Raw genomic sequence first — 61,338 nt, forward strand, 5'->3', positions numbered from 1 at the left:
TATTATCTACTCCCAAAATCTGCAAATAAATAACTTTGAATCACTTTTATGATGGGACTATTTTTAATCGTAGGTGAGACTCGCGACTAATTTATTGTTAAATTCTTTTCAAAAAAGATATTTCGTCAAGAAATTTGAACAAAAAAAGTTCCTCTCGACGAGATAAAGGTTAACGATGAAGAATCCTCTGATAACAATTGATAGAGAAGTTCGTGTCCGTAGAAACCAACTGGGTTATGCTTACAATGCCCACGGTAGAACTACTTTTATGCATGCTCCTTAGGAGTGTGAATATGCACTTTACAAATTGTGCATTTTTTAATATTAGTATTATTATATCTGTTCTCTGTATATTTGTGTTTGTATGATTGCTGATTGTAATATCCTTTTCTGTCATACAGGAGATGCAGCATCACTACTTCCTGCCCTTTAAATCTCCTAAAGCGCATTGAGCTCGCCTCCGTGTGGTTAAATGCGCTATAAAAAAAAAATTATTATTATTATTATTATTATTATTATTATTATTATTATTATTATTATTATTATTATTATTATTATTATTATTATTATTATTATTATTATTATTATTCACGAGACCATAATTAGTCTTACCTGCTGGGCCTAATTTTAACCGATGGAAAAGAACGAAAATATGTTCGCAGGGCTGGGAGTCGGGGTTTTTCTATGGGTATTCCGGATTCCTATTCCCTCGATCTTGTGCGAAATCGTGGTAAGGTGCAAACATTTTCTTACTGAACTAACCAACCAACCTCTTAAATACGGTTCATTAAAGGCAGTTCATAACTGGTACACAGCCTCACGCCGTACTCTGTTCAGTCTGTACAGCTCTCCATTTGTTCAGTGGGATTGTACTATCGATACCTAATTTGTGTACTATCGATACCTTAAGGAGGCGTTAAATTAAGTTTCATTGATGTTTACTCCTGGCAATCTATGTGGTAAATCACTGTTTGTAGACCCAGTGCTGTAAATGTTGTACCATATATTCTCTTGTCATGATGTCGTGCAGCTGAACATGCAAAGAGGCATTAGAACTGTATAAAACTGTAATTTTTAAAGTTTGTAACATAAAGAACAGGAATTTTGTGTCTCGATATTTTTATCATCCCCGAGTACTGACAAAAAGAAATGCTTTCAAAAAGAAGCCATTTTCTCAGTTCTGTTTATAATGAAGGATCCTGCCCTGAGTTCATTTCTTTTCTCTGCACGTGACATCTGTTTACACCAGCCTTAGTTGCTCAGTTCCCCCCCCTGTTTATATGAAGGATGATCATGATACTGAGCAGTCAGAAATGTACCGAAGATCGAGTATTTACGGAAATAATATTAGACCTTTATATGATGCGAGTTTCACGGTCCTTTGAAAGCTTCATTCACTAAAAGCAAAGCTCACATTTATCGGCTTTTATCATCTTTGATGCAACTAGCTAGAGGACAACTATATTACGTAAAGAGCCCAATTAGTTTTATATTTTACGTTTCTGGCCATCTTAAACGGGGATTATGATTGTATCTCCAGGTAAATAAGTTTGATAGAAAGTGTCATCAACCAGTGTCAAACTGAAGGGTTTTGATGCCTGTGGCGAGCAGAGAAAAATGTGTCCCATCACCCCTCTCCAAACAGAAAATAATTGCCCAGAAATATGTGTAGGGTTATAACCGTTATATAGTAAAGATTGACATTAAGTCACACGTACAATAATAAAATACCGATGAATAGAAATAACATATCTTCTTAGAAATTTTATTAAACCTAAAGCAGTTACAAGAAATGGCGCTTAGGATGAGAAGAGTTCAATGCCTTTGTGGCACCACGGCTACAGCCAACTCACTCTCCCTCGACTGCTTTTTGTGCAGCATTCAATATTAACTTAAAGTTTAATAATTTATAATTATTACTTATAGTTATTTGTTTTATGATAGGAAACGAATAATATCAGACTAACCCTAAATTTTAAGGTAGAAATTACGTTAGGTATAATTAGGTATAAAAACGTAATGGTCACTCGCTAGTAAGGTGACCAGACGTCCCGATTTAGGCTGGTCAGTACGTCCCGCCAGCTCATATAATGTCCCGGCGGGAAGCCCAATCTCAACTTTCATCTAAAACGTCTATCAATGTCCCACTTGCAATTAAAAACGTGATTGCCCTTCATTGATTCACATCCGGGACTTTAATTGGTTTTGGCTTTTGCTTATCCCCGTTTCTTTAATAATTTCAAATTTGTCTCCTAATTTGACTGCCTTTCGGCGTTTCCTTGTCAGAGGAAATCCCTCCCCATCCCCCAGCTTTTTTGATTCTGTGAGCTGTTTGTAGTGGTGACATGATGATCGGCACGCGTCCCGAACCGTCTGGTCACTTTCCTCGTTAGGCAACGCAGCTACAGGAGGACCAACAGTGAACATTCGGGGGAATGCTTTTTTAGGCAACGCATCTCTCAACTTGTACGCGACTTCCGTGAATGCGTGCGCACTTCGCAGCAGACGTCGGAAGCTTTCAGACAAGGCCGACGGACACCAAGTGGGGAGCATTACTCGCACAATGGTTTTAGTTTGCGCTGGACCTCGCTCCTTTATGAATCAAGAATGATGTCACTAAAGGTAAGTAACTGTTTATTTCTCGTTCTTCAAATATGGACATTCAAGCTATCAAGGCGACTTAATATTGTTGTTAAACAGGCGCGTATTTTGGAGCATCCATTTCCGAGTTCGCTCCATCTCTGAACATCGTAGGGGGTGGTGTTTGTCAGAAACTTGTAGTTTCAGTTTCATAAAACTCCATTTCAGAGAAAAAAAGTACTTTAGTAAGCTTTTTTCTGTTTCTTACGCACTAAGACAAAAAAAAGGACTTCTTTCTCTGTGTTTTATTGTTTCGGATTCAGCTCTCATCGATCTCAAGTCTTTAAAAACGATCATGCTCGTCGATCCAGTCGTGCTTGAGTTCCTCCGAAATACACTTGCTACAACTTGATCATGTACAATAATATAAAGCTCATTGACTTTGTACAAAATGCTTTTTTTAAATTAAAAAATGGCTTTATGACGATAATTGTTTTATAATCCAGATGTTCCAAAAAGGGACTAGATTCGACTCTGAGTCATTCGCATTGACATAATCATGCAGTGATTGTACTGGAATTACCAGACATCGATCTAAAAGTTCATTCTATCAATCGTTAAGTTGACATGAAAATAAATTTGTGGTATTTGCAGCTAGACTTTCGTGAAGAGTCAACACGAGCTGTCATGTACAATTGTTGATTAATGAACAATGCCAAATGATTTTAATATTAATGTTATTAAAGAAAGCTTGCGTGAGCTATTGAAAAAGCAAAATAAATTTATCTAAACATACTGTTATTTTTTTCTTTATTATTCTTTGGGGTTTTTGTGTGATCAACTCTTTAAAATGTATTAATCTATAGAAACTCATCTAATGCATGAAGAAAATAGTAGAAGAAAGCAAAAATTAGTGGTGGTAGTGGCAGCAGAATAAAAACCACGATAACAAATGTGTTGGTGTGGTAACTATATATAAAAGTAAAAAAAAAAAAGTTAAACATATGCTTAAACCATTTATATTTATGTTCTACATAATGTGTAATAAATATGCCTATTGTTTTTGTTATACAGAAGGAGATGCCAGTTGACCAGCAGCTGCATTTGGCTGCACTTCAAGGTAACCTGGATCATCTCAGAAATATTCTTTCGACTGGGGAAGTCCATGTTGACTGCAAGGACAAGGTTAGCTTTACCAGTTCAGCTAATTCTAGGCTCAAGATACAAGAATCTTTGCTGATCTTGCTCATGCACATGTGGTCATGCCCACTTACCCTTTATTTAAACATATTTTTAAAAATTTTCTTCATTACACAACTAATTATGTCATGTCACAATATATATCCATACCTTCAAGGTTGTTTTTTTTCAAATTTAAACCAAAACTGACTTTTAATTTAAATAAATATAGATGTAACAGACATTAAAACTAAATTTTTATGGAGGTGATTAAAAAGTACCAATAATTTTGACTAAGTACCTAAAAATAGCTTAAAGCCTTTATTAAGAGTCAAATACATTTCAAAGCATGAAGATACATGTATAAGAATCTATGCCCCACTGTCTCCACATCCACTCCTTCATTACTAGCTCACTTTGACACACACAGGCTTAATATTCTCACAAACTCTAGGATACTAGCTTGCCATACCTGAAAAGAATATGTGACATGCTTAAAATTACAGGAGACATAAATTTGCATTATAGGCTCTTCTTTCTCCAGACCATAATATCTCACAGGTATGGTTACAATCCAGACATTTCCTTTGTGGTCTTTTCCTAACCAGTATCATGAAAAAGTGTTTTGTTAGGCCCATGTGTGGTTTTTGTCCTCAGACTCATACACACAGTTTGGGTTTACACAAGCGTGTGGAAAGTGTGCAAGTGGGAGAGCAGCTTAATAGGGTGTTGTCTCATTGGAATGAATATTGGGGCTGTTGTGGTGTTTCTTTTGTGAACCCATCACATTTTTTAGACTGCTGGTCTGTCCCTTCCTTGTGTGGTCAAGCTTTCTAGTTAGATTTCTTTGAAAACTGACACTGCCAAGATGGACAAAAAGCGGCTGTGGCTTAGAGACCAAGTCTAATTTCTGCCATGGTGAATTTCATATTCATGCATATATTAGTGCCAAGAGTGACTAGTATATTCCTTTTTTGTTTTTAGTAATTTCCCTTTTTATCTACAATTAATCCTTTAAATTAAAAATTTTTGTAATAACATCTGTGATTTGTCTGTTCTAAATATTGCTTCCTTGCATGCAAGCAAGCCTATACCATACTTATACATGCAGACATATGCATTAATGAATTTCACAACTGTTTCATTTGAAATATATTGCATAATTCATGATGATGGAAGTTTAAAGTATTTTTTAATCTTTGCAAAATATTGTTATTATTTATATTTTGACACTAATGGTGATACCTTAAACTTGCAATCTCCATGTTTCATAAGCATTAAGTTATATGCTAGTTACCTTCTGCATTGAGACACATTAACAAGCATCTGTAGTTTTTAGGTTGTTCATGGGTCTCTGCATCATTAATGCAAGTTTCCTATTCTCTTGCCAGTGCCAGGGCTATAATTGAAGGAGTAACAGTATCTTTTGACTTAAAAAAAAAAAAAGAGAAATGCTTTCTTCTCTGGGTGGGTCATGCAACATATATTGCAACGAATGAGAGACCAGCAAGTCAACTTTCAAGTGTAAGTTGATAACTTAAAAAAAAAAAAATGCGCGATTTTCGCTGTCACGAGGAAAAAAATCAAATACCCAAATTGCGCGTCCGTGTGAAGGATAACAGTTTACTAGGAAGACACTAATTTTAAAAAAAAACTAAGTTATTTATTAACCCCCAATCACTCTTCCCAGCTGGCACAGCACCTGGAACACGACAAGACTTGTGAGATCTTTGGGATACTCCCTTAATATACTAGCCTAATGTTGTTACATAAATCGTGTGCTTGCTCAAACAAACGAAGCTTGCGCCTGAGGCCACAAAGGGTCTGCGTGCGTCAGAAGGACGTCCAGAGAGGAGGAAGTGGGAGAGAGCTGCAGGGAGTGCATGGGTGTTGCTTGCGTCTGTCCCTTGATTGTAGGACATGTGCGAATTTAGGCACACATTTTAAGGACCCTCAGCACATACTCTGGGACACTCGATCTGAAAGAAGTGATTATCGAGATTGTGTGAGAAGAAATGCAAAATAATAAAAACATTCTCTACACAGTGGCTAATCATTAGTTACATTGATAAGCACTTTCCTGGGAACTGCGTTTGTGTGTATATTATAATCACCATCGCAATATCTGTAGATCTCCAGCGTGATAATAATGCGGATGTACAACACGAACTCTTTCTGTCGAGCGCATTAATTTATTCTTATCGCCATTGTGGTGTTGACTGTTCAATAAGATATGCTACATACACTCACGCAAGTAACGCCCTTCAGGGGCTGCTTGTGCTGATTTTCTTCGCTTGCACTCTTTTACTTATGCTTGCGCTCACTTTGGACATCTGTTAATGCATCTTCTGTTTTCGCTTGTCCCTAACCCATGCACACTACACCTCACGCGCACGCGGCACACGTGCAGATTCGTCTATACCTGGTACATGTGTGTGCCCACGTACGTGCTTGTGAGAAGCGTGGCAATCAACACAGAAACTAAGCCGAGATTGAGTTGTCCTTGGTTCCCATCCAGAGATTTTTTTTTTCTTATCCCTATGTAAAGAGAGACACCAAGCAGCATATAGAAAGGGCAGCAAGTAGGAACCAGTTGTCTATGTCAGCAGCACGCGATGCAAGAGTGCAAGCTGATGGGTCTCGAGCAAGGCTAGAGCCTTGTCATCAACGTGCATGCGCTTGGCGCCCAGAAAGTTAAGCAGTTTAAAGATCAAATGTCACAACCACATGTAGACAGCAGGCAGTGTATGCGTCTGGTTACATCATTCGTCTGTGCCAAGGTTTAGTTGAACTTCACATGCATTCAGTTTTTGCTTTAACTCCATCAGTAGACTGAAAGGAAATCGTCTCAGCAACTTCTGATTTGATAGGTCTGTATTTTTTTTTTTAAGTGCTAAAATAAAGAAAGGGAGAGAGCGGAAGAGAAATTGGTATGCTATGGTATTAGAGAAATTTTCCATGATATCCATAGGACTGTTTGCTGCAAGACATACAGGTGAAGGTCAGTCTTCTTGGCCTTGTACAGACCTTGGATCATCATCCAAGCATGGCCCAGTAGAAAGCAAGTTATAAGATCCCTGTGTGAAAGCACTGATTTTATTTTTAAATAGAACATTTTAGCAGAACTATTGGGCTGATTGCCAAAAAGTCTTGGCACATGATGGACCATGGTGGTTAGAGAATGAACATATGTCATGATGCTTTGGGCTTTATCTTAGCTGTCAAGAATACATAGAAAGGATTTCTGGTGCAGTGCTTATCCATTGTACTTAATGAGAAATAGCACATTACATGCCAGGCACATAGTCAGACAGGGAATCAGGTTAAGTAGGATAGCTTCTTGAGATTTAATGTCACTCACATGTGCACAGTGATTCCCCATTCTCACCATGGATGTGTATAGATGGATTGCTGTCTGCCTGCCAAGACCAACGCTTAGCCTTTTGTGAAGTTTTTCACTATTAGTCTTGGCAAGCCTAAACAAAGATTGTGACTAAACCAGAAGCTTTGTACAAACATGCCTCGTTTTAGTAGTTAATCTGAAATGTGAATAAACCAGAATATTTACACACAACTGCCTGTTATCAAGAACATCCAGGTCAGCTTACTCTGGCTGAAATAGTAATGCTCACAGAAGAGATATGAAACATAATTTCGAGGAAAACAAAAAAAGGAATGAAATGGGTTGGAAAAGATGCATATCAAAAAAGTCCACATGTATTCACAAATGATGTTGAGAAATAGCTGATTATGGGCCTTTCAATGTGCATTCCAGGAGGGAACAACTCCGCTTATTCTTGCTGCTGCCAACAACCACTTTGACTGTGTGGTTGAGCTTCTGAACCAGGGAGCAGATCCCAATGCCAGGAGGCTGGTAAGCTTTTACATAATCTGTATGAGGAATTTTCATTGAATATTATGAGAGGTTGCTTTAAACAGTTGAAGATTAAATGTTTCTTAGCAGTTGTTTGATGTAACGGTGATGCTGCCTTCTAACTTCACTAGTGATGCTGCAGCTTTGTGTGTATGTATTTCAGACAGGTACGTGTGCACTGTTCTTCGCTGCACAGGGAGGATTTATTGATATTGTAAGGCTTCTATTGGAGCACAATGCCATCGTTGACCTACCCAGCTTTGTAAGTAGAAATTATGTAGCTTAGCTTCTTGGGTTATTTGTTTATACAGGTTCATCAAAAACTGGAGTTTTTAGAAACATTTAGTGGAAATGCTCTACAACTTCTGTAAAGATTGTTTCTTGACCTTTTCTTTAGGTCATTAGAGATGGTAAGGTGTTAAAGACCATACTTTTCTCAAGGCTAGATTTTTGCGAGGCCAGTACACATCTCCTCTTATTGCTTTAACCTCCTCCAACATTTTGTGGAGTTATGTACCCATTCCCTAGAGCTAGGTCATTTGGGGAAGGCTCACTGCATCACATGGCTATCAAATTGGTATACCTCCAAACTTGGAGACCAGTGCAGTAACCTCTTGGCTATTTGCTTCCTGTCAAACTAAAACTTAATAATGATAGGACAGACACTTAAGATGAAAGGACATACTATTGATTTGTAAAAAGTCACACTATGTGATTCTGTGCCTAGACTTAGCAGCACCATTCATACTCCAACTATGCAAACAAGATTCTGGCTTCTTTAATATACTTTACTGACATGTAATTCTTGCCATTGTTAAAGTAGTCCATATTTCTTATAAAAACAAAACATTTACTACAGATAAACTTTCAGAGCCGAAGAATGTGCACTTTCATATTTCCCTTACTTATTTGAAGCAAAAAAAAGTTACTTTTATTCAAAAATATTGTAGATTTTTACCAATATTTTTCCTTATAGAAATACCTGCTACTAAGCTGTCAGCTCAGAAAATCTTTCAGACACAGTAGATAATAATAGCAGTTTCTCATAATGCTTTCTGTTCTTTAAGGATGGTGGAACACCATTGTTTGTAGCATGCCAGTGCAACCACCAGGATGTTGTAGAGGAACTGCTAGGCCATGGGGCAGACATTCACTCACAGATGGTGGATGGAGCCACACCCCTCTTCATTACAGCTCAAAATGGTCATTGTAAACTCCTCAGATACCTTATCTCCCAGGGAACAGATGTCAATCTGAGACGAAAGGTAATGCCATCAGTTTTATATTTGTCTCGCAAAGCAGCAGATTGTTGTGTACTGTATTGCCTTCATCTCAGCAGAATTAAGTCACAGTAGATCAAAGAGAGCTGATACTGAACTTTTCTCAGACCTAGAGGTAAAATAGTGTCCATATGCTTTTTTTGAGATAAAAGTGTAAAGCATTAAAAATGTGAATTATTAGAACATGTAGAAAATTCTGATTTATATTGACTTGGAGCCACACACGCACACTCGCACTACACAAGATTGACATGGATCAACCAAAAGACAAGAAAGGAGAGTACATCAAAATTAACTTATCTGTGGCTGAATTATTGCATAGATGATGTTTTGGTCAAATCTACTATAGGCAGTGGTCAAATCAACTGAGGGTTGTGGCCAAATCAACTGATGGCTGAATTGACTGGTTCCCCCTCCCCCTTTTATTTTTCCTTATTTGCTAACGTTAGGTATCTTGTTTCTTTGTTAGTTATTTTGTAGCTGCTTACCTAATCCATTTTAGTTCTGCATTTTAAAGGCCAAACTTTTATCATGATAGAAAAAAATGGTTTGATCCAAGGGAGGAAGGTGTGGAGCACACGTTGCCAGATACCCTGTTGGTAATTCATCACTAATAAATTGTTCACCTCTGGATCAAAAGGTGTCCCTCCAGATTAAATCCATTCTTTACTACCAGACAGTGGAAGTTCGGCCTCAAGTAATTGCAGTCAATCTTTCAAAAGTGGTTTGCCACTGTAGTGTGTTGGTCTGTTAAGATTCAGATTCTGCTGTTTCAGGATGAAGCCAGTGCCCTCTGGATTGCTTCCCAAATGGGTCATGCAGATGTAGCTAAAGAACTTCTAGAAGCTGGTGCACAGCTTGATGCAGTGCGAGAGGTCAGGTTTAGAGCTTTCAGACTGCATACAGAACTCACCTTCTTGTGCTATAGGAACTACCATAATATGTAAAGATCTAGAGAAAACAAAAAAGTTAAAAAAATTCATGAAAAAATTAGAAAATTCAGGATCAAAGTTCATAAAAGTTTAAAAAAATTAAATATTTAAATATTTTTTAAAACTTGTAATCCAAAAATCTCTAAATACATAAGATTAGTAATTATGTTCTTTGACATTAGGATGGAGCAACATCATTATTTAAAGCTTGTCACAAGGGGCATGCCGATGTTGTGGAGGTGCTGCTGAAACACAAACCATACCTTGGGGTTCTCAAGGTAAGTGCACTTTGCCTCATATGTTTGATGAAATCAGATGTTAATTAAATGTTCGTGTGTGTGTGTGTGCATGTGTACAGGCATACACATGTGTAGTTTTGTTGAGAAGATATAATTTTCTTTGTTTATGAGAAATTAGTTGAAGCATACTTTTGATTCAGAATGGTGAGACACCACTTCATGCCGCAGCTCTCTTTGGACATCTTAAGGTGGTTTCTCTCTTGCTAGCAGCTGGCATGGACCCAGAGCTAGTCAACAAGGTAATGGCATTATGGTGAACACATGAAAGGGGCTATATTTTGCTGCTGTTTAGCAGGTTTGAAGGGTAGAGACAAATATTTATACCTGTTTATGGGATAAATGTTGGCATGTTATGTAATGTCACCTTCTTGTACACTGTTAAAAAAAATCATATGAACATTCATATTTGTTTATACCTGCAAACGTTGACAAGGAGAGAAATGTGCTGATGATAAACAGCTTCACAAGACAAAGCAAAAGCATTTATAAGATTGATTTTTGTTGGTTTTTTTGTTTTTTTTTATCATATTCATAAAAAGCTACATTTTAGTGGTTGAACAAACGATTTTACTGAAGATGACTACAGTTCTTAAATTTTGTTTGGCAGGAAGGGCAAACTGCGTCGGAGTTGGCTTCAGAAGCAGGCTTTGATTACATCACACGATTTATTGAAAAATTTCTTCAAACCAACGATGCCTCTCTTCCAGCAACAAATGGCTTAATTGATGATTGATAATCCAGATATGGTTTAGAACACGTCTGTTCTGCCAAAGAAAAAAAATCCATTTCAATTGCAATGTGTGTGTGTGTGCATTTATACTGCCCTCTGGTGCATTCATTCTCTTCAGTGAATATACTCATTTTCAAATTCACTTTAAAAAAAAAAGGGAGCTTGAGTGTAGGCTGATGCAGACATGATGCTGGTCTTCTGAAACTTAATTGAAGATAGTCTCTCCTTATTCCTGTTTGAGTTTATTCCTTGCTTAAACATGGCACATGCAAATTGCAGCAGTAGCAGCAGTCATTTTGAGTGTGCAAAGTGGAAAGGGAAATAAAGCAGAAATAATATAGTTGAAAATAATCTGTTTTAAATGAATGGATGACCATGAGCAGCAACTGCATGTAAGGCAGACTGATAATTATGAGCATTATAATGATCATTATGGTGGAAGTGGGGTGGGTTGATTGAGACTTGTCTCTCGTTCAAATATTTTTGAGATCACCTGGAAGAAAATTGTAATTTGTTTCATTGACTGAGGTTTCAAGAAGTCCTTTCATTTATTTCTTTTTCCTTCCTTTTTAAAATCAGACAGCCATAATACAGTTGACACTTTCATGAGCCAAACATGCTGTGACATGCACAATATCATTATATGTGCAAGGGATATTAACACTAATGAGACATGTTAAGTGATTCTGGTTAGGTCTTGAACAGATTATTGTTTGTGCACGTATGTTATAGTATAGAAAAGATTAAAAAAACTCAAGCTACACAATATGTACACACAATATATAGACAGTTATGTCATGTCTTTCAGAAATCTATTCTGATTTAAAGGTTTCTAACATCGTTCTATAATTCATTAGAGAAGACTAATTTTTAGTATTTTGGTATAATTTCAGTCTCCTCAGTTTGTATGCGAATGGGAGAAACAGATCTCTGTTTTTTGCTCAGACATGTCTTCCCAAGTAGGTTGTATCTGAAAGTTATGATGTATTTGCACAGACAAGTTTTCTTAACATGCTCCATTCTGTTTTAGGATTGGGATGAGCTGTATATTTTTTATGGTGGTGGCTGATGCCGGTCTTGTAAATGGGCAGTGCAAACAAAATTGGATTTTTTTCGGTTTATCTACCGTATGACTCATTTTGGCGTTGGAATATGTGTCATATATTTAGGACCAGTCAATTGTGATCCTTTGAAATTATTCAACCCTTTTCCATTCTTTGTACTGATTTGCTTTGGGATCATTTTATAGAATCTGCTTTATCTTAGTACTCAAGAAGACTGCATATTAATTTTTTCAACTATGTATGTTTGAGTGAAGCATAAAAAAACAAGTTTTCTTGGAAAGGAAGAGAGAAATAGAAAAGAGGGAGAGGGGAAAATGATGGGCATGGGTGGGAGAAAGAAAAAGCAAGATGGAGCTGGCATATTGGGAGGAAAGCAACTGTCAGAATTATATATGTCGTCATGCTGAATTCTCCAATATTTTTCCTTTTTTATAGATGAAGTTTAAGACACCAATAACTGATGAACGTCATATCTGGTGCAATAGTTCCAAGCAAAAATAATCACTTCATCTGTTCTTGTTTTATACTAACGTGTGACCATCATTTAGCAATAAAATCTCTTGATATTAGAGATCGCTGCTTTTCTGAAATTTTCACTTATCGCAGTGGCAGTGCCTTGGACTTGAAGCAGTAGTTTTGGATTTTTTTGTTCTGTTCATAAATACCTTTATGCCCACGTCCCATATTATTGTGTACATGATCAGTTTTTATGGCTATAAATTGTTTAGTTTTGATGATTGGCATGGCTTTGGATCTGGATCAGCCTTAAAGTTTTACATAATGCCTTTTATTTTGTTGAAGAAACTTTGCAATATGAATTGGGGTATTCTTCAAAAAGAATATCATAAATTGAGTGGAATTTGTGTAAGTTTTTGTCATACCACAAAGTGTGCTTTTTATTTTTTAAATTAGCATTTTTTAAGTGCTTGCACACATTTTTATTTCTTTAAAATATTTGTATACAGTGACTTTGTGAATAAATTGAGACCCTAACAAATTTGCAATGATACATCCTTTTTTTTAAGGCTTGTGTGAATCTTTCTGTCAAGACTGAAGTAGATTTTGATTTGGAAATGTCGCTTTATTTCAGATAGGTCCTGGTAATTTTATGTGACAGTTTCATCAATGCAGCTTTTAATATAAGGCAATGAAGGTGAAGATGGAACATTATAATTTGACACTTGGATAGCTTGACGACATGTTTGCAAAAAAACACTCATACAAATGCATAATGTCCAAAACTAACCTTAAATGGAAGTGCTAAAGTATTTGGATTGTAGAATAAGTTTTACCTTTGTTATAAAGTGGTCAGGGGTTTGGGATTTTATTCTGTTGTTATCTTGATCTTAATATCAAAAATAATTTTATAGGTGACAAAATGTGATATGATCATCAAATTCTGCAGTACAACTGATTTTGTGCACCTTTGACACAGTGGCCCTGATCGTGGCTATCAGTTATAGTTGTCATTGGAGCTTTAGTTTCTAGTCATTGAGCTGTCTGCAGTACACAGTAAATATCCTAGGTTGAGTATGTGGTATATGGCATTTTTCTTTTTGTCTTCTCTCAATTTGCCATGCAAGGGTGTCACTTGTAACACAGCATCTGGGATCAAATCAGATTATCATAAGTAATACTTGGAGTTAATCATTTTGACGTAAAATTATGACCATGATGACATGCCAAGAAGATTAATAGTGTGTGTAAAGGGGTACATGAATACAATTAGGATTTTTTCCTATTAAGTTCTATAAAATTACAAATAATACTAAATTTAGCTCCTATTACTGTGCATCAACCACTAAAGTGAATTTACAATCAAGATGCTGTGAAGGCTTGTGTGCACTCATGCCTTGGCCAGTCTAGGCAAGAAACTTAAAAAAAAAAAGACCTGGAGTTCTGTTGTGGAACACTGGTACATACATCTTGAGCTTCCAAATCTATCAAGTACATGGGCAGAATTTCCTTTCCATTAAACAAGTTTTCTGGAGTACAGATTTTACACAGATGGAGCAAGACAGACACCTATAAAGACAGTAGTGGCATCTTTACAAATGGAGAAAATGTCCACTTCTGTTCAGGACATTGTTCCGATTTCAAAGCATGCAAGTCCTTAGGATTTAAAAAGCAGCAGATTTATTTTCCACCCACAGAACTCTAGGATGCATCTCCATCTTCCCAAACAGCAAGGCTCTTTGAAGGATCCCAAGCTAGTCATCCCTTCCACATTGTTAGCAACAGCTCCAACCACCATCAAAGCTGGTTCCAGCATACGTTGGCCTTCCTGGCAACAAGCTTGCAGATCACCTGGCAAAGAAGGCAGCCAGCAAACCCAACAACCTAGAAAAGATGCAGATGCCATGTTATGCTCACCAAGACCCCATCCACCAGCTTGACTGTGACCAACAGACCTTCATCTACCATGTTCTGTGATCTGAATATCTTGAGAAGGCAGATTGCATGTTCTGCCTTGTGTGATAGTGGCAGCTCCGAATTGATTTCAAAACATGTCTTGCAGGACCACCCTACCTCAAGCACCAGATGTGGGTAGACCTTTGCACTCAGTTCAGGGTTAGAGCTTTGCGGCATCCCTCAGAGGATCCAACTGCACAGACTTCTGAAAGACCTTCACCTTCCTCATATACAAAGACCATGCAGTGTTGTATAGTTCTTTCTTTTAATGTGTCTAAAGATGCCATCTAGATTTTTTAAAGGGAAACAAACTAAAATAGAAAAATATGAATAAAAGTAACATCACATTTATTTTTAAGTGTGTGGTGGGAGGAGGGGGGAATGAATGCGCTTTAAAGAACATTTTCATAAGTTTGACACTGGTGAATTCAAAGCATAACTGACTCTTCTTAACATTTCTTCATTAGCCACATGATTGTTGCTTTTAACCTTTTGCAAGTCTAACAAGCTTTATCTCACAATTGTCAGAAAAAAAAAAAGAATCAATCTGATTACTAACAAAGTCACCGTGTATAAAAACCACCCACAGCAGCTTGTAATGAAAACATGCATGCAAACTAACCAATAATGTAAAGAATTTGATTTTATTCTCTTGAAGGTTGTAGTTTTCATGTTAACTATGAAAACATTAAAACTATGAAAACATTAAAAGGAAACAAAACCAAAAAGAAATGTTCCCAGAATGTCAAGCAAAACTGTACATAAAACAAAGACACCTGCACATTTGCAAAAACAACAATATTTCTATTTCATTCTTGTAACATATCGTCATGTGGATTATGAATTAAGACAACTGACAACTTAAAAATAAATGAAACAATATAATATATTGTGTGCTTAAATACTTGACTGTTTTCTGGAAAGCTAGCAATTAATCCTGTAGCAGTTTTATTGCTAAGACATTCCAAATGCCACCGACATGAAATTTTTTAAAAAGAATTCTCCAAAACATTCTCGTTTAGCAACTCATTCTGGTTAGCACATCCACAAATCACATGAAGCATCTTTTTTCTGACCAAGATTTTGTTTTCTGATATGGACAGGAAAAATACATTTATATTTAATTAAATACATGCCAAATAGAATTTTTATGTGAACATTTTAAATGCTTAGCAAATTATCTTCAGAGTAAAAATGGAAATTAAAAAAAAAACTATATGAAATTTATCCTACTGATAACATTTTTTCTTTCTGCTGTTAACAATTAGTACAAATCAAGGATTTTTTTAATTGAAGTTCAGTAGATATACATCAAAACTGTATATTTCGATTTTAACATCTTGGCTAATGAAAAAAAAAATCCAAAGCCGCTTTGGGTAAATTTTATAAGCCAGTGAACACATTTGAATACTGAATATGTTGCTTCTTAATCTTTGTGATGAAATTTTTCCATAAAACTTCTGTATGGCTTTATTTAAAAAATGCAATTATGCCTTATGAATTTGGTCATAATTAGATATCACATAGGACAGACCACTTACCCACAAAAAGGGGGAGGGGGGAACTTTAACTGGGGATCAGGAAGGTGCTGCCATATATATATACACAGTGACCATTTACAGAAGCAGAAGGTTCCTGCTATTACCTCAAATCACAAATACAGCACAGGATTCTGCAGCAACACAATAAGATTTCCATCAACATCTTAAGTCTTCTGCAAAACGTGATCTAGCCTGCATGAGATGATGACTACTGACTGTAGGAGTTTTTTTTTTGTCTACACTGAAAACCCACCTAATAGCCATCACACAAACTGGAATGTCTTCAAATGATTAAAGAAATAGAAGCTAGAACTTAAAGTTGATTTACACTGTGTGTGGCCGTCCACTGCAGACATCTTTCTGGCCAAAGGGCCGCAGTCTGCAGGCAATTGTTTTCAGGCAGCTTGAAAGCTACTTTTGAAGAGCGAAAAAAACACCGGTGAGATGACAACAAAACAGCTCTACTGTCTGCATTTTCTACAGTCCAAGTGAATTGCAGGTAATGAATGTTTTCACACAGTTTTCGGTGTGATCATAGTAAAGCTGATGGCATCACTCAATGAAGAAACAGATGCTTCACAGGTCAGGAATGGAGCTGTCCATTAGCTTCTTGATCAGGCTGTTTCCCATGCTGTAATAAAGGCAGAACAGTTTAACGTTCATCAAATGCGTATATAGTGTTAGATCCTTAAATCATTAATGTCTTTCATTTCCCACCCTTCCCTTCACCAAACAACTCTTTTAATCCTCATTCAATTATTCAAATGTTTAGTCAGAATTTACCAAACTTCAAAGACAGAATGATGACATATACAAACAAGGCAAACACTCTTGATATGTTTTTTTTCAGTTTTCAGCAAGAATGTTTTTCTGTCCTTTTATTTACACTGAAAGTTACACAAACCCTACTTTGCAATATCATGCAATGTTTAAGATCAAAATCTGAAACAGTAAATTTTAATTTATGTAAAAAAAATCTAAATACTTTGATGGCACACCTCTGTAAACATCTTTAGATAATGGTAGGCCTTGGCCAGGTGGCAACAAAATCTATAATTGTCTTAAAACTTTTCTTAAGAAGAGCTGAACAGTCCATGGAACTGAAGTCTCACCAAGCAAATGAACTTACCATTTGATAATGTGATCAAACAGAAATGAAGGCATAATTGTCACTGTAATTGTCCTTCCGGCCGCATCAATGATCTCGCCTATTTCGGAATCCTGTTGTTTTTTTAAAAGCAAAAAGAATTGTTCCTTTGTTAAAATGCCAAAATCCCAACAAAAAGTATTTTCTAAAACAATAAATGTATGGGAAAGAATGTAAATATGTGGACAGACATACTCAAACCATTTACATCATGTACTCCAGGTGATTTTGTACACTAGGTTTATACTTTTCTCAAAAAGGAAAAATATTACAAAGAAATGGAAAGGCAAGTTATTATAAAAGGCAGACTGAAAAGTCCCTTTTTTTAACAGTCTGTTAGCTGCATTAAATGTGTAGTGCTCATTAGATTATTAAACACAAAGGAAATCTGGAGGAACCAGCTACAGACATATATAAAACTGTATATACACACCTTGAGTCCCACAACATTCTGGCCTCCAACCTCAATGAGCTGATGGTCTGTCAGAATGCCATTGCGGGCTGCTGAGGAATCCTTTACAATGGACTTGATCTTGCCTTCTTTGAAGACAAAGCCAATGTAGCCATTGCTATCTTTCTGCATGGTGATGGTCCTCTCAAATGGCCTGAAAAAAGCAAAATTGTTTAAAATTAAGCATCACACAAATATGAATCCTGGGACAGTATCTAACAAATGCAAGCTCCATTAAATATCCTGCAATACTATAACATTGTAAAATACATCCATTTAAATAGGATTACAATCTAAAGGTGATTATCCTCTCCAAATCGCTAATGAATTTCCTGGACAAAACACCACAAAGAAAAATAAATTACCTTACTTTCCTTCTGCTCGATCTACATTTTACCATGCAAGATTTAGCCTACAACTAAAGGTACTAAATGAGTGCTAAGGACAAGATTTCTGGGGTTTCCCTTGTGCAGAATGCACTTGTTTGTATTTGTATGTGGATATAAAACTTAATGGCTAAGCTTTAAGAAAACTTCAACCTCTGAACTAAAATTTCACCTGTCTCGCACAGCCATGGTAATGCGTTCCGGATCCAACTTTTTGATAAAGTTGTGGGCTTTGTCGTTGTCCCAGCCGGCTACTGTTTGTCCATTTATCTGTAGAATCTGATCACCAAATCGCAATCCTGCCAACGCAGCTGGCGAGTTCTTTTGAACCAGTGCAACGAACAGACCCTATTATCAGAACAGAGAAAAAAAAAAAAAGGAGCTGCAAAATGTTTTCCCCAAGGCATCTTTTACAGTATAAGCCTTCTTTCTCATGACAATAAATACTAATAAAAAAGCTGTTACCATGATTTTGGGGAGACCTAAAGTTATACTAATCCAAAAAAAACAGCACCCATTCTTACATTATTAACATGCCGCACTCGAACACCCAGTTTGCCTTCTCCATCCTTGCACAAGACGACCTCACGAATACCAGGTTTGATTTCTGAACGCAAGAGGGCCTTGTTGTTCTGTCCAGTCACAGGAGCAACCAATGCTTGACTTGTGGAGGTCTGTCGGACACCAACTTGCAGTTCCTGTTGTATAAGTAACAGATTAAAATTCACAGGTTTTTACAATCCAGTTCTATGTCATCTGTCACGGACAGCTTGATAGGTTGTGTACCAGAATTTTGAATAACCAAACGCTGAATTATATTACTGTTGTCCAATTTCCAAAACATAGTAAAACCTAGATTTTTTCAGTGGTGTCTCTCTTTTCCTATTCCACCCATTCACAACTACATGACCAGACAGCATTGTACAAACCTGTGGGTAACTGGCTGCAACAAGTGGCATATTCTGTTGTACAAACTCTGGTGTAAGCTGAAGGCCCATGTAGTCACCAAGACTGGGATATAGCGAGGGCGAGAATGCTGATGAAGCCTGAGGCACAACATTTCCTGTATTTGGATAACCAACAGCTGCAACTTGTGTTACACCCTGTTCATACTGCATCTGTGCCTGAAATGGTTTAATTAATGATAAACAATTAAAGCAAAAGTGCTAGAGTAAAAGGTGTTTGTTGCCAATAAATAACAATACGGGGTCATTTATGCTGAAAATGTCTGTGAAAGCACAGCAATCAGTTGATTTAATGGTATCCCATAGCTTAAAACACTGCGAGACAAAAGTAGCAACAGATGTGGCCTTTATCCACTGTTAAGGAGAAAGAATGCTTACCGCTGACAAAGGGAGGGGGTAAGAGACTATCAGGTAATACATAAAACTAGCGTTTTATAAGGTCCAGCATATCACATGTAAGGTAGCATTGTTTCCAATTAAATAAGAAAATAGTAACTGATATCCTTTTCGCTTACTTTCTGCAGCTGGTCAACTTTCATATCCTCCAGAGACGGATACAAAGACATCTTGAAAGATTTTTTTTGATCTTCCTTCAAAAAACCTGCAAATGAAAGTTTATGATACTTCTTGTCTGCACAGGGGAAAAACACGCGTATTCACTGTTTTAATACATCTTATCAAGTTTGAGAATCAGAAAGGAAAACTCGTGAAACCTTACTCAGAAACATGTGACCCTTAATCCTATTTTTAGTACATCCGTAGTCGTGGTCGTGACCAAAAGCAAGTGTCGCTGTTTACGAAGAAGAAGAATTGTTTCTTTTTTAAGTCAATCAAGATTTTCTACAAAAAACATCAGACGTGTTATGTGAACTACACCTGAGATACATCACATCAAAGAACCGAGCTCAGCCAGCTCACGGACTAGGACACGATTGACAACAGACACGCCAATGAGGATAGTCGATGCCCCAAACACATAATCGAATTATGTATCAAATTACAACCTTCCTTATAATAATTCTGAAGTAAAAATGGTGTACCTGACAAAACAGCATAAAGGAGAAAATAAAACCACTTTAGAGTACTTACTTCTGAATGCTTTCAGGATGTAGATCGCAACTAGTGCTTAAGCAAAACGCTTCGTCAATGTATTTATAACAAGGAACTCTCGTGCTCTGACGTCACGAGTCATATGCCGCTGACATCATCGTGCACGGGGGATTGTGCAAGAATTACAACAAAACCACAAACAAATTTATATGACTTCAAAATAAAGTCACGTTAAAATTGACTTACATTTTTGGCAGTACATAATTTATATACAGAATTTTGATCTTTTCCGGGAAAATGGTTTCCGGAAGTGACCGGAATTCTGAACGAAGAATGGCTACCAAAACAGATGGGGTCGCCGTAAATCGTACCCATGACCGCCACAGAAGTAGCAGCGATCCGAAACCGGCAGTGAATTCGTTAAACGTGTTATATGATGAAAGAGGTAAGCATCCTCGAGCTGACAAAAGTGCTCTGTATGACTTATAAGTGATATAAAAGTACACGCCCAGTGTTCAAAATAACATCGGAGACTATTCACTTCTATCGATCGAGTTTGCAGGCTTCCGCAATTTTTGTGAACTCCCTATTTTAACCTTCTGATGTGCATATAAGAGCAGACAAATAAGAAATTGCAATTACAAAGAGACACACAAACAAAAAGATTGCAGGGACAAGAAAATGTTAGTCTTTAATTAAAGAAAATTTAGATGACAATCCAATGAGATGCAATTGTTCAGACCATTTAAACAACTTCACAAGCTGTCCCTCTTTTTTCTCGTCTGTGTTCGTATGAAGGAGAGGTAGGTCAACTGTGCTAGTTAATGAAACTAATACAACACTTTAAAAAACTACATTCCACTCACTCGCAGACCTCACATTATTTACATCCGTCTGCTTCTAAAGGCATTTAAGTTGTTAATTGTATCTATATTTTAGTGAATGACCATTTACATGTAAAGACTATCACTTAAAGCAATATCATTCACCTTATTGCCTCATCTTGAGTCTGTTTTAGATATATCCTTTGTAAATGAACAGAATCTGCATTTACTATAGATGCATAAATTTTAAAGTACACTTGTTGCTTTCTACCACTATCTAGGTAGTCTCCTAATAAGATACACACCTTAACAAATGCATTATGTAGTGCATAACCACTTGAATTGATGTTTAAGTTACAATTAGATGAATGCTGTATTCATATTTTAATCCTTGTAATTATTAAAATGTAAACAAAAATTTAATATTTTATAGGGTTATTTTAGTCAATTGGAAAACCCCATGGCTAGAGTTTAGGGGGCTAGACTTTCCCCTACCCAGTTAGAAGAAATTGTTACTTATCAGAGAAAGGAAGAGCAGCGGAAGTAGATCACTAGAGCACTTGCTGCTCCTGTCTCCAAAATACTGTGGCTCTCTCTACTTATTTTCTTCAATACCTTTTTCGAAACAAAAAGTTACATGAAACCTTAGAATATGCATGTGACATACCCACCAAAAACAAGGTAAACCTTTTGGTCATTGGCAGAAGCCACTTTTCTCAGGGCCAGCTTTTTTGCAGAAGCAGAGCCCATCTTCTCTCCTCTGCTGCCTTACCTTCACCAACCTTCTAAGATTTGGGTACTCATTCCACAGCTGGAAGAACTAGGGAAAGTTCACAATGCTCTATGAGTATTGAATCTGTTACTGTGCATGTCAACAGCCATAGCTCTAACCATTTAGCTATTTACTTTCCGTACACAAACATATTTAAATAGGCTGGCCCGTTTTTAGCCCCTGCAGGGCTGAGGCATAGGGCGTACCTGGGGCCCATGATGCCACAGTTTTAAAACAAAAGCATGGGAGCACTAGGCAGATGCCTCGTCTGCCTGCCCCTTACCTTGGTCCTGTACATAAATTGCTCAAAACGGAAAACTAACCCAGCCAAAATCAAACTGTATATATATTTTTAAATATGCACCTTAAATGTTAATGGTTTTTTAATGTCTCTCTAGTGTGCTGTTGTATACTTAAAACTAATGCTTGATAAACAAAAATAGAACAGGCGACACTTGATTTTTGGACTCTTCCTTGTCAATCCTGAATCTCAGAACAGCAAATAATAAGAACCAGTTTGACTGTTTAATGTTGCTTGATATAAAGTTAACATTTATGAGATTACATACTTATAATTTAAAGTTCTTAAGTGTATTTGATTTTATTTACAGTTTATAATGCTGACTGATGTTAAATGATTAGCAAAAAAATTTCTGATTACAGTGTAAGATGAATTTTCAGGGGTGGTATTCTCTGATCAACCTACTTAGTTGGATTTTTCTTAAAGAGGTGAGGGATCAAGTATCTTTATCAGGATAAACTATGCACAAGAGTTGTCAGGTTGACCTGTGTGAAATCAAGAAAAAAGGCTGATGGACGATGATAAATGGGATAGAAAAAAAAGTATGTGTCAGATATAGTCTTATCAGACAAGCGTTTCTTGATAACTGAACGATGTAGCACATGACAAGGTCCCTCAGCAGGCTTATCCAGATGCAGGTTTGTTCAGTCAGTGGTGATGGCTTGATGACAGTGGTGCTGTTGATTGTGATGGGATAGAATAAAATGTTTTCAAAAAAAGGGAGACTGCAGGTGACACAACCCAGCAAGGGTAACAATTTTACATTTTCAATTAATGTAAAACCTGTTTTGTTGTATGTGATGCTATGAAATGAGTTCTGATTTCAAAGGCTTAGATCTTGTTTAAAAAAGAAGATTACATGTTAATCTATTGTTTCACCATTTCATATGTAGAAAGTATTTTAACTCATTCAGCACTGGAATGTTTCTTCTTCTTACTGTTAGTAACAAGAATGGTATCATAGGTATTTACAAATGTCTTCCATTAACCATAAAGATAAACTCAAATTTATCTATATAACAATGTTACAGTAGTACAGTTATCACTTTGCATAAAGTTGCTTTGTATAAGTTTGATTTTATGTCAAGAATTTTAAAAGAAAACCAAAAAAAAAAAATTTAATTTCTCATGCATATCAGGCACTTTCCCTTCACCATTTTAAACAGTATTGTGTTTACATTTTAGTATTTTTTATACATAAAGGCATTAATTTTTGCATTTTTGTGTAACATAGTTTAAGCAAATTACATAGTACAAGCACATTCATATAAAATAATAATTGCTTTACACAGAGACCTACAAAACAAAACCACTTAGGTAAATCAAGAGCTGACTGTACATGTATATTGCACTGTTAGTGCAGTCCAATAGCTTAGTGGTTACTGTACTTATTTTGTATCTCTGCATAACAGCTAGTTGATAGTTGAAGGCCTGTGTCTAAAAAAACTTTCTTGTCCGCTGAGCAGTAACTATGTAACTGATTTATCAGGGAAAGTAGAAGGTGGTGTGAAAAAAAAGGGTTGTTCTACATTCAAAACCCTGCCCTAGATGCAGTGACAAACATACAATTACACCTATTCCAGTGACAAAAAAACTAGAGTGATTTCCAGTCAGTGTACAAAACATGTATATCAACCAGGTAGAATTGGAATGTTTTTCTTGAATATTAGTTGAGTATTAATCTATATAACAGTGACTTCTGTAAGCAATGTAGCTGATGCTACAGTGTACGTAAATGTCTCTTCACTCTGCAGTTTGCTCCAAAAAAAAAGTGTTATCTCCCCTGCACAGGGTTCTTAGATGTGAACTGCTGTCGAGCTTGGCAACTGGAAAAATAATTTGTAATGTATGCTAAATTATTATAACCCAGGGTCTGGCATCTTCTTGATATTAAAATAGAATAATGTTGAATAATTATAAAGTCAGGTTAAAGCAAAATGGCCCTATGCAGTCGTACTGTCAGCCTGTTCGTAATTTATTCATTCAGTTTCTAACCTGTTGCTAATGCAATAAAAGTTGGCTGTCCTTAGTTCAGCTCTCTCTAGCATGATGATCTTTCTCTGCATGTGGCATCTGTTTACAGGCCTGGTTGCCTTGCGGTGATATAGCCTTAGCTGCTGGCTCAGTTTAAAACATCAATGCCCCCCTCCCTTTTTCCAGGGGTAGCAGATAGCCTAGTAGTGAGAGGAATGGACTCTATGCCTGAAGGCATACAAACTAGCCAGTTTGATACCCATGTGATGCAGTATACTTCACCAAGCTGAAGAATGGGTACCTTGATTAGTAGAGGGTTGGGGAGGATAAGGCAGGGAGGGAGAGGAGATGGGACTGCATTTAGAAAAGCTGGCCCCAAAGTTTAGAAAAAAAGAGCTCTAACACTTCATTCCCCAACTATAGGGCTATCTTTCTTTAAATTCAGTTAGTCCAAAGTTGACATATTCATTATGCATTAACTGCAAACCCCCAATAACTAAAACCAGCATAACTATTGACTGTTGTTGCTGCTGTATATATTTTATAAATACAGACAAGTGGCATTAGATATGCAAGTACCATATAACTTGTCTCACTTCACCTCACTTAGCTTCAAGTGCCTGCTTTGAAAGTCTTGATTTTTTTTTTCTAGTCCAAGTCCTCACATACAGTGTTAAAACTTACTAAGATGCACGAACTTTATTCTAATTACTATATATTTCTAGCTTACTATTTTATCAGTACAGACTTTAATATTATTATAACATTAGTTCTGTCATGCAGTATGTGATTGTAATTTGTGTGACAATTAGCAGTCCAGTATGATCCTATCCTATCATTAATACTTATCTCTCTCTTCTTCTTTTCAACAATCTCCATTCTTCTCATTTAGAGATGCAATCTACACTTCAGTCAGTGAGAAAATGGGACAAGAAAAAAGATGTATTGGCTAGAAAGTTGATGGCGTGGGTATGCTTAGCCTGAATATTTAGTGCACAGACATATTTGCTTGTCTTGTTGAGTCAGTACACTGTGGAATGCTTTCAGGGTGAGCTGCATTCCAGCCATTCGCTTGAGTGTTATACCAAAGCAGATGTTGGTGTTTCATGGCATAATACTACCTGCAAATAGCATTTCACGATCCCAACCCCCTTCCCCCACTTCTTTCTGGCATTTGTGATCTTATATCAGTTGAAAGGGGAATTCATATCTAGCCATGAAAACTGAAAGAACCTTTCTAATACGAGATTAAAATACCTGACCAAACAATTTGTATGTTTTAAGCATTATGAAAGTAGATTGTGGTCAGGTAGGGTGGGGGGTAGGATTTCTGTATAAGTGGGTGGTTTTTTTCTTTCTCTTTGGTCAAAATCTTTAACTGTCTACATTTCCTTAAGCATAAATAGATCAAGCCAAAAATATTTAAATAAAGAAAAGGCTGCTACATCCTAGTTTTCTCTCTCTTCCTCATACAGCAACAGATCTCAGGTTGCCTTGGCAATGGGCTTGAACTCCCTTTTTCAAAAACTCAACCTGAATGTGCTTGCTTCTAAAAACTTGCATAATTTTTCAACTTTGGCAAGACCTGCTGCAGGTCCAATCTGCTTTACAACTTTTAAAAAAAAATAAAGCAAGCCTTCTGTCTTAATCAGTAACATAGTGCAGTTATAACCCTGTATTCTCAATGTTCACAACATACACTTTTCAAGGCTGGCTGCTTGATAGAGGCACCCTAGTGTTGAGGAATAGCAGTTTTGTAGGGAGTCTCTTTTTGCTCTCAGTATGAAATGTAATTTGCACTGAATGGTACAGGCATATTATCATGTGACTGGTAAACCATCCATGACACCTCTTGTGTTATTTGATCAGTGAAATCACCATTTAGTTTTCATGCTGTTAAGTCACGATGAAATTATGATGCTAGAAATCTCTGAAGTCAAAATTTAAAAAAATACTTTGTAACAGTTGGTAGCAGTTAGATGCAAAAGGTACTTTTTTCCTTAATTAAGTTACAAGCAGTGGCAGACTGCCTTTTTCTATTTTGAATGACTTGTTTATTTCAAAACTTTTTCTAGCGTTTCGACACACACGTGTCCTGCGTAGATGTCCATGCCCACATGAATCAATCATGACCTTATATTTTGTCCCATAAGTCTTGCATTTCAGTTTGGGTTACTATTAACACTATATTCTCTTAGTACCTAAGGGTTTTGTGGACCACAAAGGTATGTTAAAAATGTGACACACCTGTGCTGTACAAGAATGACACCAGGCATTGTGAGATCAGGTGTCACTATCCTTACCCCTATTTAAAAATAAAAGTCGGACATCACCTCTGTCCCACAGATTTTACTACGCGCGTAGAAACGAATAAGTAGCAATATGTACAATGTTTTTTTTTTTTTTATCGTTAAGTAGTTTTAACCACACAGAGTACACTCACCGGTACTATGGAATCCCCCGAGGCCGTCACGCTTCGTGGGCAAGAAAGGTGTGGTAGCTGGCCCTAGCTACTTGTGGCTGGAGTGACACCCCCGCAGGGCACAACCCCCTGAACAATAATTTTCACCAGCAGCTGCTTCGAAAGATTTATGAAAAAAAGACGATCTTTGTGGAGCAAGCGATATTCAGGGTCCGACTTTCAGACTTGTCAGGCTGCCGGAACGAGGCATCCTTTGTGCTGCGTGTCTTTCCGTCGCACGAGTAGATGGATGTAATAGAAGACACAGATGTTGTACCCGTCAACTAAAAGAAATGTTTCAGATGGTCTTATGTTCGGTGTCGCACATTTCGTTCTGCCCATAAGAAATGTGTTTTATAAAAGATAGGTTCCTTCTGCTACAACTGGAAGCGAAGTTTTCTTGGCAAGTGTAGCGCAGCAGCAGATAGTGAAAGCGCTGGGGCTCCCGAGGTAGACTGCCGTTATCACTGCTCCCTTCTGCTGCCAGGCCAGCCAGCATGCGAGTGGGAGGTTAATGGCATCCTTTATCTCCTCCGCAGGAACCACGCGTTGGCTAGAGTCTGCAGCACCGTGCATGTAGCCACCACAGCATATCTACACTGACGGCTGTACTGAGGCCTGGGTCCTAGTTTCAGTTCGCCCGACCGCGACCCCTGAGCCACGTGACCAGCACTGGCCAACCCGGCGAGAGAGCGGGGCTGTTGCTTGAGTTTGGGAGGCAGCGAGGTGTCCCTGGGCTGTGCGTACCTACAGCACACGCGCTGTACACGGAGCGAGGGCTACACGAGAGGCACACAGTAGCTTACATGCTGCGGGCAGAGAAACATCCCCAAAACTTGTTGTGCGGTGGCATGTTTTGGCCGAGGTCTCACTTTTGGGGCCAGGAATCTGCATCGCTTCCGATGCCAACTGGCTAAGCTGCGAGAGTTGTGGAGAGACGAAACTTGTTTCATAGTCGCCAAGGGTCTGTGCTTGTACTTGGCCAGCTGTTGGTGTTGGCGAGAAGCCCTCACGCTCGGACCATTTTGGGTCATCCGACACGGCCGACCACAGACTTTAGTTGCGTGTGGGGGTCGCATCATTTTTGTGTGTGTGTGGTGGATACACCTGACAGTGTGGGCCTGCCTTCAGCGTGCTAGAAACCAGCGCTGGCCGCAGTCGCGCTGGAGGGGCCGGTGGAACAACCTCCCTCCCCGCTCCATCGCCTGTCGCCGTCAGCGTGCAATGAAGACGATACAGGGAGGGATGATTCGGCGATCTCCACCACTGCTGATGCAGACGGCACCACCGCTACGATGTTGTCGACTTCACTGTCGTCGTCGACACAATCCGTCCGTTCATCCCCGCGAACGGGACCGCGACGAGTTCTGTACGGGTTTATGGCTAGGCTGCGGCGACGCAAACGAACTCGGGTAGCGAAAGTCGACAAAGGTATGTCTCTTCCCACCTCCATCTAACACCACATTATTTTTTATTTATTTTTGTCAAGTGATGTATTTTGAAACAAAGGCAATATAACAGTTTTACTGCTGTGGGTTGTCTTCCCTTTAGGCATTCCGTTTTGTCTGTCGCGATTCTCTTCCCCCAAGTTTGTCACTTCCTTATCATGTAACGTGCATTCTTGTGTGATCTGTCACGGGTATTGTCCTCTACTTCCGCGACATGAACATTATCGTGTTTATGTTCTGTCTCACATACTTTCTCTCTCTTTAGGGAAGTAATAACAGGAGAGAACAACTGTTTAACTTCTTTTAAGCAAAATTTAAATAACCAACATTGTTTATGTTCTGGGTGGGACATAAAAGTTCAGCAAGCCTTATTTCACTTTTCTGGGCAGACGTCAGAGCTTTTTATAGTCCAATGAGCAGAAAGGCTTATGTCAAAGTTCAAATATGGCCTTCAGGAGCCAAACACAATGAGGGCATTGTGACCTGTAAGTTTTGGTAGGCCTGCCTATCGGACATATGGTGAATTGTATAATTTTTACACAGATTTATGTGCTTTAGGTGCCGACGTCATGCTTGAGTGATTAATCGTCAGCATGTTGACTATAAATAAGGGGAAGTGTCTGAGCTTTTACCTCATGCCATTATCTTACACAACTGTTACAGTATGTTCTTGTTGTTACGCATGGTCAGGTCTGATGCATTAATTTATTTAGTTTATAACCTTATATGAGTTGAAAGCATCATATAAACAAGCTCTTTCTTTCCTTCTTCATTCTTATTATGGTGTTTTGGATGTTACTACAGTTTTACAGTATTTGACATAAAATAGATAAGCAGCATTGGTTCAACCTGTTTAAATGATTCAACATTGCAAAGAGAAGGTTCCTGGGCTACAAATTTGGAAATATCATTATCATTCCAGTCCTCTCATTTAGTTTCATCCTCATAAATGTGTAAGGTGGGCTGCATATTTTCAGAAGTGTTAAAAAAGGAGGATCAACATTTTCTTAACATCAAGGGCATACTGGTTTCTTTGCCAAGTATGAGAAGGAGGGAACATGAAATTAGAGATTTCTACTTTATAGAGATTGCATAGTTTTGAGGATCACAGGTCACTAATTAGGGTTCATGTGTCATGTAGTTATCAGTCTGTAAGGACTTTATGGAATGTCGTAATTAATGGCTTCTTTTATGGTGAGGTATGTTTCTGAGAGGTCTCTTTTGGTTATCCCATTTTTCTGGTTGCTCTGGCACTCAACCTTTGCCATGGTGTTATGCAGTCAGCATCTGTAGTTAAAATGGGGAGGGGATTCCTGCAGAAATTTGTATGTTAGCACCCTGCCCTGATTAAACATTAGGAAATGGAAAGAATGCTCCATCAGACACACAGATAAGGGGAAATCATATCATTAACTAGCCATACTGCATGCAAGGTGGGCTGGGGACAAACGGTAACAGTGTTTTATGAACAATTTTGAAGCTTTTTTATTTTACTCTAATTGACAGCTGTCTGGTTTATAGTGTTGGTGCATGCAGCTTTGGAGAAGTGAAAACTATAAATAACAAATCATAAAGGATAACATCTAATGAGCTGATTGCATGATGCTTTGTGTGTATACAGTGGAACCTCGGTTAACGAACTTAATCCGTTCTGGAAAGTTGTTCGTTATCCGAAATGTTCGTTATCCGAAACAATTTTTCCCATAGGGAAATATTTAATTGGTTCCCAGCCCCTGTTGACTCACTAATATTTGAAAGTTACAGGCTATATAGGTATTTGTTTTAATGAGAACAGTTATAATGCAATATAAAAGTTAACATTTTTCAACATTTGGTTGGAAGCTACTGGATTCCCCTCCATGAGCCACACGTGACATTATAAAATCGGGGGTGACTTCCCTTTTCTGTGCTTTTGTTAAAGGACAAAACTTGTCCATCTTCTGCCTTTTTTGTAAAACTCTTCGGTAATACGACATCACATATCCGACAGACGCATGCCACCTTCATACTTTGAAATCATTTCTTTTTCAAATCGTTTGTTGGCGCTTCCTTGTCATTACCTCACTACTATTAATTGCTCTTAATCTTCTTTGGAGCATGATTGAGGATTATCTTATTAAAATAAAGCACTGCAATCACTAAATAAGAAGAATGCGCATAGATAAGGAACGACTGATCGTAACTGTGTCTCGAGCGCGAATGATGACACGCTGGTCGGTCACGTGTTGTTCACGTGGCTGTTCGTTATCCGAAATTTTGTTCGCTATCCGAGACAAACTTTTAACGAAATTTTTGTTCGTTAACCGAAATATTCGCTATCCGAGGCGTTCGCTAACCGAGGTTCCACTGTAATTCTAATATTTGAGTATCATTGTGACAATAGTCTTTGAGTGTTAATCAGTAACCCTCAGTCTTGATTGTAAGAAAATGACCCATTGTTGGCAAACCCACTGCATGATCTTTTTGGGGCTGCATAGGTTTTTTTGTAAAGGAAAAGGATCAGTTGTCTTTCAAGAGCAAAGACAGAAAACCCATTCAGGCAGAAAAAGTTGTTTCTATCCATAAGTGTCACATTAAAATCTTACACCCTAAGGGTGAGTTTTGGTCACACATCAGTGGATTGCCCCAAACTTTGATGAACTGGCCAGATATTTGATGTCTCAATTGAAGTGGTGTTGGATGGGACATTGGATAGCCTGAACAGTGTCCTAAAATTGCAGACTGCAAGATTAAAAACTCTGCATGCAGTAGTTTGATCACCATGTTAGTAAAGGAGCATTTAACTGGTAACCATACGATTATTCCTGTTTTCCTTAAATTGCACTTATAAGTAAATTTTAATACAAAACTTCACTATGGCCTTTTTAGTGATTGAGGTTCATTACCATTTCAATACAATGCAGTGATCAGATTCTAGGATGAAAGAATACTTCCATGTAACATAAGCTTATCATTCATTGTAAATTAGTTTTTAAAGCATAAACTCCGTGTCAAAATCATGCATGGCTCAGTGCCAGTGTATTTGTGGGCACAGGATGGTTCGGTAACTGAAGCAAATGGAGTACTTTTTTAATGACCTTCCGTTAGCTTCCGGAAATCTTACATGGCCTCTAATTCCCAAACCTGAGTAATCGGATTATGTTTGGAGAGCTGCAGGATTTGTGGCCCAAAAATTTTCCCTCCACTTCCTTTGCCTACTTTTCACTACTTGCTCTCACAAGGAACAACTTAAAATTTAAATAAGATCAGATACTTTGGGACATTCACACACTTTCAGTCATGTGATAGGTGTATACAGTTAGGGTTATGTAAAGAGGTCAGAACAACAATTGTTGGGATTACTATGTCTACAACTGCAAACTTTTTAACGGGTAGGACAAGGGGTGTTATAAGGTTGTTCATATTCTGTCTTCATGATCATGATTGTCCTTATTGGCCTTGGACCCTCAAGTTTTGCCTTTTTTCATGGGTATATGATGTTTTGGGGATGCATTGTATTTGAATGACAGGCAAGTCCACTCTTGGATGTTTTCTGTCCATTCCTCCTTCTGTGTGCTTCTTCATCATCTATCTCTTTGTGCTGTTTCTTGTAAGATTGTTCTGATGATATTGTGATATGGCCCAGACCAGTTCATGTTCGACACTATTATCTTGTTTTGTGCAAAAAGAGAGAAAGAGTGTGTTTGAAGCTGAAATTGTAAAATCATCATTATAAGCCTGAACCAAAATTTCTGTCAATATTGAAGCCAGTTATTCTTCAGATGATTAAATAGGATTTTTTTAAAAGGTACATTGTAGGTCTTATACTATAGCCAGCAGAAAATAGCTGGCTAAAATAAGTACAGAATTTGAACAGATGTTAGACAAGCTAAGCATGTTGACAGACTATTAGAATTTGATGATCTGGTCATTCAGCGCTGCTTGTTGAAGAAGAATTGTGTAATCCGGATCTGCCATTGTCAAACTGTGGACAGTTGTTCTAAGGATCAACACAACTGCTTTTGTTTGTACATCTGTAGCTTCTAACACACCCCTGCTGGTTTAATCTTGGTTTTAAACAGTTGTTTTGCAAGCATTTTAAAAAATGTGCTCTGCTTCAGTGCCATTAATGCTGCCTTGACCTATTTGAAGGTTTTATGCAGAGGAGACACATATTGTTGAATGTATGACTTTGTTTACAAGTCATGTAAAAATTTGCAAAAACATGTGTCTACTTAAGAATACCCTTAACTCATTTGACACAGGGGATTTAGTATGTAATTCCCAGCACTATTGTGTTAAATTGCAGAGACCAAAGCTCTTGTGATTACTAGTAGAAAAAAGGGTCCCAATGTTTATTTTCACATGTTTGAGACAAAGAGATGTAAAAAAAAATACCAGTCCAGTCACTTTTGAATAATTTGTTGACACTGGTTGAACATAACAGTGATGTTGGTCATTGTATTTTGGTGTTGCCCCATTTCTCTTTATCTGTAGCTTATAAGGGAGTCAGATCAGTATAGTGTTTGGTGTCATGAGAGTGAAATTCAATCTATTTTTGTCTCGGAATGATTTCTGATAATTGCAGTTAGGATTTTTGAATTTACACCCAACATATTGCCAGATGCATCAGATGAGGAATGAAATAGTGTGAGAAGGAGTTTTAGTGTGACCAAATGGGGGAGGTAGACAGAGCAAGAGTCACATATGTGTATGTTAATAATTTTGTTTCATGTAGCAGGCCACCAACTAAAACAGGAATTAAAATTTTGAATGGAGAAAGAGAGAACCAGGTTTTTTCTTAGACCAGATAGGTCAAAAAACATAAACAGGTGGACAATCTAGACCCCACCCCCCAAACCCACCATCTAGCAGAAGCCAGCATTGTCAGCAGCTTGTCATAGCCTCACCTCCTTTTCCCTTGTGGCCCCTGACCCGATATGTAGCTTCAGTGACATTTGAGCTTGGGCTCCATTTACACTTAGCAGGTCAGATAGAATGAAGATCAGGGGTCGTGGTTATAAAGCAGTTGTACTTTACGTCAGGGTTAGCAAAAGCCTGAAAATGTGCGAGGGGATGCAGTGCTTGGCAGTGTTGGAAGATAATTTAGCGGTCCTCCTCAGGTACAGTCCAGAGAGGATTTGATGGGACAATAGGTATAAGTGGGGCCAAATCCAGGTATGGATGTATTTATGGCCCCAGTCAGATATTGTTTAAGAGCAAACGCGCAAAAGAAAGAGCAAACGCGCAAAAGAGAGGCAATAAAATGAACCTGACCTCTTAAAAAAAAGCTCGCGTGTTTTTTATGGCGAATTCTTTATTAATTTGGAGTAAAAGCTTAAACGGGGCATTTGAATTGGTTACAAGAAGTTTTTGTTTTGGGGTGACAGGGGAGAAGGTAGTGCACAGAAAGAGCCTAACGGGTGCGCAATGCCTGTGACACCATCAAAAGATCGCGCAAATCGAGTTGCTGGTGGGTCGAGTCCCAGGCTAGCGATCGTTCACGAGGAACTTTGTCGTACTAACCACTCTCTGGTTCCCACGGAAAGCGACAAGACTTGGCAGAGTTGGCCAAATCGGTGCCATGCCAGACACAATGACAGTGTCATTTTTTTCCCCTTTAACGAGAGTTTTTACTAAAGACACGGGAGCCGAGCATTGGAAGCATCACATGGAGGCACCTGACAGGTGATGGCGGCAACCTGGGGCGGGCGGCTTCTGAGAGGAGGCAGTCGGGAGTAAACTTGAAACTGCTGACTGAAGTAGCGCAGTGTAACACGCACGCATACACCCCATGCCATGTTTTTTTGTTTTTTTTTTTAAAGCCGAAATAAAGTAACTGATTAACAATTTTTAGAACTAAGAGATAGTATGAAGTCCTCGTTGTCAAAGCTTGCCATCTACTGAGGAACAAAGGGGGGGGAGGATTATATCTCTTGCACACATTCCGAATGCGGAGAGCACCCGAAACAACATCTAGAAAGTGACAAAGGCTGACATAAGTTCTTGGCGGGGAGTTGAGGGCTTTGTGACCAGACCTCACATTCTAGGACAAAAATGTTCAGATAGGTTGCGAGGTGGGGTAGCGAGAGGGATTCGCAGTGAACCGGGTCAGCGGTCACGTGTTGCTTGTGGAATGATTGAAATGTTATCGTGCGAGGAGCTGCCATATCTACGGTCGTTCGTCACATAACGAACACGTCGGAATGGCACGAGGAACTTCCACACACCCTTAATCCCTTCTTCTCCCCTCCTCACAACATCTTCCATCTGAGTTTTAAGGGAAAAGGAGCGGGGTCTTATCAAGCGAGTAATTAAGGAACCCCGGCTTTCTAATCGCTAGACAGAAAGCAGACCTTGGTCATAGTCTGAAACAAACCGCGGAAGCATGTCTTTTTTTTTCTTCTAGGCTACTGGCATATCATCTTCCAGTTTATGTGCATTCTTCCCATTGGGGGTGTCTTCCTGCGGTCAATGAAAGACCTGGGGCCAGGTGCACAGAACGGCGCTGGGCACTATCTGAATAGTTAACATGAAGTAGTTGACTAAAATGTTAATTTGTGCTTTGTTAATCTGACTGCTAGGCATTAACCATCCACTTGGCCTCTAGCACCATCCTGTATACCTAACCCTAGATGCTTGTGCTGCCTTCTTGCCTCTGCTTTATTCTTCTTGGCATTTCAGAACAAACGCAGAGGGCGAGAGAGAGAGAAGCAGTGGTGGTTGTAATGTCAGCTGTAGTACATTTTAAATGCATGTCACGCCGAGACAGCAAGCCTTGAGACTTTTCTGTCGACAAGAACCGTTGACCTATGACACGACTCTAAAAAGCCAGGTCAAGAATATATCCGCCGGATTTCCCGATTACTTCCAGTCGGAAGTTGGCTGTAAGATGCTGCAGTAGAGGAGAATTAGATGGCGAGGGCCGTCAGGTGCTTGTCGCATCTCTTTGGCGATCTCTCGTCGTTGGTGCTGAAGAACAGTTGAAGCATCTCTGAGGGCTGCGTGGGTGGGAAGGGGGTTGTGGGGACCGTCATTGGTGGGGAAGGGGATGAGAGAACAAACAGAGTGCGTGGGTGGGTGGAGAAGACCTGGGAAGCCACAGGAAAGTGGGTTTAGGTGACGTCGCGTCGGGGGCTGGTTTAAGAGGAGTGACCATGTCACTGTTTACTCGTGTCGCCCAAGCCAGTGCAGATGGGAGTGAAAGCGAAGTACGTGTTGCCCGAGACCACGGCCTGTAGGTCGACTAATGCTCGCTTCTGTCCCATCTCTTGCCCAGACTCAAGCAAGAACGGCGAGGCCAAGCCCAGTTCGCTGACCACTACCTCACAGCCGCCTGCGGACCGCAAGAGCCGATTCCACGCCATCGGCAAGATCTTCAAGCCCTGGAAATGGAAGCGGAAAAAGAAGAGCGAACGCATCGAGAAGGCGGCAGTGGGTGAGTCCTGTTATCACAAAATATGAGTCTCTCTCACCCTCCCTTTTCTCTTGCTCATTCTCTTTTTTCTCTTCTCTTTCTCTCTCTCACCTCACTTATGTTAAAGAACATTGAATTTAGCTTTTTTTTAAAAAAAAAAACCAAAATGGTTATCTATATGCTTATATAGCTAGGTACATGAAGGCTTTTTGTTTACTTTACTACAATCTGTAAAGAGAGGTATACATTTATCTCTAGTTGATGTTTATGATACAAAAATAGTTTTTCATCTATGGAAGATATCTCCCTGCACCATGTTTCTCATTTTCCCACTGCTTAACTACCTACAGTGTACACTCACACACTTTATTGAACTACTTTTTTTCCAGTCCAGCATTTAGTGACTAAGATATCTGATTACAACTTTCAGTTTTAGTCACAGGAGATAGTCGCTGCAGCCAAAGCTAGATTTGTGAAAATACAATGACAGAGTGTCAGGAAGCAATTAGCTCAGTTTATGGGGAACATGTTTTGTAACAGTTAGAAACTTTAAGTTATCGCAAGGAGCACAATGAAGTTCGTGTCCAGCCCTTGAAAAAAATAGGGTAGACATCAATGAGATTTCTATTTCCTCTTTGTACATACGTGAAGAGGATGAATAGGTAATATTGGGGAAGGAGATATGAATGGTTATTCTGGGACTAAACTTCCATTCATTGCTTCATTTATTTATCCAACAGGTTCCTGCTGGTTTTTGTGCAAGTTTTGTTGAAAAAAAAAGTGAGGCTTTTTTTTTTTTGTATGCACTTCGGTGCACAGGGTACTTTCCACCTCATGTTTTGTATTAGAAGTGTGGAAGGGAGAGGAGAGAGAAGGTAAGAACAAGGAGTTAAAGAATTTATCTTTTATCTTTCTAACAGAAATCGAAAGGAAGATCTCTATGAGAACCAGTCGAGAGGAGTTGATACGAAAAGGAGTAATCAGAGAGCCTGATGGGAGTCAAAACTACTTGCCTGTGATTGGTAAGCTTCTTTTGGGGGAAAGTGAGGTCGTTTGTAATCATCAGCAATTTATGGATTTGTTTTGTTTAACATTTATATCAAGGATTGGTAGACCTGCTGTACAGTAATCCTTTCAGCAGCTGACTAGCTTGATCTGTTTCACTGTTGCCAGAGATTTCTTGACAGGGCTGTCAAGATGTTGTTCTATAATGGTTATACTATCACATAGTGAATATTCTGCATGGAAAATGACCTTGGAAAAGTGGGTGTATAAAGTTAACAGTTAAAAACTGTTCCAGAAATTTTTGCTGTGATATGCAGAACATGTTTTTGACATACACAATGGTTCCTTTTTTAAAAAAAATAACCAACAACAAAAAAAGAGTGGGGAAGAGGATAACAGCAAGGCTTCAGAAAGTCTGAGGCGCTGCTGTATCTTATCAGGTGGAAGACTGAAGGCAGCGCCCTGCACTGGAGTGGGGAGGGAGGCATATATAAAGGTAATTTCCAGCCACCTTATCGGCGGAAAGCACAACCACAAACAAGAGATTCCCAGCCGGTGGAAGTAGGGGGTGTGGGGGCTGGGGCTGAGAGAACAAATTACCATCGCATGCAGATTTCGCGAGGCAGCTCGGGTAGTAAATCAAGCAGCCACATTTGGAAATGAAGAGACAGGAGCAGCATGCGCTGAAAGTGGGGTCGGGACGATCAGATATTGGCACAGAGTGAGAGGGAGAACTGAAACACGCTAGTGTTGAAAACACCGGCAATCTCCGCAAACCAGACAAACACCAGTGTTCTTGGCCTACAGCAGCTAATGTTAACCATGGTAACCAAGGGGAGATGAAGAAGGTAGACAAGCGAAGGTGCAGGCTGCTGCCTAATCTCAGTTAGTGGAGCGTGACCAATAATTCTAGAGTCCTCGAGTGTGTTGTCACTTGAGAAACTGGTGTTTTGCGTGTGTAGGAAGGAAGTTCAAAGCTTGAGGAAACTTGTGTTCAGGACTAGTTGTGGGAGCTAGTGGCTATGGCCGCAGGCATTGTGCCCCATATGATCAGACTTTGCATACCCTTTCTCTAACATGTCAGCGTGGCACACAAATAAACCACATCAGCAAAACATTTGTGCTGGAATATTCCACGATTCCTGTTTGGGTCGGAGGATGGGGGCTGGGAGAGGGTAGTGTTGGTTAGTAGGGCAAGCACGAGGATTATTTCTTAATTTATTATTATTTTCGCGAGGTAAAGCAGGAAATACGACCCGCAAGTATCCTCTGTAGCAAGACCCTCTAACTGTGCCGGAGGGTGGGGCACGGAAAGGTGCAAGACAAATATACCGCCTTAGGAAAGGCAGACAATGGCCGTCAGTGTGTCGTTTATTAGGTCGGCAGTACTGCGTCTTGCAGATTTTCTTGTCCGCTTCAGCGAGCATTTCCTTTCTCACCAAGCCACCAAGCCTTCCCAGTCAGTGTACTTGATATTTGTTACAGACCTACTTGCCCCGTTTCTCTCTCTCTTCCTACATACGATGGGAGACAATTCATGGAGGGGTAGGGGTGGGGAGAAGACTGAAAACGATGACTTCATTCCCACAGGTTGACACAGAGTATGAAGCATGCTCCTTTTGATCGCCACAGTCCCAGTGGAGGTAAGCTGTCCTGCTTATTGCCTTGTCGACTTTACCCAGAACAATCACTGAGGTCTGGGAAGTTGCAAGGATGGGTGTGAGGACCTGCTAACTGCGGGTGGTAGGGATTGACGTTGCATCAGAGGCTTCCAGACCGATTGGCAGGATCGTGGGCTTTGGGTGAAAGGTGACCTTAATTTGACCTCTTAAACTGCCAGTCGTCCACCCCTGTGGTGAAAGTAAGAAATCACCCAGGATGAGGAAATCTTTGACGAGGATCATGTGTTGGCCTCCTTTGTAAGTGAATGACCAAGCGTGTCCGAGTTGGAGACGTGCCTGGGGTAAGAGCGCCGAGCGCCACGTCTACACATAAAGAGCAGTATTCAGTCCACACTTTCCTCACACTTTTTCCTTGGTGTTGCGCACAGACGACCTCCTAGCTCCCTCTTCTGGCCACGTCAGTGCCAACTGCGCATCTTACAGTAGACATGCGTTCATTATTGCTAAAGGTATCCAGAGAAAGATGGTGTGTCTGTGGACAGACTAAATTGTATTGCTTTGAATTGGATGAAAGGGGGCGAAGTATGATGTGGATGACATCGGCAAAGAAAGAACTTGTGAAATATGATTTCTAAATCACCTTTAGGTTCCAAACAGGCTGCTTGACACAAACATACGAGTTAACATTACGCTGGGAAGCGGCGGGTCATCATCTGTCGTTCGCAAATGTATTTCCGAAGAACGAGTTTTTCTGGTGCAATTCTCTAACCCCGAAAATAACTGTTGTTTGTTCTGTATGCAAATGATGTGTTTGGAGGTGTATGTGACATTTTGGTAGTTGGGACCTGTATGGCTGATGACAATGAGCCAACATATCTGAAACCGGAAGAAAATGGAAGTTGAAAGGTCTTCCCGTGTTTTTCGTAAGCTGTCTTTCGTCTTCTTATCTTCTCCTTTGTCGATTTCTTTCCTTGATACACATATGTTGTAGTTTTTGTTTTGATTTTATTTTTTTAGGGTTAGACTTACTGTTTTCTCCAGTGCAGTATGAACAATCACCATTCTTTGCTCTTACATGTAAGCTACAAGGTCGTCATAACTGGACATAGTGGAGGTTGTGACTGCCTGGCAGATGGTAGAGAAGCGTTGTCCCTAGCAACAGGTTAGTGTGCCCTGCAGCCAGGAGTGAACCAGGAAGGCGGAGATGTGACCACGGACAAAACTTGATGTGTGTGAGGCAACAGCCAAAGTCAGGTTAATTTGTTGCGTCTCGTCTCACAGTTTCTCCTTCCCCAGTTCGTTTTTCGTTCTCTTCATCGCTTCTTCGTCATTCTCCTCGTTGTTATCGTCTTCTGGCCAGATCGTAAGACCAGACCTTAAGACCTTAACAGCCTCGGGGTATGAAGTCTGGGGAGGAAATTCCAAGTATGAAGGGTCTATTTCGGCTTAGGATACCCTTTTTTTCTGTCGCAAGCGAAATTGGGTGCTAGGGGCCTCAGTAATTGGGCTCTGGGGTCTCATTAATTGCAGCGAGTTGAACTCCATCCTCTAGCTTCACTTAGTGGCGGCCCTGAAGCGTCTCTGTCGGTGTTCATTACAGTCATTCAGTTTCGCACTTCGCCACCACCGCCCGCGCTGTATTCTTGGTTTGTCTGTTTGTCCCACTGGTAGTCTGCTTTAATCCTAATCCCTTCCCCCCTGCCGTTATGCGCGTGCTCTTCCCCTCCTTCCTTAAAAAGGGGCGTAATTCATGATACCTCAATCGGAGGGTGATCCACATGATGTGTGGGGATGATGCTCACATAGGTATGTGCCATGCAAGGAAGTAAACAAGTCAACAGGTTGCTTAACTCAGCGGCAAATACTCGCACTCTCCCACCTCCGAGGAATAGATATGTGTCTACCTTTAGAAGAAGAAACTCAATAATGATATTCCAGACGTATTCGTGGCCGTCTGCCAGCAGGTTTCAGACATCTCGCGGTCCACATTACAGTGCGGGTCAGTGGGACTCCCCCGCTCCACTCCCTTTCGTGTACTCGGGTACATGTTATCTTTAGGGTGTGGGGCTACGCTTCGAGACTAACGACATACTATAAATCCTCTTAAAGGGGAGTGGTAGTGTGGTGGTGGGGTGGGGAGATGGTGTCATCTTGAAGGATATCCTACTGCATTGAAAGGTAGCACATAGGTATCAGGCCTGCCTTGCCCACGTCTCCCTAGAGTTGCTAGTATCAGCTGTTTGGTGTGAAAGTCTTTCTGCCAGCAAGTCGTTCTCGAGACTCCCACTGGTTGTTAAAGACTGCGGTTGTGGTTCACATGGTAACGCTATCTCCCTTGTGGCAACGGGTCAGGGACTGTCACACCTGCCAAAGACAACACCTGCAGAAGTAGGTGGGTTGTTTATTTGTGTTGGGTAGATGTACACCGTAATAAAAAAAAATCCTGGATGAGGTTATGGGATATGTTGGGGTGGAAAGAGAACAGAAGTAAAAAAGGTGAGGGAGAAAATAATAGCTTGGGTCAACGAGATAGCAGGGTGGGATGTGCGCCACCTTCACCTCCCCCTCACCAACCACTTCGTGACCTCAGCGCCTTGGATGTGCTGGCTGGTGAGTTCTGCAGGCAGACAGGAACACTTCAGCGCCAGCTTTCAAACAAGAACTCAGACTACACATCCCGTATTTCTTTCACACAAAACATCCTTCTCCCTTCGTGAGCAGACTTGCCTACCCGTTTGTGGTCGGCGAGGAATCAAAGCAGGCTTTAAAGTGCATTTTAAGCACTTACCGCCCTCTTGACCCACCACCCGTCCCCTCCTTTCAACAATGAGGGTTGTGTGAAGCCGTCGTAAGTCGGACACGAAGCATGCGGAATGATGGAGGTTATATGGGTGTAGGGAATTCTTGTCGGCAGTCTTCTCTTTGATCACGCAGTTTCCCATGTGCTCGTAACTCTGTCGAGCGAGCGCCCCGCAAGCACGCGCTTTTCCGAAGCAGCAATCTTCAGGTTTTTTTCATCTCCTGCTCGCGTTCTCTCACCTTGACGATACTGTGCGAGTTTCGCCGACAGGTAGTTAAAAAAAAAAAAAATCCCCGCACAATTGTTCTGGATGGTGGAGTGTGAAAGAGATCTCGGTCGGGGGCGCTGGAAGACTCCGCTCTCTGCCCCTTGTTCGTGTTTTTGAAGTCAGTGTGTATTGTGTACACCTTTTCAGGTTGTTGCTGTGTGGTTCCCTGTTTGTTTTTCCTCCTTCACGGTGATTTCTTTTAAAAGGCAGACGTGTACTTGTATTCGAGAGATTCTTTCCATCTCAAGTGGGGTAGTGTTGATGATGATGGTGGGATGGGTGGTTGCAGTAAGCAGGGTGTTGATGCCCTGTGTGTGAGTGTGTTGCTGCTTCCCGCTGTAAACTTCCTTTCTTGGCCCAGCCTTGTTCCAGTCAGCGCCACGTACGGGCTTACCTGTAGTCTTGACACCTGGCTGGAAAGTGCTTGTTTGCGGAAATCGTCACTCGACCAGTGTGAGCCGTGGACTAGCGGCAAGATTTAGCAAACTGATCGCCAGCTTCCGGTGTGCAGTCGACTTGGCGTAGACGTGCTGTTGTGTAGACAAGCGTTTTGTTTCTGTGTGCACCAAGGCTGCAGTCTGTCACTCTTGACTGCCACACCTCCGAGTTGATCTACACTTGTGTGCGGAAATTCCTTCCCTCACCCCCCTCTCACCACCCATCAACCTCACCGACATCGATAGCCACCAAGCTACCAGCCAAGTAGCCAACCTAGCGAAAGAGACTAAGATGCTTTGTTTTGAAGAGGAACACAGAAGATGGAACGCACTTTTTTTTATTATTGTCGGAGACCATCGCTCTCTCTCTCTCTCATCGCTATGACTGTTGTTGCCGACTAAGAATACCTGTGCCAACTTCCGGTGCGCCATAAATAGTTGGCCTTTCATGTCGAAGTGGCAGGGGGCGCGCGGGTCCGGCGGTTCACACAAAACCCTACTCAGGGGTCTGCGTCGCCTCGGCGTAGGAGGAATGCGCCGATCACATAGGCTACGAGTGTAACACCTCTCAGACAATCATCGCGAGCCTGACCTCTTTGTGACATGTTGTCCAACCTTCGCTCCCTCCTGCCCCCTCCCGGCCTCGCTTTGGATGCCATGGCGGCCCACTCGTCCTGTTGGGAGAGCGCCCTGTCGTAAGCAGTGACGATTTTACCTGTCAGTTGACCTACTTTAGTGTAACCTACCACGGAACCTGTCTTTATCAAGGTGTCTTTTGATGGGCTGGAACTTTGGTGCGCATTCTGATTCTGCAGGAGACCGTCGGAGGAAGAGGAGTATGTGTTGTTCTTATGTTTGGATATTGCGAAAGTGATAGAGTTTGGCTGACTGCGGCATTTTCTACTCCGTCCGGTGGAAACTTCTTTCAAACGTGTACACTGTCGTTCCTCCTTTTTCTTTTTTAGTTTTGTTTTAGATTATTTTTTCTCCGTAAAAGAAAGGAGAGAAAGCTGGCGCTACCTGACGGTGTCAGTGCCACTCATTAGCATTCAGGCGCGATGTGCGACAACAAGGAGAGTTGAGAACTGGTCTAACTAGCGGGAGACAACATCGTGACACCTGATACTTCGTCGTCGAGGGCTCTCTTTCTCCCTTCCTGCATTAACCCCACCCCCACTCCCCTCGAGCGAAGGACCGACACTGGCGTCGCCCTCTCCAGCCGCATTCTCGTCGTCGTCGAGCCACGTCGTATCATTGTCAGAGAACAGCTGCACACTGAGGACACCCTTTTCCCTCCCAACATCTCCCACCCGCGGGCGATGGGCCTGAGACGCGGCGAGATCCTGTCACCGCCTCGGTGAAGATTGGAAAACTTGTTTTTGTTTTAATGGATCGTTACACAGCTCCTCGCCTTCACCTCCACACTGCTGGCTAGTCTACGATGGTACTGCAGGATGGGGTGTTCTTGTTTGTCGAAAGGTGAGTGTTTATTTATAGTTATTCTGGTCAGTGTCGAGGCAAGGCTATTCAGTCGTCTCGTGTATAGTTTGCACCTTAACACCTCTGTCTCGATTGCAAGGCGTTGGCCGTTATAGGTAAAATATATTTGGGTTTATATGAAGGGAAGGGATTATATGAGACCTGTGTGAGAAAAGAGCTGACTTGACCGTTATGTGAAGGTCTTTTTTTTTATTATTGTAGGATGTTTGACCGGGTCTGGTATGCAGTTTATTTCGTGCATAAGCTTTGTCAAACTCAAACACTTATCTATATTTGTGGGGTTAAGAAGACATCTAGTGTCGCATGTCAAGCTGGATCTCGTAGCCAGCGACACCTTACCTGGAGGTAGAGCAGGGGTGGGCAAAGTTTTCGTTTTGCGGGCCGGATCTCAATATTCTAAGCTGCACGGCGGGCCGGTCAAATACCAAAACCTACACCAGGTAACTACACAAACCTAGTGATAATAGAATGGACAACAGATGAGTACATAATGGCGTTTACTTACCGAATTTATTGTGTAAAGTGAAGCTGTTTAAAGTCGCTCACGATAAAACTGTAAAACCAGCCTTTCTTTTGAAGGCAGCCACCCCGATGCTCTCTAACGACTACATCAGACATGTCAGCCGTGTTATTTGTTTGTACTTTGTGTTAGAATGTTACGGGCTGCCGATTTTTAACGCTCCTGTACTTGATAAATTAAATGTCAATCAAATTAATGTAGGCCTAATGTACAAAAAATGAGAACTTCACGTTTTTGGCAGACCGGCCGATCCAGATATCCGCAGGCCGTACTCTGCCCACCCCTGAATTAGAAGATGGATAGCAATTTTTTTTAAATGCAGTGCATTAGCGAATATGAGTCACGAACATTATCGTTCAATTCTTGGACATTTGAAACACGAGTAGTTGGTAAATTATTTAAGCAGATGCTGCAAACCTCTTTCTGCCAACGCCAGTTGTCGCTCGCGTTTCAGGCTGAGCCACCGTGCACCCAGCCTGTCTTTATCTCCACACCTGTCCCCCACTCTCCTCCCCACCCCGAACTATCTTGTTTTTCGCCATCCACTCGCCTGCATTCGCTAGCACATAGTTGCTAAGCCACCTGCATCAGGAAGTGCACAGTTGAAGTATTTGGGGGGATAGGTCTGTGGCATTCCATGGCGGGCTGTCGTCGGCGATGACTGATGACCTGTCCGTCCGTCGTCATGGCTGTGCCGCCTGTCGCTCGTTATGCACATCATGTTAACCGCTATCAACCTCGCCTGTGGGCGCCAAGACAGATTAGGACCTGGGTTCACGGACTTTCCCGTGGTGCTGACACGTCAGTGCGAATGAAACCACTTAGTTCCAGATGCTCTGTTTGTGTGTGTGTGTGCGCGCGTGCGCTCAAACTTGTGTATGCGACAACCGTCTATAAGGCAGAGGGGAAAATAATCTGTTAAGTTCTATTGTCACGTGTCCTTTTGTGCTTGTTTCTCTCACACGCACACTCCTTACAAAACTTCGGCAAAGATTGCGATCTTAATTCACCTGCCAGGTGTTTCTGTGTTGTGTTTTGTAGCAGGATGCAGTGAGCTTGCGTGTCTGCTCACAGGGCGATTGCAGTCAGTTTTCTATGCGTTCGTGAGGGTCCATGTGGCTGTTGTGATTGGTGATGATGGTGGTGGGGAGGCACGAGTAAAATCGTTTCCCGTTCAGTGGCCGTGACGGGCGGGAAGCGAGGTTGTGCAGGAAGGAGGAATGAAGTGTGACCAGCTGAATGGCCGGCTAACGAAACGTAACAATACTTTCAGCAGGTGTGGAGAAACACAAGCAGCTGGAGAAGGTGCGGGGCAGGAGGGAACAGTAGCCTTGTATACAGTCGTGCTGGATCTCAAAGATGCCCTGACGGGTTCGCAGCGGCTCAGCAACAGTGGTTGCGGGCATTGCAGTTCTGTTTCCGCGTTCCGACCCAACCTTTATCTTCAAAGCTCGTTGCCAGCGCTTCACGGCCTTAGTAATCAAACACTGTATGATGGTGTCTGGACGAGTCGTTACCTGCCACACACCGGCAACTTGGGGAATGAAGAGCCAAGAAGGGTACCCGAGAAACAGCTGTGACGTCACATGATGACAACGACGACAACGTCGGTCTGCTCGTCAGTCCCACCGCCGTCTCCTGTTGGCTGCTTGAGCGCAGGGCATAATGTAAACAACAGATCCATGGGACTAATAGTTGCCAAAAACCGTTCACTTTTAGTTAACCCCCTTTCCCTCTTCTCTCCCCCCTGCTTGGGGCATTTCCCCTCCCCATCATGCACTTACCCACAGTGTGGGGTGGTTACATTCCTTTTTTTTAAAATGCTAATTCGGTCAACCAGCGTGCAGCAGACTGAACAAGGCCAATGGCTGCAGAATTAATGCCTGCAGTAAACTTCATTGTTCGCGGAAATTAGCAAATGTTGACAGAGGGGGTCGCAATCCGATTCATTTTTTTTTTTTTCAAATCAGGAAATTAGAGACCCGAAAGTCGGGGACATCTGTACTGCCAGCATAGTTCTAGGGGCGGGGCGGTCTGTCAGCATCCTTGTCAGTGACAGTGGGCGTTGTGGCGCTGGCATGGTGCTGGTGCTGGTGCCACTGTAGCTATCCCCTCCACCCCAACCATCCCCACGTATCCCTCCCAGTCTCTGTCTTAATGCACCCGCCCTACTCATAGGCTGGCGATGCCAACTCAGCCCACATTACCTGATGAATGTTGCGCTTGTGTGAGCGATGTACACGTAGCGATAGTGAGAACAGCCTTATCTTCATTCCCCAGAAATGTATTTAGCCACTTCTCTGGGTAAAATAGCACCGACATTCTCCCTCCCTCCTCTTTATATCTTTGGCATGCAATGTTACATCAGATGTATCTTCATTGACGAGAGTTGAGTGATGTTTGCCACAGTGACCCTCCCTGCCCATTGTACAACATGTTTGTGTCGGCATCAGTTCCTTTTTTTGAAAACCCGGAGGCGGACTGTGGGGTAGTTTGGGTGGAGAGGACGTATCTTAGCAGGCAGACAACAGTTGTGCAGCTTACGTGGAGCATTAAGGTCTTTGTCCAGCTCATCCCCCAACATGACAGTCTCCTTTATAGATGGCGGGGGGATGGTATGGAAGCGGGCGGACAGTTTTGACATGTTGGGAAATGTTTTCTGTCAGTGATTCGTGTTGTGTGATGTGTTGTGACTCTGTAGCCAGAAAACACACTTGGCACGCCGTCAGGCGAGGGCGGTTGGTGGTGCATGGGTTCGGCTGGCTGTTGAAGAAAGAAGGCCTAATGGCTTCAGTTTGTTTATCTGCAAGGCTCAGACTAAGCTCTTCATAAAGTTCGGCATTCCCGTCGGCGGTGCCCGCGATTCTTGTAACCCCTCGCTGCCGAACCCTCTTCTGGCTGACCGCCAACGCAGTGCACGGCTGCGACTTCTACCACCACCACCACCGATAACATCCCACCCATCGTTGCACTACCACCATCATTGCCCCACAACAAGAAAACCTAGTCTTGCTGGGACCTACGTCTGCGGCAGCGCCTTGGTCCCCACGGCCACCTCTTGCGGTCGTCGCGGGTCACCTGTAACCAGATCGCCTCCAAGATAAGAGGTGACGTACCACTTGCTGGCATGGTGGAAAACCCAGGCAACGAGCCAACCGTTTTCCTTCTTTTCCCGGAATCCCAGGTGTGGGGAGTTTGGCACTTTATCTGGGACATGACAGTTACGACTTGGCGCACGTGCAAGCATCTTCGCGCGCCGATCTTCGGGACGTCCACGAGCCACGCTAAGGTGCCAGTTGCCTGCTTGCGTGCTGGAGGTATTGGGCAGCTCCAGTCTCTCCAGTTCTGTCGTCTTGCTGCTGACTTGGTCGCACACGACGGTCCTCCCATCCTCCCAGAGAACCAGATGAGAGAATGCCGCTAGTGTTTCGTTGACATGGGGAGGTAGCGCGCGGTGCTACACGACTTGGTGGCGTACTGGACAGTCAGCAGGGAGAACCCATCGGAAAGCGACTCCTGAAGCTTCATCACAAAGAAAAAGAAAGAGACGAGAAAGAGAGAAAAGAAACACTTGCTGGTGGAAGCATAAAGTGCACAGTGTTGCTGTTGTTGTCTTTGTTTTGGGTATAGCAGGTCTCTGAGACAGCATGGTCAACATAAACATTCGGTCAGGGGAAGGTGAGCATAGATTTACTTGTCTCACATTCTTGTCCCATTTAAAAAAAAAAATTCTTTCCATTTCCTTATCCTCGTTTCCTTTCCCCTTCCCTGTCTCATTTTTTACCAAAGGGTAGTGACAGTGCAACAACAATATTTCCGTTTGAAGTTGTCGGGGACAGATCACCGAGTTTAGCCTAAGTCAAGTTTGCAAACAGTTGTGTCCTGGCTGGAAACAAGTTTATGTACATGTGCTTCAGTACACGTTTTTTTTTCAAGATCGTCTTAATTATAATCAGTTTCTTTCTTTTTGTTTTTGTTTTCATTTTAAAGGAAACTATTACCTTTATTATTATTTCTGCATTTTTATTGCTTATTTCTGCATTGTATTTATGTATGTAAATACACAACTCAGTGTAATGTCTCTGGAGTTTGGTGAAGAGCTGTTTCAAAATGAAAATTGTGCCAGCGAGGTCACCTAGTTGAAACAAGACAATACAATATACAAAGTGTCTTTATTAATCATTTTCATAGAAATAAAACACAAGACAGACCAAGGCACTCCAGTAACTGGAGCCAGCTGCTTGAGAACAAAATCAGACCTAGCCATGATTGGGTTGTATAACACCTGGTTTTAGTTCTATGCTGACACGTGTGTAATCTTTGGCTTTATAACCGAATAAAACAAACACTTCCATTTTACATCAGTTTATAAGTTTAATACATTTATCAGTAGTTATGTTCCCATTCTTGATTCCTCCTCACCCCTTTCCTTTTTTAAGGACTGTATCAACCAGATAAAGTTTGTATACAACAATTTTATGAAATCTTTGTCAAACTTGGTCAAATGTTAAAAAGGCCTTTGTGTTGAAGCACTGTTCACCTTATGCATTTTCCTTTTTTTTAAATTTTATTTATTTTTTTTTTTTTTTGTCAGGCACATTGTTGTTACCCATATGTCATGAGACCTGAGCATCTTATCAGAGTTGGGTACCAGGTAGCGACAATCTTAACCCTTTACTTCGTTTCTTTTTTGAGCAGGGAGTGCCTTGTAGAAAGTGTGCACTGTTTACTTGCAAGTTTCTCCACGCTTCTATGTAGATGTTGTGCCTCTTCATCTATTTTCCATCCTCAACAGCCAGAATTTGTGACATCCGATTAGGATTATCACAAACTTCGACCCAAAAATCTGTGAGGTCTATTTACTCATGATCTTAAAATAAAGGCAGGCATTTTCTAGACAGCAGAGTGCAAGAGTCATTGAGAAACAATGAGGAAGGAGAGGGTGTGTAGATCCTGCTCGTGTTTGTGGTCTTGGTCAGGGTTACTATCTTTGTGTCATTTGTGCAGGTAGCATCCCTCCTCCCAACCGCTCTCTCCCCTTTAGGGGGCATGATGATCTGATTGCTAGGTGAGGTTGTGTGCCGCGCTCCAGTCACCCTGGACAAAACTTAGCATTGTGCTGTCTTGTATTTAGAAACACGAAACCATAGAAGTTTGGGAGAAGGATGGTTGTCCTCTGCATGGAAGAAAGCCCTACATGCATTGTATAAGGGTTACTGTATGACCCCCCCCCCTTTTTTTTTTTTTTTTTTTGTTATACAAATGCTTTCCACGATGTGATTCTTATTGAGGCTGATATTTTTACTTCAACTCTTCGTGATTTTTTGCAAGCCACTTTTTACAGATGTTTGTTGACCGAGGTAAAATCTATTTTTATTGGTTGATGGTTTTGTGGTTTGTTGATCAACAAATTTGTAAGCGTCTAAGATGCTGAAAGAATTAATGTTTCAAATATTTTTCCCTTCTAAAAGCGACACTTTTTTAAGTGTTGCATAGATGGCCTTAAAAGGGGCAGAGTAATGCTTCTTCAGAATACAACAGGATATTGACTTTCTCTCAGTGGTACACTTTTTTTTTGTTAGGGGGTGTGGGATTATGAAAAAGAGTGAACTTTCAACAGAGATCTCACACAATGTACAGAGAACTCACACAATGTGTCTGTTCAGATGCTTACTCATTTGAATGGAGCACACTCCTCAAATAACAGCCATTCAAAATGCCTTTAAATTACATATCACTTACCCAAGAGGGCCTGCCACGCTGTCAGCAGCTGAATTTAGATGAATGATGAGCACGTGTGCACCTGTTAAGTAAATTTGACATTTCAGGTGAACAGGGGCAAAAGGACGGATTGGAGGTAAATGGGTACAAAAGTGCTTTTGTATTTCTATTCAGGCAGAATTTTATTATCACTTTAACTGGTGGCCAACAAGCATGTGGTGATAATTACATTTTACGGATATCCTTGTATTTCCAATATTGTAAAATATATAGATATGTTTCTTACTTATTATTTTGGAAGAATATATCAAAAGTATTGAGCATTTACTTTAAATGACCAGAATTTTTTTTTTTCTTGAGGGAGATTGATCAATGTTAAGTTCAGAAAAAGTGCACACTAGGTTCCAGATAGTCTTTGAATAATTATCAGGTGACTCTGACAATCATGTTTTCTCTGTGACAACTTTGTTTTTCTTGAAGATTAAATAGTTGTTACAAATGCTGGTTAACAGGTAAGGAAGCCTCATTAGGCAAGTATCACATCAAGACAGCAATTTGATCTGTACCAGAAGGCTTCCTGAAATTTAGTTTCCATAATGTACTACTTTTTTCAGAGAGTGTGAAGGAGTTGGATGAAGAGAAGGTAGAAGACCGGCCAAATGCACTTAGCTCAGGAGGGTCTATTACTACAGCTCCCACCAACACTACAGCCTGCACCACCACCAAACAGGCAGATGTCTCTTCTAGTGTCACTACTCCAACCACAACCAGCACAAGTGCAGGCATGAAAAACAAAGAGCCTGCTTCTGCAGCTGATGGAACAGTGATAGTTGCTGGTAACGTGGCGCCATTGGTCACAACACAGGCAGAAATCACGTCTCTCAACAGTACTACGACAGGTACAGGTCAGATTTCTAGGAATGGAAGGTTAATAGGTCTTTAGGAATGATGTACTTAAAGGTGCAACTTTTAGCTTATGCTTAGGCAGGGAAACAGTGGTTACACCTGAAGGACGGAAATGAAAAGCACACAGTGCTGACAACCCTAATGATCATTCTTTGCTAATTGCTAATTGCATCTAGCCTGACAAGTACCCTCCCATTCCTCTTTAGGATCAGATCCATTCTTTCCTGCCTCATCATGAAAGTTTGGCTTTTAAGACTTTCAGAAACACGATCTTGTAAAATTGGGCTCCTGCATTTAAAGATTAGGAAGTCTTTGTTTATTTTCATGGTTAATCAAAGAAAACCTGAACATAATTTTTGCAGAATTGATTCCCGTAGAAGTCTGTTAGGTTTAGGTAGGAATGAAGCCATTCTCAGACTTGGACGAAGGGAAGTCACCAGCCTTAGACCTTAGCTCCTAGGTGACTTTGTGACTTTGCATGAGTATATATCATACATAACCAGGATGCATCCTGGAGTTTCTAAACTACATAAGTTGTGCCCCCTTACATTACCTTCTGATCTTTGAGTGTTGCATTGTTTAAATCTAGAAGTCTCTCCTTAAACATAAGAGGTAGTGTGTGTGAGTCAAGAAACAATGGGAAAAGGGAGGTTCCCAATAATAGTTCACTGTTACCCAAGCAGGATAGCAAAGAATCGTTTGCATGATTTAAATATGAAAAGAGTTGGGATTTACAGCTAGTGCGTTTGTTAGAGCCTGAGAACACGTTTTGTTCAAACATAATTTTCTAAGTAATCTCCTAATAATACAGATTAGATAATTTTCTTTTTGTTTCCAGTTTCATCTACACATGTGCGTCCCATCATTGTGGCTCCTGCCCCAGTGTTGCAAAGTCCCTCTCAGCCAGAATACTTGCCCATTCCCAAGCCACCCACGCCTCAGCCTTCTCCCCCACCTCCTTTTGTGATGAAGGAAGAGAATCTTCCCAGACCTGTGGCAGCTTCAACGGAAGTGCAGCGCCGAGGAGTTTCTATCAGTTCCAGCAGTGATGAGCTGAATGTCTCCTTTACAGAAGTTCAGCGCCGGCAAGTTACTATTTCTGGTGAGTAACTTGGTGCACTAGATTTTTTTAAGTGTCTCAAATTTTTGGTTTTATTTGTTTTCTGCTTATTAGGCTTATTTTGTAATATTGTGACCCACACTTCTGACCTAAAACAAATAATCACACATAATGCTCCTTAATGTTTCAAACACTGAATCACTTTCTTCCCTTTTATAGCAATAATTATAAACTGTGTGTAGGAACATATGCTTGTGAAATAACTGGCATGTCACTGGCCAGCAGTGGTACTGGCTTTGTATTTGACCTTTGGCTTTAAATTGTTCCTACAGAGACACCACCAGTAATAATGCCAATGCCAATCCTTAACCAGGCAGAAGAGGAAGATGATGATGATGATGACAATCCAGAGGATGATGAACTAGCTCGCATTCTGCTAGCAGAGGAGGGCGGAACTTACCCTTATGAGGCCATACCTGCCAGTGAGCCTGACCTGACCCGCAAGCCTAACAAAAGCGCTTTGAAGACCAAGAGCACCCCATCAGGCTCCTATTCCTCCCACCATTTCCCCCCACCTCCCCCTCCCTTCCCAGGGACCGCCATGCTGTCCAGTCTCTCTCGCCCGCTCGAAACCTCCCACTCCCCGACTCCTGCATCAGACTTGTCCTTTAATATCTCCATGAACCGTTCTGCTTCCCCAAACCTTGCACCTGGCTCCAACAGGGGGTTGATTATTCCACGGCCACATGTGCAGTTTCCAATGATGTGAGTTTTTTTCATCCCTTAGCCATAGACTTTTTCAGAACTTTGTGTGTATTCTAATGTGATTTTTAAGATAGTGATGTTTAATTCACTGGAATCACAATCAAAAATGGAGAAAAGTTGCCAAAGAAATAAAGCAGTTTGTATCTTTTATTTACCGGCTGTGCAAAAATAACAGGGATGAGGATGAAGAATATCTTGTTTTTCTTTATACTTTTAAAAAAATCTGTCTTAGCATAATTTTTTTTTTATATCTTATGTAAGAATCTTGACTGATTTATGACTATGTAAAGTGCCCGAACTTTATATAGGATTGAAAAGTTTGGAGCTTTTAAATCTGGAGATCCATCAGTTTTTACAAGTCTTATGTAAATCAGTACGGATTTTAATTGAAATAATTTCCATTTAAATGAAGCTTTCAGCTGTACTTGTCCAACTGTTTTAAACAGCAGCAAGCAACTTAAAAGGGTCATAACAGCCTCATAAACCTGCCCAGTTTCAAGTTCTTTCTCATTTACCCCTTTTCTGTGTTCTTTAAAGCTGTCAATCCACTCCATTTGAGTCCGAACACATATTTGAAAATGTAATGCTGGTGAAGAGAATCAGTGTATGCATTCATGCAGGGAAGAAAAACTTGAAGCAATTGTCTACAAAACCCCGTCTATAGGAGAACTCTTTCCTTATTGTGCAACTTTGAGGAAATTATGGAATCCTGGGGCATAAAGAGAAGCTTAATAAGTGCATTTGAGGCAGTGAGCATTGTATAAAATAAGATTATTCACCTTTGGGCAAAACAAATTTGTGCTGCTTCTGGCTGACAAGTAATGGGTATGTGTGTGCTTAAAAATCCAGTACATTTTTTTTTTTTTTTATTGTTTACAGGGGAGGAGAAAGTGACAAAGAAAACTTGCCGCCGCCGCCACCACCACCCCCACCTGTTCTGCCTCCATATCCTCATGTAGACTACAACAATGTGCCAAGCGACGACTCTGATTCAGATGGAGAAATTCAGTACAAAGACGATGATGAAGAAAGTAAGAGAAATGCGCTTAAGGGAGGCGTGTCCTTTTTCCTTTATGCTGGCATTACTCCCCCTTCAGTGTATGTGCTTGGTGTCCATCCAGAGTGGAGACTCATAGTCAAAGGTTTTGACTCTTGTATGTGCATATATGATAGAGAGTGTGTGTGTACATACATACATGATGGGGGAGAGAGGGCTAACCACACATTAGAGAAAGAATGATGAATTTTGTTGTTATGCTGCTTGCAGGTTCACTGGCATCAAAAGTGGCAAGGCAGGACAGTTTAGCAAGGTTCCTAAGCAACCGGCCTACACAGCGGGACCTTGTTGACAAGAACATCATTCCTTCACACTCAGAGCAAGAAAAGGCCGACCTTCGTGAACAGATTGGTTCAAAGCTCACTAGGTCAGCAAAGACAACACAGAAATAAACTGCACTGTACACACACATACTTTTTCAAATATTTTTGTTTGGTTGCTAATTTGTTCCTTTCCTTCTACTACAGTTTTATACTTTTATTTTATACTTTGATAATGCAAGCCTTAAAAATTGAGTCTATTTTATAAACCTGCTGCATACCTCATTTGTCTCTCTCTCTCCATGATTATATTTGTTCACATCCCACCTCATTTTTGTTTTATTTTATGTTCCAGACGGTTAAGTTTGAGGCCAACTGCAGAAGAACTAGAAAACAGAAATATTTTGCACAGTATGTATCTTGTTTCATGGTCTACTAAAATTCATTATGCATGGTTGTCTTGTGTTTTGGATTTTAATCTTGTTGTGTTGAGAAACATTCTAAGGCTCTGGCTGTTCTGACTTTAATCATGGTTAAAGAACATGGCGGTTTTTTGGTGTGCATGGAGTGAGTCACGTGGCATGTATAGTGCTATCATGCACATGAAATTTGGTTTTCCTCTTTGTCCAGTACAAACAACAGAGGAGTACCTAAGAGAGAAAGAGGCAAAGCAGCGATACCTTATCAGAAAGGTAACTAGAACCTGCATTTAAAGGCTTAGCGTTACAACAGCTTGCACTGTGTTGTATAAAATGAAATACTATTTCATTTTGGGCAACATCACATTACTGTTATATGATAGTTTGTGCTTGTAACAGAATATTAAATTGACTGTGGGATTTATTGCCATCAAAAGTTAAAATTTAGTCCCTATGCATCTCCCTTCACCTACCAAAAGCAACCCCACCATTGAAAAATTACATTCACAACTTAATTTGTACTGCAATAATGAGAGCATTGTTTTCTGTTGTCAGCACCTTTGAGCTTGTCTCCACTTAGCTTTTCAAGTATCCTTATTAGACGTGTGTGGCTTAAGAACAAGTGTTGCAGATCAGATAAGCTGATGAGTACATTCATAACTTACAGTTTAGGTCCAGTTGATAATGACCAATCACTTGCCATGGTATGCTCCATGTTCTTTGTTGCTGCCTTCCCAAGTTAAACCAAGAATCTGTCTCTGAGCATGCTTGCAATCTGTTCCTACACTTTGACAGTTAAGCTTCCGGCCAAGCGTGGAGGAGCTGAAGGAGAGGAAGATCATTAAATTCAATGACTATGTAGAGGTGACCAATGCCCATGAGTATGATCGGCGTGCTGAGAAACCTTGGACAAAACTCACACCAAAAGACAAGGTATGTGAATCGGGGTTGTTATACCTAAGAAATTCTCTTTAAAAAAAATAAAATAAAAAATAAAAAACAAGCTGTTTGCTATGATCAGGACATTTTATAGCACCTGTTTTCATAGCTATGTCAGCTTGGTATGCAAGCCAGTTGCTAAATCTTTTTTGCACTAGCGTGGCTAAATAAGTGTATCTGATAAATAAAAAGTGACTGCCCAGACTACATCACACAGACATTGAAGCATTAAGAAAAGTAAGAAATGCTGTAGAAAAATACAAAGGTTTCTGATTAAAACCCAAGACTTTTGTACCCAATAGCCTGCTTATATTGTTGAACACTAACCCACTCCATCTTCATACCTTCCTTGTCAATCGGTAGCTTAAACAGGCTTGCTGCTCCTGAAGACAGCTGGTGGTCTAGTACAATGTATTCTTTTGGCATGTTTTCTCAGTCTTTTTGTCTCTGTCTCTGTTTGTATGTGTGCTTGCTTCATTTTGTCTTCTGTGCAGATTTATAATGTTTGTTTGATCCTAGCCAAATGCAGCACTCCTTTTGTGTACACATATTTTTTAAGGCTATATTTGGTTTGTGAATTTTGTTCCAAATCATCATTGTAAGTTTTTGTGTTACCTGCTATGCATTAATGATGGTTTTGATTATTTGACCCAGGTTCTGACATCAATGTAGGTTTTTTCCACACATCAGTTTCATCTTGCAGAGCACCCTAAAACTAAATTAGAGAAAGGAAAAGATTAGTTGGGAGATAAGGGGAAACAGATCAGATTATTGTTTATACAGTTTGGAAAATGATCGTTTCATGACCTAATATTTGGTTGACCATGGAAGAAAAACGAAGCTTTGTGCCAACACCTGATCAGTTACAGCATCTCAGTCTGTACTTAGAACCTGCTTGCTTGTCGTGGGTGCTAAAACTTTAATTGTAAGGAGAGCAGATGTTAATCTGTATGCTTTTGCTTCCCCACATAGGCCATCATTCGGAAGGAGCTGAATGAGTTCAAGAGCAAAGAGATGGATGTCCATGAAGAGAGCAGGCACCTCACTAGGTGAGTTGTATTCACCTTCTGTCCTTTAGCTTGTTCGATTTAAAGTTTATAGATCAGCATAAAAATCGTGTGCATGTGCTTCTTTGTTTCCCACTCCCTCTTTTATTCACTTATTCATGGGTGAATGATAAGGTAGGGCAAGAAATGCATTTTGAAAATGTTTTCTACAGCACCATTATGTTCATTTAAGAGTGCTTTATCTTAAAGTATATGATCAAAAATGTAATAATTTGATCATTCTTTTCCTCCTTTTTTTGGATTAAGCTTTATCTTGGTAAAATTTATCAGATCGCGATAGTTGATTGTGCTTTTAGGTAAACAGCAGAAGTTTAATTTAAATATATCTCCACTTTTCAAAAATTACTCCCGTAATCTTAAACCTAAATGTTATCCTCAGCATTTTTAGTGCACTATCAAAGCAGCTCGCAGACCATTGTGAATATTAATTCTTTATTATTATGCTTGCTTTCTTTGGAAAGGTTTCACCGACCCTGAGACTGTCAAATGCATAAGAGCAAAGGGAAGTGACTTTGATCAGTGCATGCATCTGTTAAGGAGGCGTGGCTTGACAAGTCACTTTCTGGCTGAGCATGTCGGATCTGTGAGACACTGCATTGGCCAACGTGTGCTGGAAACAAGCTGGTTAATGACTGTGATCAGAAAGAAGATAGTTTGCCTCGACTTCTTGTTTTTGTTTATTGTTGTGCAAAGCTTCAAGACATCAAGATTCCTTGATGGGATTTACAGAAAACAAACAAAACTACTTGTGTGAAAGGATGTGCAATTGTGGAGCTCCAGAATATACAGAGATTTGTTTATTTTAGGCTTCTATGTTTTTTCTGCTTTCTTATTTGACTGGAAGACTTACGCGAATAATGCTTGGTTCTAGAGTTTGGGAGGGGGGTGTCATAAACCTGTCAATTAGACTGTATTGTTGACCTGACATAATCTGCTTGCATTACCCATCACAATATAGTTTTGTACACATTGGATTGCCAGACACTTTTGCATGGGAGATAGTCATTAAAGCAGCACCTTTCCCAGCTTCATTTTGTTTTCTGCAGTAGCATATGAGATACAGAATATCTTTAAGTGGCCCATTTACTTTTTCTAGCAATACATCATTTTTGAAGGAATGAGTGATGCGTATGGTCTAATGTTTCATTCAATTGTCGCAGCTCTGGGATGCATTTTTACCTCCTCTGTGTGAGGCGAAATGAATGCTTACAAAAAGGCAGTTGCAGGTAAAAAAGATGGAGATACACGCATGTTTGGTGCTTTTAAAGCCATCATTTTATTCTTGGAGTGTGCTTACAATGTGGTACGAATGGCCTTCACAGAGTTATAGTATGTGGATGAGAGAGCTAAACCCTTGAACTGTAACTTGTTTATTTTCTACAAAACTTTGCACATACATTGTTTGAACATTATGTACAGTAGTGTGTAGTGATGATAATCTGAATTCACACAGAGGCCAGAAATATATAGAGGATAATTTTGTTTTAGAATTTTAAATTGCCTGTTTACTGAGCTTATTGGTCATTGAGTGGTTTGTGGATTTATTCCTTTAACATTAAAGTAGTTATTTTCAGAGGAAGGGGTCAGGATTCTCCTTTCTTAAAGATGAAATGTTTGATAGCTGTTTTTCATGTCTTTGTTACCAGCATTATGTTTGGCTTTGTTGATACTCTACAATATAACAATAACAGATATGACTCTCTACAAGGACATTTTATTGTGTCATGCCAGGGAAAATACAAAACCTTTAATATCTGAGCACCACCAGTGTAGTAAGCACTAAACTGTTTTTACTTACTCTCCTTATCAAGCATGAACTTTTGCTCCTGTGTTAGTGCAAAAAGGAGAGAAGTGGAACAAAGTAAATGCCAGAACATGTGTAGCATGCATGGAGCAAGTAACTGCTTCGGAACAAATGGATTTAAAAAAAAATCTGTTGTCAGACCTGTCCAAAGAAGGAATAAAAACTCATTATTTTGTGATTTTTTTGTGCATCTCATGACATTAACACAGTCTCTGAATCTACATTCTGTGCTTCACAGTCACTATGAAATGAGTGTCATTTAAATTGATTTTTGTGTAATTTTATTCTCTGGTACATCTAAAGAAGCAAATTGCCTTTTTTGATTAGACTTTTGGTGTCTTCACATCTCAACTTTTTCCTTGTCATGGAATAGTTTTATTGGCCTAGATCCCAATAATTCATGTGGTAGCCTTGCATCAAATTTTTAGGAATTAAAGATGTTTTACGAGTTATCTGTTGCAATTTTTTTTTAAAGTGAAGGCATGCCAAGTTTAAATAGCTTATGTTGGCTTAGAGATATGATTAAGGAGAAATATGTGCTAGTTTTCTGGAAATATTTCATTTTTGATATGAGTGTTGGATGTATCCCCAAACCATTTGAAATATTTAATTTTTCTGAAGGTGATAATGTCTGGCAGTTTTTTAAGACTACCTTCTTCTTTCATCGCTTTCAGATGACATTCTTAAATTTTCTTTTCCTCTCCACTTTACAACTTAAGCCTCATGATCCTTGTCTTGTACTTCATTATGTTTAGGCTTTGTGTGGCAGTGAGCGTGCGGCTGACTGTGACAAAAAGCAAGAATTACAGGAGCCAAATAGTGTTTTATAAACAAATCATTGACAGAAATTTACCAAATCACATCAAACACAGAACACATCTCATTTTTAATGTTAATTCTGTCTACAAGATAGCATAGACCTAAGTAGTTTGACGACCTTTACAATTTCTTCCATGGCTGCATTTTTTTAATGCCATAATTGCCTGTGTCAATTCAGCATTGTAATTGTACTGCCATTGTGCAAACTGGTCAGCCCACTAAATGTAGAATTTTCAGCCAACAGAAGGTTGTTGTACCTTACTTGGGATGTAATGGATTAAATACGTGAAGGTACTGTGTTGTACATAATGCTTCCGCCACAAATTGTGTTACACCACCAATATTACAAGTTTGTTCAATACTGTAGCACACACTGCAAGTTTAATCTAGTTGGCACCAACTTGATAAAGAAAAAGTTTTGTTGGCCTTGTATATATGATAATCATGTGCATGAAGGGAGCATCAAATTGAGTATTTTTCTGCAGCTGTAGGACGACGGAAAAATATGCAGTACAGAAATCTTGAGATTGCAGCTCTATTTTATTATAAAAAAAAAGGATAAGAATTTTTGTAGCTTCATTTTCTTTTTTAGATCACGAGTTTGTATTGTTTGATAGCTTTGTTCTCATTACATTCCACTTTGCTTAACAAAAATTTGTAAAATGCCTGTAAAATTGTAAACATGTGTGTGCATACAGATAAATGCATAGTCCCTGAAGTGCATTCTGTCAGGCAGCACCTCATGCATGTCACAGGGAAAACACGCAAAAATGCTTCTTTGTTGCAAGGATGGCTTTCAGAACTTGTTTCCAAAACTTGCAGGCAAGCATTTCAGGGGAGGCAAATGTTTCTTCATTGCTGTGAATACTTGTCCTACCTCCACCCTTCCCTTATCTCTTTACAAAAGAAAAAAAAAGCAAACTGGGTGTGTATATTTTGTCCATCTGTATAATTGGTTACAAGAGTGTCATAGCACATTTTGGTTGCAGGATTATGTGCAGAGTTTAGTTCTGAGTGTTGATGCTAAGCTGTTATATGTGTTGATAATGCTTGTTGATTTAACATGTTACCCCTGGTACAAGCAATTGATATTTGTTGATCTTAAGAGTAAAGAGAGTTTTATTCATCTGGATTGCAAAATGGTGATCCCCTTTCTTAAAAAAAAATAATAATGCTGAAACAAACAGGAATGAAGAATGGTATGCATTGTATGAGAAAGGAGAGTAGGAAAGTCTAAAGACCAAGTAATTAGCAGCATAAGACTGCTCATATCCGGCTATTTTATTTGTGTGTGTGTACCTTTATGTGTCAAAGTGTGCAACTATGTATATGCACATGTATGTGGACAGTCACCAACTTCCATTTTCTTGTAAACAAATATAGCACACATACCTTGACTGTGAACAAGCGTTGAAATGACCTTGAAACATTTAGAGCATCTGTGTGATGCATGTCACAAACTAATTAAATGTCTTATACAAGTAGAACACAGAAAATATTGACTTTTATATTCGTATGCTGGACAGTCTGCTAAGTATGGCATGTATGGCAAACACACAAGAAAAGGAAATGTTATATGTATAAACAATGGTTCAAGATGTACGGGGCTGGAAACAGTAAAAGTTTATGAATGATGTACAGGATGATGAGCACAGTGATGATGAGAGGTACAGTCAAATCTCGCTACTATGCCACCCCGCTACTATGCCACTCTCGCTATTATGCCACTTTTGCTCGGTCCCGACTATAAATTCAATGTAAAAAAAAATTTACTATGCCACCACCGACTCTCGCTACTATGCCACTTTTTTGTGACTGTTAAAAGACACAAGTTGTGAAATTCCACGCAGTGCTCGATTATTATACTCTATGGTAGTGTGGGACATTGCAGTTAGGTGGATGGAACCTAGCACGCACACAGGGAGGGTGGAGGCTGGCGATGGGGGTAGGTTGCTGGCCGGGTGACAGTCACGTGACAGAGAGAGAGCGGGAGGGGGTCGACTAGCGACAGGATGCAGGTGCGCGGATGTGGTTGGGAGGGGTGGAGGATGAAGAGGTGAGGGGGAGAATGAGAGGAGACAGCTAGCGCCAGCAGACGATTCTTGAGAGCTTTGGACTGACGGGTAACTTGAGCAAATAAAGCCGTTTTTACGAACCCTCGGTATTATGCCACTCGCTACATGCCACTTGCTCGGTCCCGGTAGGTGGCATAGTAGTGAGATTTGACTGTATCTTCAAACAGCGCCCTATACATTTTCTGCAGTTTCTTGTGTCTCTTGCTTGTGTCTGTTCTCGGACCATTACCTGGTAGACAAGTGTGCCAAAGAACAGTCTAGGGCATTTTCATTAGTTACTGAAGCTACTTGGGTTAGAAATCAAAATCCAAGAATTGCAGGGCATTGGAAAATAGTCAACACGTTCATGCTAGTGGTCTTTTTCCTGTGTGTACCTTAAACAAATCGGCTACAGACAGTATTTATGATAAGACAATAGTGTTCTCAATATGGGAAGTAAACGGTTGTATCTGTGTGTACCACATTAAGAGTGAATCATGTTTATTTTGATTTTTTAAATTGGTGTTAAATTTATGTAAAGACTACAAAATTTTCATAAGGCGCTAGGAAGGGGTTAGGGGAGTGCGCCTGTGAGAAACAACTTGTGGCAGACTGTCAGATACTTTTATTTTGTTCTTTTAAAGTGTTGTCCAATAAAAATGCACTAGTGGCGATATCCTGTAATTAAATTTTGATTAGTGTCAGTGAAGCTGTTCTAGAGTAGTTGTAAAAGCATGGCTGCCAGCACTCACAATTATGAATCTCATTTTTGCCATTTTGTACAAGGTTAACGTATAAGTTGGGCTTTGGGTTTGGGTAAAAATTATTGCACAAATAAATGATGTAAATTCTTGTGAAGGCTGCATATAAGAACTTGACAGTTTCCTGTCAGCTGTACGTACATGTGTGTGTTCACATGCATGTATGCATAAATATGTGTACTCGTGCACATTTTCTATTTCAGGCTGTCTGGGACTTTTTGCAGGTTTTTATTTTTTTTTTTGTTTTTGCTTATGACTGCAGATAATAACCCACACTTACTTTTGAGGCATCTAGAAACGTTAGTTCACTTGCTGATTTAACCATGTAGTTTGGCTTTCTCAGAAATCACCATGAAAGTTTTGCTCAGGATCTTAAAGGTGCTTAATTTCTGAGTTCACCATGTTTTTTCATAGATTGGGGTATGTCCAGTCCCATTATTTTTTGTGGATATGTGTTCACACAAGTTCATTCTCATCTTTGTTTCAGC

At 40.3% G+C, this 61,338-nt stretch overlaps 3 protein-coding genes across 10 annotated transcripts; 2 read left to right on the forward strand and 1 right to left on the reverse strand.

The window, feature by feature from the left end:
* The first annotated feature begins 2,464 nt into the window (after window positions 1-2,464).
* Window positions 2,465-12,937, forward strand: LOC112574416 (ankyrin repeat domain-containing protein 29-like). Its single transcript, XM_025255483.1, has 9 exons — window positions 2,465-2,622; window positions 3,655-3,765; window positions 7,535-7,633; window positions 7,797-7,895; window positions 8,701-8,898; window positions 9,690-9,788; window positions 10,028-10,123; window positions 10,285-10,383; window positions 10,752-12,937. The coding sequence occupies exons 1-9, from the start codon at window positions 2,608-2,610 to the stop codon at window positions 10,875-10,877; spliced, it is 942 nt and encodes a 313-aa protein (XP_025111268.1). The 5' UTR covers window positions 2,465-2,607; the 3' UTR covers window positions 10,878-12,937.
* A 2,038-nt stretch (window positions 12,938-14,975) lies between these two features.
* On the reverse strand, window positions 14,976-26,344 carry LOC112574415 (syntenin-1-like). 3 transcript variants are annotated; one of them, XM_025255482.1, is made up of 8 exons: window positions 26,205-26,344; window positions 19,356-19,441; window positions 18,805-18,999; window positions 18,400-18,573; window positions 18,048-18,223; window positions 17,472-17,643; window positions 17,021-17,112; window positions 14,976-16,522 (listed from the first exon to the last, which is right to left on the reverse strand). In XM_025255482.1, exons 2-8 carry the CDS (start codon window positions 19,404-19,406, stop codon window positions 16,468-16,470), a joined length of 915 nt encoding a protein of 304 aa, XP_025111267.1. In that variant the 5' UTR covers window positions 19,407-19,441; window positions 26,205-26,344; the 3' UTR covers window positions 14,976-16,467. The 3 variants fall into 3 exon arrangements, with proteins under 3 accessions (XP_025111267.1, XP_025111266.1, XP_025111265.1); XM_025255481.1 differs by lacking the exon at window positions 26,205-26,344 and adding an exon at window positions 19,930-20,025 and having other exon boundaries at window positions 19,356-19,440; XM_025255480.1 differs by lacking the exon at window positions 26,205-26,344 and adding an exon at window positions 19,559-19,583.
* LOC112574414 (phosphatase and actin regulator 1-like) lies at window positions 20,046-59,522 on the forward strand. Of its 6 annotated transcripts, none has more exons than XM_025255473.1 (13): window positions 20,046-20,335; window positions 34,929-35,087; window positions 35,987-36,088; window positions 49,554-49,844; window positions 50,684-50,947; window positions 51,238-51,670; window positions 52,550-52,701; window positions 52,938-53,094; window positions 53,343-53,398; window positions 53,618-53,679; window positions 54,202-54,339; window positions 55,318-55,394; window positions 55,874-59,522. In XM_025255473.1, the coding sequence occupies exons 1-13, from the start codon at window positions 20,188-20,190 to the stop codon at window positions 55,887-55,889; spliced, it is 2,055 nt and encodes a 684-aa protein (XP_025111258.1). In that variant the 5' UTR covers window positions 20,046-20,187; the 3' UTR covers window positions 55,890-59,522. The 6 variants fall into 6 exon arrangements, with proteins under 6 accessions (XP_025111258.1, XP_025111259.1, XP_025111261.1 ...); XM_025255474.1 differs by having other exon boundaries at window positions 49,554-49,838; XM_025255476.1 differs by lacking the exon at window positions 20,046-20,335 and adding an exon at window positions 22,399-22,537.
* Window positions 59,523-61,338: the final 1,816 nt, after the last annotated feature.

Source organism: Pomacea canaliculata, linkage group LG10, assembly GCF_003073045.1.
Source record: "Pomacea canaliculata isolate SZHN2017 linkage group LG10, ASM307304v1, whole genome shotgun sequence".
NCBI lineage: Eukaryota > Metazoa > Mollusca > Gastropoda > Architaenioglossa > Ampullariidae > Pomacea > Pomacea canaliculata.

Coding starts and splice junctions, on each gene's coding strand:
- LOC112574416 (XM_025255483.1), top strand. Junction 7,634..7,796: donor ATCCCAATGCCAGGAGGCTG/GTAAGCTTTTAC, acceptor TATGTATTTCAG/ACAGGTACGTGTGCACTGTT. Junction 10,384..10,751: donor ACCCAGAGCTAGTCAACAAG/GTAATGGCATTA, acceptor TTTGTTTGGCAG/GAAGGGCAAACTGCGTCGGA.
- LOC112574415 (XM_025255480.1), bottom strand. Junction 17,644..18,047: donor ACCATGGCTGTGCGAGACAG/GTGAAATTTTAG, acceptor TGCTTTTTTCAG/GCCATTTGAGAGGACCATCA. Junction 17,113..17,471: donor AGAATGTTGTGGGACTCAAG/GTGTGTATATAC, acceptor AAAAAACAACAG/GATTCCGAAATAGGCGAGAT.
- LOC112574414 (XM_025255473.1), top strand. CDS start 20,188: ATGGTTTCCGGAAGTGACCGGAATTCTGAACGAAGAATGGCTACCAAA. Junction 20,336..34,928: donor CGTGTTATATGATGAAAGAG/GTAAGCATCCTC, acceptor TCTCTTGCCCAG/ACTCAAGCAAGAACGGCGAG. Junction 52,702..52,937: donor CAAAGACGATGATGAAGAAA/GTAAGAGAAATG, acceptor TGCTGCTTGCAG/GTTCACTGGCATCAAAAGTG.